We start from the raw sequence: 60,948 nt of genomic DNA on the forward strand, positions 1-60,948 counted from the left end.
AGAGAAGCGCTGAAACAAGCAATCCAGCAATATTGTCTTCAGATTTCAACTAAAATGCTGATCAACACACGTAGGAGTTTTGAAGATTGGCTTACTTACTGTACAGCTGGTGAGAGCAGTCTTTTTGAGCAATTCTTGAAAATAGTGCAATACTTCTCCAGATTCGTACAATATTTCATTACTTCATTCATCAACAATTGTTAAGTTTTGTTATTTGTAGTTATCTAAATGGTTCATTAAAAGGTCCTCTTCAAAAGCGCCAGCTATTTTGATGGTAAATCTTATCATCACACAATAAGAAAAGCGGGCCCTCGCTTTTTCATCTAATCGCAGTAGAACATGGCATTTTAATGAGATTTTAGTAATAAAGACTCGATCAGCACCAGCAACATAACCTAATAAAATATTTTGTGCAGTTTGTGCATTTATTTCGTTTAAATTGACCTACAATAATCGTCATATTGGATAAAATAATTCAATTTGAGTCGTTCAGTGATTACTGAGTGAGGCAGCCCGAGTACATTCCTAGCTTGAGGGCTCCCAGAAAATGTCGCAATGCTGCCGATGGGCTTTGATGGGGTTTTGAGGAAGACCAGCTGCTCGAAGTCTTGAAGTCTTCATCTTGGGCTTTTTGGATACGGTCTGATTGTAGTTCGAGATGGCTCGTTTGACGGGGTCGCGCACTATGACGAATGAATGGATCAATTTGTGCATTTATTCCGTTTAATTTGTCCTACAATAATCATCACACTGGATAAAATAATTCAGTTTGACTTGTTCGTTGATTTCTGATGAGAATAATTTCTAATTTCACTTTGACATTTGAATTTTGCATGGGTAATGAAAATACGCGATCGCCGAACTTCGACAGTACGACGGAACACTTCGCGACAATTCGGATCGGGCGCGAATTTCAAAATACGATTTTTAAAACCTTTTTACAGTGAATGAGCGCGATGCAACGATTTGAAAAAAATACTGGCCGATAGCCCTCTTCGACCTCCACAAAGCCATCACTCAATAATAGCTTTAAAGTGATCTGGGGAGATATTATAAAATAAAAACCAATTCGCATGTTAATTCCCTATATCCAGACTTGGATGCGGCACCCTGTATATATCGAGGATAGCACAAAATATGTAATTCGTTATACTTACGAAAGTGTTTGTAAAAACGGACGTTTCATTTCTATTAATTTTTTGGTGTAGGGTAGAATATTAGCAATTTCTTCATATAAAATTACTCTCAAATTTAAAAAAGACACAGTATATCCGACGACTTTTTCGGCTTCTTTAATTGCGGAACTGAACTCAATCCTTCGCTCCATCGTGTACGTTCTAATTTTTGTGTTTGGATTTAGAGTGGATATACGAAAAGGCTGCTTACTGCACGTTTCCAAAAATTTACAAAAACTCTTCATTTTTATTCTGTTAACACCAAAATTGTATTTAAAGTAACATATTCCCTGTAAACAATGTTTACTATTGCGTCGACTAACGTAGGTAACGTATTTTATAAAATGTAGATAAAGCCGTATAGTTCATATAAGTGTCAAAATTAATAACAGGTCATCAAAATGTTAAGATTAGAGTAGATCACGAAAATTCATCAGTTCTTTTATTCACACTTACACGTCAAAATTAATATTTGTTATCATCACGATTGGAATTTTAGAACAAGACTAACCTGATAGAGTGACCATATGTTAATTTTAACACTGATGCAACCTTGTCTTTCGTCATTGTTTTGCATGCTATAAACGTGGCAATACACACTTGGAACTTATTTCCACAAATACAGGCCTGCATGTAAAATGAATTAAGTACGCTTATCAGCAAAACTTTACCATAATTTTTTACTTTAAAAACCTGAAAATTACAACGTAGCAACGTAAAATCAAAAACCAAGTCAAAAATCAGTTCCTTTGCACCCATGCAATATCGATAAAATATTGTTAACATGGAACACGACCCTACACATACTGACTGCAAGATTACTAACATGAATACTCATACTATTTTAAGGACTTGTTACATATTTGTCATTATATTAGACGTCCAGTCCAAAAATATCACTTGGTTTTAGATACCAGTAGTACGCCCTCTGTACTAGTCTACGCCACTCAGTTTAGAAATTTTGATTTTACCTTCTTCGGATACCACCAGTTTTCTGTTATGCGTCATTAACTTTCAAGAGAAATCCACAACCTGATGTGGGTATAAAGATTTTTACCGTTCGCTTGATTTGACAATTATATCACGACATCCAGTCCTAGATACCACTTGGTTTTAGATACTAATAGTTGTTTAAAGTTAGTAAGGATGTGTGTAATAACAGAAGTCTTGTATTGTAACATGAAACAAGTACTCAAGGCTTATAATGATATGTATCCCGCAAGGATTTGTTATTTTAGTTTAGTTTAGTTTATTGCCAAAAACAGTTTACACCATACAGGCAATCTTAGAAATTTGAAAAACACAACATCTAACAAACGTCCAACTGAAAATAACTATCTACATACATAACGTACAAATATCTAGAAAAAAATATTTAACTAAAAATACACATTCTTATTACTTAACCTACCTATCTTAATACAAAAGCTCCTGTTTAAACCTATTTAATGAAATATTAAAGATGTCGATGGTAGATGGTAAAGAATTTAAAGCCCGTGCCACTCTAGTAAAAGGACTGTGAATTCCGTAGTTAGTTCTGTGTGAGTCGATTTCGAATAGTATAGGATCCCGGATAAGATGATTAGGTACCCTTATTCGAAACGAACTTAATATTTCAGGAGAATGAATTGAATTATTAAATATTTTGTAGCCGAAGACAACGATGGCATTTTTCCGTCGTGACTCCAATGATTTTAGACCCACTAACTCGAGCCGTTCTTCATAGGTGTACAAATTTTTGTTTATGTTGAGTTTAAAAAGTAAAAAATTGACAAACTTCCTTTGCACTCTCTCTAGCCGTATATTTGAACACGAATAATAAGGATCCCACACAAGACTGCAATATTCGAGTGACGATCTCACAAATGCACAGTACAACTTAATTACGACCGGTATATTTTTAAAATCTTTGCATTGACGTTTAACGAATCCACACATTCTCATAGCTTTATTGAGAATTCTTTCTATGTGGTACTCGAACGTATAAGACTTGTCAAACACTACACCAAGATCCTTTACCGTTTCAACTCTCAATATCTCGTTATCACATAAACAGTATCGGGCGCTTATCGGATTCTTGCATTTATGGAACGTAATAATTTTACATTTATCATAATTAATCAGTAAGTTGTTCATATCACACCAATTTGAAAACGAATCTAAGTCAGATTGAATTTTAAGAACATCTAGCTCCGAGCGAACTTCCATGTAGAGTTTCAGATCGTCGGCAAAGAGTAAGAATTGGCAATACTTAAAAATGTGAGTTATGTCATTAACAAAAAGAAGAAAAAGAATAGGGCCCAAGTGGCTACCTTGAGGAACACCGGATGTTGCTTTTATTTCTAGAGAACAGTCCACTGATACGAACGGTCTGCGTTCTGCCATTTAAGTAAGAGGAAAGCCATGAAAGTAAATTACCTACAATACCATAATGCTTAAGTTTGATTAACAAAAGATTTGTATCAACGCGATCGAAGGCCTTACTAAAATCCGTATAAATGGAGTCCACCTGGTAACCTCTTTCTAATGAGTTTGAGATATAATTACTATAAATTGCGAGATTTGTCAGTGTACTGCGCTTAGGCATAAAACCATGTTGTTTAGTAGAAAGGATATTATAATAAGTATCGAGAAGTTTATCAGCTATAATGGATTCAAGAACCTTACATAATGATGAAATAATACAAACTGGACGATAATTCTTAACATCTGTTTTTGATCCTGATTTGTGAATTGGTATGATAAACGATGACTTCCAACGGACTGGGCACAAACCCGACCTTAATGATTGCTTAAAAAGGATTGTTATAGGTAGAGTAAGAGATGGGCTACACATTTTCAAAAAGTAAGCTGGTATTCCATCAGGTCCCGGATTGAAATTATTTTTTAAAGATACAAGTTTTTGGAAAACAGCATCAAAATTTATTTCAAGATTGTTAATGACTTGGAGAATTTCAGAATAATTCGTTGTCGAATTTCGGGTATTGTCACTTGGTGTTTGGAAATGTTGTACATAAACCTCCTCAAAAAAATCGGCAAACAAGTTACAGATTTGCTGGGGATCATTAGAGCTTATATTATTGTAGGTTACAAAATTAGGAACAGAAACTGAGTTATTAACTGATTTAACAAATTTCCAAAAATTATTACTGTTGACGTTAATGTTTTCTTCCGTTGTTGATATTAATGTTGCATAGTCACCTTTAATGTATTTTTTTACAAGAGAACGAAGATGTTTGAACTTAGTAAAGTGTTCTGCGTTATGCGTGTGTCTAAATTTAGCAAACATTTTATTTTTCTTCTTCACGAGCATTTTTGTAGCTTTAGAAAACCAGGTTGGAAAGTTGTTATTTTTTATCATAGATTTACTAATAAAAGTAGAGCAAGCGTTGCTTAACGCATCATAAAAATTATTAAAATTTGTTTCGACATCCGTTGTACTTAGAAGGGCGTTCCAGTCTACGGAACCAAAATAATCATTAATAGAATCGTAAGGTGCATTTTTAAAATTAAATTTATATAATGGCGGAGATTCGATTTCGCAAAGATCTGAAGGGATAATTAATTTTGCATTACAAGGGGTATGATGTCGATCCATGTCAGGAACAATACTATAACTGTCCCTTTGGACACTGAAGTTTACAGAATTTGAGAGAGCTAGATCCAACGTATTGTTATTATGGTTTAGGATGTAATTTACTTGATATAATTCGAGATAATTAAAAGAGTCTACTACAATGTTATACAGTTCAGAATTATTATATATAGGTAGAGAGCGGATTTTATGAAATTTGCATATCCTTTATTTTTTGCATATAAGTCTTGTTATTTAATATGTGAACGAATCATGCTAATTAAAAATGAATACAGCTATAAAAAAATTGCATATTTGCATATATTTGCCTTCTGCTGCATATTTCACATGACGGGTGCATATTTTGCATTTTTATCGATTTTTGTGCTAATTTAAAAAAAAACATTGTCATTCAATTGGCATTTATCTAGAAAGACGAAATTTCATTAATCATATTGAAAATATAGTACTGAGTTTCAAAGAACTAGAAAAGGTCCGGGTTTTATGGTAGTTTGGAGAAACCACTGGGTGTTAAGCCACCCTTCCAGGTAAATTCGGGCCCTAATTACTTTTGGAAATACCGTTCGTTCCCAATATTTTTGTTCGTTAGTGTATTAATGGTATGTTGTATGGTAGTCGAAGGGACGTTATCCTATTATTTTTCATCCTAAGTGTGCATTGAAAGCATTTAAAGCAATACAGGTGTGTCAATGTGTTGAAGATAACTCAAGTTAATTTATGGATTAAACTTTTTCCTGATCTTATTATTCAAGAAGGAACTGTATTTTGTCGCGCCTGATCTAAACCGATAAGTATTTTTACATCTGTGGACGTAGTTTCTCTATTTCCAAATACATACTTTAGAATCACCGGAAAAACTTTTTGTTAGAATATTTCCAAAAATATTTAAAAATAAATTGTTGCCAAAATAGTAATTAAATAGTCGATTACTACTATTTTTTTTACATCTGTGGACGTAGTTTTTCTATTTACAAATACATACTTTAGAATCACCGGAAAAACTTTTTGTTACAATATTTCGAAAAATATTTAAAAATAAATTGTTGCCAAGATAGTAATTAAATAGTCGATTACTACTATTTTTGAATTCGTTCTGTTTACCTATATTTAATATTTAAAAATGTGATATATGTGCCAGTGAGATCTAATTAAACACTTTACAATATGATTTATGTATTTTTTTTAATAAAAGGTAAGCACGAGAAATCTGTTTTTGTAATTTCTAAATAAATTTAGTTCGATTATTACGCTTTTTTTTTAATTTTTGGAGCATATGCAACTGCATATCTCTGCATATATTAAGAAATTTACTGCATATTTGCATAAATTTGATGCATATCATATGATCATATTTCCCAAAATTTTGCTGCATATTTTCCGCTCTCTATATATAGGTCTTAACGCAGGTGAATTATTATTGTCATGAACCCATTCTATATTTGGCATATTATAATCGCCTAGAATACACACAATAGAATTAGGAAATCTATCTCTTACACTATCAAGGGAAGAAATATGGTCAAGATAAACGTTTACATCGGATGCTGGTGGAATGTAAACTCCTCCAAAAATAATTTGATTTTTTCCTACAGACATGGAGATGAATATTTCCTCACATCTTGAATTGTCCATCTTGATGTTGAGTGATGGATATCTTGAATGAACTGCGATGAGTACTCCTCCTCCTCGAACTTTATTACTAGTACGTGAGTCCCTATCATAACGATATACATTATAGTTTGGCCCAAAAATTTCGGAACTTTTAATATCAGCACTAAGACCCGTCTCACTCAACACTATCACATCATAATTAAGGTTAATAGTCTCGTGATAAAAATCAATTACTTTGGTTCTAAGACCCCTTACGTTTTGGTAAAAAATTTGTAGAGTTACTTGTCCTTTCGGATGTTTTTTGATACGTCAACAATTTTCGGTACTTTGTTTATAAACCTAATTGTTTTGCCAGTATCTCCGCTTTCCTGAATTGCACTCAGTTTTTCTCGCAATTTCTTGAGGTAATCCCGCTGCATTGGTGTTGAATCGCTCTGAATGTTGACTCCATCTGTTAACTTTTTTTTATTACGAAGAACCAGCATTACATCTGAATTACACTTTAGTTCAACTTTAATCGGTCTATTTTTAGAATTGGAAAATTTCCCTAATCGTACACATTTCACAGAAGAAGTTTCAATGTCGGTAGATACTTGCGATAAATAATTTTTAACAGTCTCAAAATCGTCCTGAGATTGCTCTTGCGATGTTGTTTTATTAGATTCCTTGATATTGAAAAAAATAACATTATTCTCTCTACGTTGCCTATCCAAAATCTCCGTGACGATCGAATTATAAACGAGACCTTCGTTATTACTATCATTAGTAGAAATTTTTTCCGCCTTATCAGAAATATGCGATTTCAGATTAATAATTTCATCCTCTAAACGTTTAATTGTTGTTTCCATCTCATTAACCTTAGCCAAGCAGGATTTCATATCAGAACAGGTGTCACAGTAAAAATTGATTCTCCGATCTTTGAGTTTAACACATTGTAATTCAGTTGCTGATAATCCACTGCATGTAGAGTGTAAAAAACACTTACACAAATCACACTGCACTTCTTTATCTGATACAAACTTTTTGCACTTTGCACAATTAATAGGCATTGTGATGTTTAGCATAAATATATAAGCGAAACGCTCAACGATGTTACTGCACTCATGAACAGCTCAACAATTATTAGTTATAAACCAGTCTAAAACATTTCTGGCTTAAGGTATTGTACCAGCTATACTATAAGCTTGACGCTTGTATATAATTTTGGTAAGAAACTAATCACTGGCTCGATTTGTGTTTTTTTCACTATCAGAGTTTGTCATAATATATTAGTTTTTTGAGGAAATATAGAGAAGCTCTGATACGTTTAGTGTTTAAGTCGTTATACCCAAATCTGATTAAATGGTGAGATTGGGGTAGACATCTAGGAGGATAAATAGCGTCTATTTTGAATGCCATAAACTTAAGAAACGCCTCCAGTTTTTTTCCATAGACTGAATGCAAAACTGAGCTGAAGGAACGGATACAGAACTGGCGTATTCAAGTTTTGATCTTACGGAAGCACAATATAACGTATTAAAAATAGTGATGTTATTGAAAGAACTGGACGATCTGGTGATAAACCCAAGAGATTTAAACGCTTCAGCAGTTATATTACTAATATGTTGAGAGTAGAATCAAACATTATTCCAAGATCTCTGAAGGAATCCACTCTTGATAAGATATTCAAGTTGATAGTGTAATTGAAACTAAGCTTACAACTATTATTTGTTAGAGAAATAATGTGGCATTTGTCAAAATTTATAGATAACATGTTCGATTTACCCAGTTTTCAAAAGTGTGAATATATTCTTGAAGAATTTGACAGTCTTCAATATTAATAATACGACGAAGGATTTTTAGGTCGTCAGCGTAAATTAAAACCTGAGAACTAATGTTTTTAATATCATTGTTGATATAGATATGAAAAGCAGGGGACCTAAAACAGATCCCTGCGGGACGCCGGACGGGACCAAAATTTTTTTGGATTGATGTTGGAAGTACTTCACGCATTGGTATCTACCAGTTAGGTGAGATTCCATTATAATTTCAGTAAGCAATCGGAAAACCCAAAGTTGCGTAATCTTATCAGTAGAATTCTGTGGTTGACTTTGTCAAACGCCCTGGAAAAATCAGTCTGTATCACGTCTACCTGCTGTTCAGCGTCAAAACTATTGGCTACGAATTAGGTGAAACAACTCAGATTCGTTAGAGTAGAACGACCACTTACAAATGCATGTTGGGTTTTTGTTAACCAATTACGCACATTAAATGAGAGAAATTTATGAAGAGTCATCTCAAAAACTTTCGAAAAATTGCAAATCAATGAGATGGGTCGGTAATTCCCTCTTAAATTTCTCTCCCCTTTCTTAAAAATTAGTGAGATCACAAATACTTTCCAGACGCCTGGAAAAGATGTAGTTTTCAAAATAATATTAAATATAACTGGTAAAAAAATAAGAAAACACGGAGGCACAGTCATGTAGGAATAAAACACCTGGTATATTAACATGGCCACAAGTCAGATTAGGTCTGATAGTGTTCAAGGTTTCAAAGACGTTGGATTCCGTAAAAAAAATAAAATTGATAGAATTATGACTGGATTCATCAATGAACATATAATCCGAATAGCTGGAGCGAAAGTGTTCCATAAAAAGATTTACAATCTCTTTGGGATTACGCAAAATATTATTATTCATATAAATCATTTTAGAAGGAACACCAGAACGCATTTTCACACAACTAATATGAGCCCAAAATTTCCTTGGATCGGTCTCAATAGTTTTAAAATGCTGAAGATTTAGCTGGTTTTTGTGAAATTTATATTTATGCCATAGCCTCCATTTTCGCTTGATTTCTCTAATAATATTACAGGTGAACCATGGTGGATACGAATTATTACAATGATAATGAGGCAGCATGCAGTAATAACATCTTTAACGTTCTCCAAGAAAGACCAGCTTAGCTCATCTAAATGACGATAGGTATAAATTTGGAAAGTCAACTCTACGAAAATTCCACCGTTTCTGTGAAGATTCATAGTTACTTACTTATAACCTTTACTTTTGGTTGATGATATCCCAAAGAAATAAGCAGTTATCTTCAGGTAGTGGATAATCTTCGGCTTTATCGATATATTAAACGGTGTACATTTGATAGTACTCTCAGAAAGAGAGAGAGAAAGAAAAAAAAATAACGAAAATGCATTATAGTAGTGTTTTCAAAATATGTATTCCTAAATGGGAACAGCAGTAATAGAATAGCTGCTGAAAGACGTACTTTGAGAACAATAAATATAATAGGTACTTATATGAATTATTAAGTATTTAATTTTGAGGAATTGCTATTACTTTGCCTCCAACAGCATAATTAGGCACTTGCAAAGTAATATTTTAATTATTCTAATTCATTTTTGCAAACAGATCTCTGAACAGTTCTGGTCGGTTTTATTATTGTGCAGTGAGTGCTGGTGTAGCCAGCTGATGGGTGCTAAGCCGACCGGTCCTTTAAATACAGTGGCCCGTCAAAGACTGAATTTTATTGCCTCCTAAGGAAAAATTTGCTTTAGGTCACCCTTAAGAGCAAAACACAATCGTCTGACACATGAAAATGTAAAACGCGTGATGATTCTGTACAGTTATCTTGGAAGGGAATGGATAAGTATTTGACTTATTTTTATTGAATTTGTAAATTTTTGTCCACATTGAATTGTGGTTAAACCCACGTCTGTGTGTATGTACCTTATAATATACGAATCGCCTAAAAATCTTCACGCAACTCACGTAACTTTGTGGCTAAGTTTTGTCTGTTAGTTAAACATCACCATGAATATTGAGTGTTGCTCAGGAAAAGCCGTTCTTTGTTCTGAGAAGAACTGATTTTTATCAGGCAAACAAAGTAAATATAAACTAACAATAAACCGTGAAAAATTGATACGTAAGTCTAGGAAATGCTGTCGAGTCAAATAAGAATTATTTGTCAACCCGACGTCATTTTAAATAGTAATGATGAAACCATCCATGCTAAAGTACAGGGTTTCTATAAATGATTATAGGGTCGCAGTAGGTCGTAAACGTGCCGCCTATTCGATGTGAACCGCACTAAATACCCAAGGACGCATCTGTATAATTGGTTGGCTAAATATTTCACATCTTTTTAAAAATAAAATGAATTCATTACAATAAAAAAACGGATTTATTGCCGTTAAAATGTTTAAAATGTTAACCATTTTGTTCGAGGCCCATTGTTTAATTTCATGTTGCAACAGAAACTTCTGACTGCACAGGCAATTTTGTCAAAGATGTTTGCGGATTCTGCTTAAGTCGTCTCAAATTATCAACAACTTCCTCAGATACTCAACGTACTCCCCGAGATGTCTCTTTGTTGATACTGCCAGTTCGAACAAATCTGTTGATTACATCTTTAATGTGAGTCTTTAACGATGTTTCTTGAATTAATAAATCACGGTATTTGGCCAGATATTCTTCCTTACAAGCGGTTACAGAATATACCCACTTTTCGTTTACGAAGTCCCATTGTGCTAACAAGACATAACAATGAAAATGTCTTGTTCAACAGAATAAACCATTTTCACGGTGTTCGCTTCCTAGATACAAAACAAAATTTTCGTACGCAACCATCAAGAATTTTGAAAACGACTATTTTGTTGTTTTGAGCTTGGATCAACGAGAATTACTGTAACTCACACTTCAAAAACGTTAAAACAATAAAAACGACGACTTGAAATGACAGGATGACAGGTTACAAATGTCATTCATGAAAAGTGAGAACTGTCATACTGAAGCATCATTTCAGCGAAACGGGATTTTCGAAATCCATGGCCAACTACGCTCTTAGAATCAATTATAAAAGCCCTGCATATGAGGCTGTCTCAGCTTGCGCTCAGGAAGTAAAAATTAATTCTATGGTTCACTAGAGGAAGTTTATTTTCAATTATATAGTCCCTCATGTATCAAATAGCACATGCTCAAAAAAAAATTTGTAGTAATCTATAAAGCAACAGCAAAGGGTTTCTTTTTCGGTTTGACAATTACATTCAAACAACATTCATTCTTTAAAAAATAAATTTCATGGTCTACTATAAAACTTGTGTTTAATCATAAAGTGCTGTTTTTAATTATTAAGTAAACAAATAATTTCATTTTATTGCCATTAGTGATATTTCAGGCCTATTTCCTAGACTTAAATTAGCTTTAAAACAATATAACCCAATAAGAAAAAGTTGTTGGAACTTTGATTATTCTCTACAGACTACTAACAAACTTACTAAATTTTCATGGCCTAATCCTAGTTTGAAAAGATTGCGATTGGATAATACGTACTTAAATAATTTCCCTTTTCTAAATTAAAACGTCGTATCATAAATCACAAAGATTTAATTATATTTATAAGCACTGTTTTAGAACCACTGTCTGAAAAGTTATTTAATACTTTCAAAGCTGCGTTTGAGAAATCTTTCTTCAACTGATCAGGTTTGTGTAAACCTTCCCCACTCATAACAGCCTTTCGTATTAAATTATAATTGGCTTTGTTCTGATAAGATCATCCTTTTTCAATTTCTGTGTACAAACTAGGATCATGTTGTAAATGTAACATTACTGGTGCCGATACTAAGCTAAACCTTTCCTCTTTAATTTGAACTTTTTCTAATGAAGTCTGCCAGGCTAACGCTAAATTTCTACCAAAAATATAGGCCAGTTTAGGTACGAAAAATTCATGATTAGCCAAAATTAAACTACTCTGACAACATTTTGCCAATAAACTGCCACTGCTCAAAATATTTCTCAAAGTCCTTTCTGCTTTCATGTTACCTAAAATACCTTCAAATTTTAGAGGTTCTATTCCAAATTCGTATGGAATTTTAACATCATTTTGTTCAGGAAGTGGTTTATACGGTATCGGATTATTTTGAGGATCTCCTAACCCAAAAAATCCAGATTCAGCCAAATCTCTTATAGCTGAGAAAATTATTTCTTGAACATGGTGGTTTTTTAAACGAGCAATTTCGCTGCTACTGATGGGCAGTAAATAGTCTCCGTACAAAAGGGCTAATTTGTTTACAAAATTTTTCTCGAGTACATTTTTAGTAGAGGAGTCAATGTTTGTGAGACCTGTGTGCATTAAATAACCAATTTTAACCATTTTTGTTATTTCCGCAGTAACTCTTTGACAGTGGAGGACCTCTACAAAGAATGTATTAGCAATTAACCAACGTCAATAATCAAACTAAAATCGACAACTTACCAGTAACACGATCATATTCACTTTCAGGAAGTCCCCACTTACTCCAGCTACTTTTGAAAAAAGGAGAATTATAAATCCCAACGTTTTCTGTTCATTTTGAAAAACGAGCTTTCTATAACAAAAAAATATGTATCGAGGATAGCACCCACAAAACAATTCACTATTCTTACGAAAGTGTTTGTAAAAGTGGATGTTTGGTTTCTATTAATTCTGGTGTACGGTAGAATATTAGCAATTTCGTCATTTAAAATTACTCTCTGATTTAAAAAGACGCAGAATATCCGACGACTTTTCTGCTTCTTTAATTGCGGAACTGAACTCAAGCCTTCGCTCCATCGTGTACGCTCTAATTTTTGTGTTTGGATTTAGAGTGGTTATGCGAAAAGGCTGCTTACCGCATGTCTCAACAAATTTACAAAAACTCTTCATTTTTATTCTGTTAACAACAAAATTGTATTTAAATTAACATATTCCCTGTAAGCAATGTTTACTGTTGCGTCGACTAACGCAGATAACGTATTTTATCAAATGTAGGTAAAGCCGTATGGCCTGCATGCAAAATTAATTAAATACGCTTATCAGCAAAACTTCACCATAATGTTTTATTTTAAAACCTGAAAATTACAACATAATAACTTAAAATCAAAAACCGAGTCAAGAACCATTCCTTTGCACCCATGCAATATCGGTAAAATGTTGTTAACATGGAACATGACCCTACACATACTGACTGCAAGATTACTAACATGAACACTCTACTATTTTAAGGACTATATTTGTCAAAACAAACGAATTTACCTATGGAGTTCGATGCCAACTACAAATAGACGCCCAGTCCAAAAATATCACTTGGTTTAAGATAACAGTAGTACGCCCTCTGTGCTAGTCTACGCCACTCGGTTTAAAAATTTTCATTTTCCCTTCTTCTGATACCACTCTATCAGTTCTCTGTTGCTGCGTCATTAACTTTCCAGAGAAATACACAACCTGACATGGGTATAAAGGTGTTTACCGTTTTGCCATTCAAAGGTTAATACCTTAATAACTTCTAATAAAATTGGCATTTATAATTTCCCTGCCACCCGAGGAAGGGTGACTGCGAGTCTCTGAAGCGCCCATCTACTTTTGTTTATGGTGCTTAACATTATGATGATGATGATTCATAATCTGCATCACATTGTCTTTGGAGGGGCTATATCGAGCATCTAAGCATAAAGAGCGTAGCTCAAACTACTGCCTATTGGCTGGTAGTTCCAGATAACTGTTGTGCTTTGTTAACCCACCTTATTTCATCAACTGTGAGTATTCTCCTCTTTGCGGTATGCCTCATAATCATTTAAAAAAGAATTGGAGAAAAAGGTCAGGATATTCGTCCCGATGAATTAAGTTATTTAAGATACAGATTACTGTTTTACACCACATGAAGATCGTGAGAAGAACAGCCGTCAATTGTAAGTTTGCTTAATAGTTTTAGGCATGGTGCTTTTGGCTCTTTTAACTTGTCTAGAATACCACCAACCAAATTTTGCTAGGCAAGCATATTTATGAGTATATATTGTGCAAGGTAATCGACACGACGCAGACGACGACTTAGTAAAGCGGTCCAAATGTTGATTTTTGAACATTATCCGATGGGAGAAACTTTGTAATTTAGTATAAAGCCCAGGGATTTAAAAACGTGGACGGTTTTTGTCGTTCCATGTAAGTGCGATCGCTAATTCTAAAGTTTGCTCTGGACAGTTATAACTCTAAGGTCTTGTTAAAATATAATTGCAAAAAATTGTTCGATGTTTAGGAACAATCGGTATGAATCGATCGCATCAGCAGAACCCGGGCCGGAGTAAGAGAGGAGGTAAACCGTCAATGCAAAGGTGGACTTGAACCTCCAGTCGGAACCATTAGCTCTCAAGTGACTAACCATAGTAACAAAATATGATACGCTCTTCGTGTACACATAAATAACACAAATATTTCTAATGAATGTTTGTTGCATATAATGTAGGCCTCACATTTCTTCAGCAAATTGAAGTGTGATAAAAGTTATTACAGCAAGTAATTGCAATACGTTAGATAATTTTATTTCTATGAGTTTATAAAAGGAAAAATTATTTAAAAGTTGTATATTGGTAACATTATATAAAACACTAATTTAGTATTTAAAGTAATTTCTACTTAAACTTGATTAGTAGTGGTAAAATAACAATTAAGTCATAATCAAGCTTAGGTAGACTGGAAGTGATGACGACTACTGAGGAATCTGCCAGACAAATAATAAGTACCCCGGCGCAACACCAGGCGATAAATTTGGCTGGACGACTGTGCAGTCTCAACCACGTCACAATCTCAGTGGCGTATGATGCAAATCACGGTTAACTAAACAGAATCATCACGAAAATTGTGATCTTGACTAGTCATTGTTAATTTTTAAAGCATTTTAACATCTAGCAGAACTAGTCTAACTGAGGAGAACCTGGAGTAAATAGTCATTGTCACTACGAATGCTCGAAATTGTAACAGAAAACGTGGCCACGATTGTAATAGCGCTGGCAGTAGGTACTAATGACGCATCACTTCCAGTCTACCGAAGCTTGGTTATAATTATATTTTCATTGTGTCAACGGCAATTTGACTAATCTAAATTTTGTTCTAGAATGGATAATACCCCGCCCCGCAAAATTAACGCAAAATTTTTAAAATTATATGTATTTTTTTTTAGATAATCTTGTTTTTTTTCCACTTTGGTCCCTAATCCGTAATTATTAAATCAAATATAGAAATTCTAGAACAAAAATCGACAAAAACAACAAACTAATAATGATTTGGAACCAAATTGCAAGAAACCCAAAAATAACATCTTATTTGATAATGCTTTAAACGTCGCTCAGTTAGAATTAATAACGTGAACGTGTATCGCCTCCTCGAGCATTGATAACAGCTCGCATTCTTCGTGGCATACTGTTAATCAAATTTCTAACTTCTTCTTGATCAATTTCTTGCCACTCTTGCATCAATCTAAGTGTTAGCCCTGGGAGGGCAGTAGGAGGGTGCTGTAATGCTTTAATTTCTTTTCCCACTATGTCCCATAAATGCTCGATGGGATTGAGGACCGGTCTTCGGGCAGGCCATAAATTTTTGAAACCCCATGTGCAAAATAAAATTTTAAAATTTTGCGTTAATTTTACGGGGCAGTGTATTTATAGAATCTCCCTTTTCTAAATTAAAGTGTCTTATGTTATGCATTTCTATCATCACAAAGCTTTCATTATATTAATAAGCACAGTTTTAGAACCACTATCTGAAAAATTATCTAAAACATTCAAAGCTGCATCTGAGAATTCTCTCTTCAGCTGGTCAGTTTTATCTAACCCTGGCCCACTCATAACAACCTTTCGTATTAAATCATAATTGACTTTTTTCTGATCAGATAATCCTTTTTCAATTTCTATGTACAAACTAGGATCATGTTGTAAATGTAACATTACTGGTGCCGATACTAAGTTAAATGTTTCCTCTTTAATTTGAACTTTTTCTGATGAAGCCTGCCACGCTAAAGCTAAGTTTCTACCAAAAATATAAGCCAGTTTAGGTACAAAAACTTCATGATCAGCCAAAATTAAACTACACTGACAACACTTTGCCAATAAACTTCCACTACCTAAAATATTTCTCAAAGTCCATTCTGCTTTCATGTTACCTAAAACATCTTCAAATTTTAGAGATTCTACTCCAAATTCGTGTGGAATTTTAATATGTTTTTGTTCAGGAAGTGGTTTAGACGGTATCGGATTATTTTGAAGATCTCTTAAACCGAAAAATTCAGATTCAACCAAATCCATGCAAGCTGATGAAATTATTTCTTGAACATGGTGGTTTTTTAAACGGGCAAGTTCGCTGCTACTGATAGCCAGTAAATAGTCACCGTACAAAAGGGCTAATTTGTTTCCAAAATTTATGTCAAGTACATTTTTGGTAGAGGCGTCAATGTTTGACAGACTTGTGTGCATTAAATGACCAGTTTTAATCATCTCTACTACTTCAGCAATAACTCTTTGACTGTGGAGAATATCTACAAAGAATGTATTAACAATTAACCAACAAGTTAAGCTCGACTTTACGTTACCCGTAGCACGATCATATTCACTCTCAGGAAAATTCCCACTTAATCCAGCTACTTTTGACATAAGAAGAACTATAAGTCCAAACGTTTTCTGTTCATTTTGAAAGACGAGATTCCTACAATAAAACATTTATTATATCGAGGATAGCACTCACAAAATATTTCGCTGTACTTACGAAAATGTTTGTACAAGTGGATGTTTCATTTCTATTAATTTTTTGGTGTATGACAGAATGTTAGCAATTTCGTCATTTAAAATTACTCTCATATTTAAAAAAGACACAGGATACCCGACCACTTTTTCTGCTTCGTTAATTACGGAACTAAACTCAAGCCTTCTGTCCATTTTGTGCATTTGAATTTTTGTGTTTGTATATAAAGTAGACATACGGAAAGTCTGTTTACTGCATGCTGCAAAAATTTTACAAAAACTTTCCATTATTAGTTCGCTCACACCAAAACTATATTTAATTTAACCTATTCACTGTAAGCAAAGTTTAAATATTTCGTTGACTAACGTCAGTAACGTGTTTTAACGAATATAGAATGATAAAACCATATCAGTGTCAACAATGTCATCAAAACTACTATCTGTGTATTTTTAAATCAAGACTAACCTCACAGAGTTAACCATATGTTAATGTTACTCCTAATACAGCATTATGTCCTTCGTCATGTATGTTTATACATGTTTATGACATATTACTCGTAGCAGCAAAAATCTTGCTATTTTGAAAATAAATGAAAACATTCATAAATATTCAAAAATATTATTTACTACCTGAGCGTAAGCAAAGGAAGCATTGTAATCAAGTCCATTGGACGAGTGGTTACTTCTATGTTTTCTCGACGTTGCATGACCCCTCGAGAAAATATAGGTTTCCCGTTTCCGTCCGTCTGTCCATCCGTCTATACGTCTGTTTGTCTGTCCGGATTTTTATTACACAGATAATCTCGGAAACTACTGGACCGATTGTTGTCAAACTTTAGGAATATCGTATAGATGGTAAAACGTAACCAAAAATTTTGCTAAAATTTAATCAGTAAATTTTATTTAAATGTTATAAAATAACGTACTCCTGCATAGATGGTTTATGAATCCATGTAGAGTTTTCACCCTAGACATTCAGATTTTTGGGAACTAATTCAAAATTATAGATTTTACAATTTAACTTTGAAATTGCAAAATCGTATGCTCTAAGATCTTGCGAACATTTTTAGGCTCTAGGAATCGATAATCAAAATTTATTCTTTATGGCCTCCCAGAAAATGATGACGTCGTTTTACAATTCTACAGAATATTCTTTAGATTTTATAAAAAACCTGAATATAAAAAAAAAACTTCAAAAATCAGTTTTTTAGTTCCATGTATTACCTACCGTAACACTACTAACATTAGCACTCAAGAGCACATCAAATTGTTCTTGAGTCTCGTGAATAATTTGGTATTTCAGCAGTAGAACAAAACAAGAAAAATTCAGCAAAACACTTTTCTTCATGTAAAGAGTGTGGATTGTAAACATAAATCAGTTTTAATTAACGCAGTGCCAATTAATACATATTTTGCGCATACTTTTAAAAACTAGCTAGACAACTTTTTCAACTTAGCGAAAAGTGTCACATCAGCTGCTCTTACACAAGTTCGGTTCCCACACGTTGAACCACACAGCTGAAACAGCGTCATCACTTTACAGTTTTTCCAAACAATATTTCTTCTAAACACATTAAATTCCGAAACAAGACTTAGGAACAATATAATGATAATTTTAAGCTAAAATACTATGTATTTAAACCCATTACTCACGTACTTCGTCATTTTGTCATTATATTTTTTGTAGAAATATTAAACTAAATCAGTAAGAACGAAACAATAAACACATCAGTGTTTGTGGTACTTAATAAATTCTTATTCTTTTCATGTGGAAAAAATGGAAAACGAACAACTGCCCAAAGCGATTGTGAAATGGATGTCTCCCAGGAGAGAAAGAAGACATCAAAATCGTAAAGGGGGAGAGAATATTAAAAAAGAACATTAAGCGAAATGGAGTAACAGAATTCTTCAAAACAACCATAAATAGTGAGCGGAAAGAGGAAATCTCAGTGCATGCAGGTGAATGAATAGTGAGAAAATTTTCGATGTATCGTAAGTAATTCGGTCAAAATAAAACTTACAGTAGCAATGCTTTCAACAAACAAGAGTTTACACTCTAGAAATATTAATGACAAATAACATACCTGCAAGTTTTTTTGTATACAAAAAATAATAAAATGTTTCCACAGTTGTGTTAATTTAAAAAGTCTTATTTACTCTATTTACATACTGTTACGAAATAAACCGTTACCCCGCCCCGATACGACGCCTATGATCGTCGAGAGCTTTCTGCTCTGTACGCCGATTATGACTCATCGTCAATGACAGCGAGAGAGCGGCGGCGGATCGCCACAGAAAAGTCTGGAAGCGGAAGTCGCGAACGGCAATCCAGAGAGATCCCGATCGCCCCACATCTAAAAGGAAGTAGGGTTTAAATAAAGGCCACCTTCGGAAACGATGATTATTCAGTGAACTATTCGAGTCCAACGAGTGTCGAGAAAACCCAGTGAAGTTGCGCCGGAATTATTTTGTACATAATCGCTCTGTTATACGTCGTATAAATTCGAGTTATTAAGACATAACATTGTAGAGTTTAACCCACATCGATTCTAATACCCGTTCAACGTAACACTGGTGTCGGAAGTGAGATTTGAGATTAATAAATGGTATTGAGCAGATGATGGCTATGCTCGCAGAAATGAAAAAAGGAATCGACGAAAAAATGGACGCAAGTATAAAAAAAATGGATGCAAGTGGCGAACAAATCAACGCAAGAATGGAAAAAATGGACGGAAAGATGGACGCAAAGAACAAAAAAATCGACGAAAAAATGGACGCAAATATGGAAAAAATGGATGCAAATATGGAAAAAATGGATGCAAGAGGCGAACAAATCAACGCGAAAATGGAAAAATTGAACTAGAAAATGAAATCAAAAAACAAAGAAATGGACGAGAAAATGGACGCAAGAATGGAAATAATGGGGGCAACCATGGAAGAAATGAACCAAAAAATGAATGCAACAATAGAAGAGATGGACAAAAAAATGGACGCAAGGATGGAAAAGATGGACGAAAAAATAGATGACATAATCACCAACCTAACTCAAAAGTCCCAAAAAGAAGTAGAAGCAAACAAGAATGAAATAGAAGAAATCAGAGAAGAAATGAAGGACATAAAAACAAATCTGGAAAATATTATTTACATAATCGCTGTACAGTTAGTCGTGTAAATTTGAGTGAATAAGAAATAAATTGTTGAGTTTTACCCACGTCGATTTTTAATCACCGATGATCGTAACAATATTTATGGAAGTTACGATCTTCCGGGTGTTAGAACTATTCCTCCGAAGGCGAACGTGTCCCGCAAGGATTAATTATAAACCAGTGTAAAACATTTTTAGCTTAAGGTATTGTGAACCAGCTATAGGTTTGACGCCGTTTGCAAAATTTGATGTTGGATATAATTTTGCTAAAAACCTAATTACAGGCTCAGTTTGTGTGGTGTAAGCCGGAATACTATTTTCGTGATAATTTCACCAGTAGAGTTTGTAGGCGACAGTGGTGACACTATATTCTCTCAAGGTGCTGAAAGAAATTGTCAGACCTAGAGAAATAGGCGCTGATGGTAAAATCTTCTTTAAACGTAAGCTTTCCAGATAATTTCCCTGCCACCCGAGGAAGGGTGACTGAGAGCAGCTGAAGCGCCCATCTGCTTTTGTTTTGGTGCATAACATGAGGTCAAATATTAGAAACACGTAAAAGCCAATAGGGCTGCAGGAACACACTGGTGACATTTGTGGTTTAATCGAGATGCAAATAAATCTATGGTAATGTTACCGAACCATCGAAGTATTAATAAACTGGGTCATCGAGGCACCATTCTATATCAGTGCCATGATTCACAATCTGCATCACATTGTCTTTGGGGGGGTTATATGCAGTATCTAAGCATAAAGAGTGTAGCTCAAACTACTGCCCATTGCGTGGTAGTTCCAGGTAACTGATGTGCTTTGCCAACTCCCCTTATTCCACTAATTGTCAGCATTCTCCTCTTTGCGGTGTGCCTCTCAATCGTTTAAAGAAGAATAGGTGACAGGAATTAGGTTATTTAGGAATCAGATTGCTGTTTTCCACCACATGAGAGTTCTGTCAGTTGTAGTTTACTTTATAATTTTCGACATGGTGTATTTGCCTCTTTTAAGTTGTCTAGAATACCACCAATCGTCTTTTTCGGGGCCCAGGTATTACAAAACGTGGACGGTTTTTGTCGTTCTGTGTAAACCAGTGTAAACGTAAGTGCGATAGCTAACCCTAAACGTCTTGCTAAAATGAAATCACAAAAAAATGTTCTATGATCAACAGCAATCGGTATGACGCAATCGCATCAGCAGAGCCCAGATCGGAGTAGGTAAGGAGGTTAACCGCCAAAGCCAGCATAAATTTGAACCTCCAGTTGGGGTCATTAGCTTACAAATGGCTAACTCTAGGATATAAAACGCAATACTTTCTTCGTGTACACATGAATAACGCAAATATTTCGAATGAATGTTTGTTGCTTGTAGTGCATACAATGTAAGTAGATTTCATCTTTCTTCAAAAGCTCTAATTGTAGTAAAAGTTATTAAAGCAAATAACTAAATATTATCTTATTACTTCAAAAATGATTTAGTGTCATTTAATTTGTAAAGTATTGTTTTCAAAAGCCCAATAAATCTCTAATTTAAAAAAAATACTTACATTATATAGTTATATTTCTATAAGTTTATAAAAGAAAAGATTATTTAAAAATATATTGGGAGCATTTTAATACTAACAATTTCCACAGCCGACGTTCATATTGGAGCTACAAATCAGTTTTCCGTTAAGCAACTATTGCGACTTTTTTCGATCATATGGTACATTGTTTAATCACGTAAACAAAAAATTTCATGGTGTTTATGTTTGTGACCCATTTTCTGGCCGTATCTTTAAAACAGACCCAACCAGAAAAATTGAGGCAATTTGATTACTCTGTATCTGTATTAGATTTTCATTGCCAAACCTACTATCAAATGGATCGCGAATGGATAATATTTATAAAATCTCCCTTTTCTAAATTAAAACGTCGTAACTTAAGCCTTTTTATTACAAATCACAAAGCTTTAATTATATTGACAAGCACTGTCTTAGATCCACTGTCTGAAAAATTATTTAATACATTCAAAGCTGCGTCTGAGAACTCTTCTTTCAGCTGGTCAGTTTTATCTAACGCTGGCCCACTCATAACAACCTTTCGTATTAAATCATAATTGACTTTTTTCTGATCAGATACCCCTTTTTCAATTTCTGTGTACAAACTAGGATCATGTTGTAAATGTAACATTACTGGTGCCGATACTAAGCTAAACGATTCCTCTTTAATTTGAACTTTTTCTAACGAAGCCTGCCACGCTAACGCTAAATTTCTACCAAAAATATAGGCCAGTTTAGGTACGAAAAATTCATGATTAGCCAAAATTAAACTACCTTGACAACACTTTGCCAATAAACTGCCACTGCTCAAAATATTTCTCAAAGTCCATTCTGCTTTCATGTTGCCTAAAATATCTTCAAATTTTAGAGGTTCTACTCCAAATTCGTCTGGAATTTTAACATCTTTTTGTTCAGGAAGTGGTTTAGACGGTATCGGATTATTTTGAGGATCTCTTAATCCAAAAAATTCGAATTCAGCCAAATCTCTTAAAGCTGATAAAATTATTCCTTGAACTCGCTGGTTTTTTAAACGAGCAAGTTCGCTGTTACTGATGCCCAGTAAATAGTCTCCATAGAAAAGGGCTACTTTGTTTCCAAAATTCATCTCGAGTACATTTTTGGTAGAGGCGTCAATGTTTGAGAGACTTGCGTGCATTAAATGACCAGTTTTAATCATTTCTATTACTTCAGCAATAACTCTTTGACTGTGGAGAATATCTACAAAGAGAATGTATTAACAATTAACCAGCAAGTTAACGTTGACTTAACGTTACCAGTACCACGATCATATTCACTCTCAGGAAAATTCCCACTTAATCCAGCTACTTTTGACATAAGAAGAACTATAAGTCCAAACGTTTTCTGTTCATTTTGAAAAACGAGATTCCTACAATAAAACATTTATTATATCGAGGATAGCACTCACAAAATAATTCGCTGTACTTACGAAAATGTTTGTGCAAGTGGATGTTTCATTTCTATTAATTTTTTGGTGTACGACAGAATGTTAGCAATTTCGTCATTTAAAATTACTCTCATATTTAAAAAAGACACAGGATACCCGACCACTTTTTCTGCTTCGTTAATTACGGAACTAAACTCAAGCCTTCTGTCCAGTTTGTGCATTTGAATTTTTGTGTTTGTATATAAAGTAGACATACGGAAAGTCTGTTTACTGCATGTTGCAAAAAATTTACAAAAACTTTCCATTTTTAGTTTGTTCACACCAAAACTATATTTAATTTAACCTATTCACTGTAAGCAATGTTTAAATATTTCGTTGACTAACGTCAGCAACGTGTTTTAACGAATATAGAATGATAAAACCATATCAGTGTCAACAATGTCATCAAAACTACTATCTGTGTATTTTTAATCAAGACTAACCTCACAGAGTTAACCATATGTTAATGTTACTCCTAATACAGCATTATGTCCTTCGTCATGTATGTTTATACGTGTTTATGCATAATTGAGTTATTACTCGTAGCAGCAAAAATCTTGCTATTTTGAAAATAAATGAAAACATTCATAAATATTCAAAAATATTATTTACTACCTGAGCGTAAGCAAAGGAAGCATTGTAATCAAGTCCATTGGACGAGTGGTTACTTCTATGTTTTCTCGACGTTGCATGACCCCTCGAGAAAATATAGGTTTCCCGTTTCCGTCCGTCTGTCCATCCGTCTATACGTCTGTTTGTCTGTCCGGATTTTTATTACACAGATAATCTCGGAAACTACTGGACCGATTGTTGTCAAACTTTAGGAATATCGTATAGATGGTAAAACGTAACCAAAAATTTTGCTAAAATTTAATCAGTAAATTTTATTTAAATGTTATAAAATAACGTACTCCTGCATAGATGGTTTATGAATCCATGTTGAGTTTTCACCCTAGACATTCAGATTTTTGGAAACTAATTCAAAATTATAGATTTTACAATTTAACTTTGAAATTGCAAAATCGTATGCTCTAAGATCTTGCGAACATTTTTAGGCTCTAGGAATCGATAATCAAAATTTATTCTTTATGGCCTCCCAGAAAATGATGACGTCGTTTTACAATTCTACAGAATATGCTTTAGATTTTATAAAAAACCTGAATATAACAAAAAACCTTCAAAAATCAGCTTTTAGTTCCATGTAATACCTACCGTAGCACTACTAACATTAGCACTCAAGAGCACATCAAATTCATACTTTTTAATACATATTTTGCGCATACTTTTAAAAACTAGCTAGACAACTTTTTCAACTTAGCCAAAAGTATCACATCTGCTCGTACACAAGTTCGGTTCCGACACGTTGAACCACACAGCTGAAACAGCGTCATCACTTTACAATTTTTCCTAACAATTTTTCTTCTAAACACATTAAATTTCGGAACAAGACTTAGGAACAATATAATGATAATTTTAAGCTAAAATACTATGTATTTAAACCCATTACTCACGTACTTCGTCGTTTTGTCCTTATATTTTTTGTAGAAATATTAAACTAAATCAGTAAGAACGAAACAATAAACAAATCAGTGTTTGTGGTACTTAATAAATTCTTATTCTTTTCATGTGGAAAAAATGGAAAACGAACAACTGCCCAAAGCGATTGTGGAATGGATGTCAGACATCAAAATCGTAAAGGGCGGGAAAATATTAAAAAAGAACATTAAGCGAAACTGAGTAACAGAATTCTTCAAAACATCCATAAATAGTGAGCGGAAAGCGGAAGTCTCAGTGCATGCAAGTGAATGAATAGTGAGAAAATTTTCGATGTATCGTAAGTAATTCGGTCAAAATAAAACTTACAGTAGCAATGCTTTCAACAAACAAGAGTTTACACTCTAGAAATATTAATGACAAATAATATACGTGCAAGCTTTTTTTGTATACAAAAAAATAATAAAATGTTTCCACAGTTGTGTTAATCTAAAAAGTCTTGTCTACTCTATTTACATACTGTTACGAAATAAACCCATACCCCGCCCCGGTACGACGCCTATGGCCGTCGAGAGCTTTCTGGTCTGTACGCCGATTATGACTCATCGTCAATGACAGCGACAGAGCGGCAGCGGATCGTCACAGAAAAGTCTGGAAGCGGAAGTCGCCAACGGCAATCCAGAAAGATCCCGATCGCCACACATCTAGAAGGAAGTAAGGTTTAAATAGAGGCCACCTTCGCGAACGATGATTATTCACTGAACAAATGGAGTCCAATGAGTGTCGAAAAAACCCAGTGAAGTTGCGCCAGAATTATTTTGTACATAATCGCTCTGTTATACCTCGTATAAATTCGAGTTATTAAGAAATAAAATTGCAGAGTTTAACCCACGCCGATTCTAATACCCGGTTAACGTAACACTGGTGTCGGATGTGAGATTTGAGATTAATAAGTGGTATTGAGCAGATGATGGCTATGCTCGCAAAAATGAAAAAAGGAATCGACGAAAAAATGGACGCAAGTATAAAAAAAAATGGATGCAAGAGGCGAACAAATCAACGCAAGAATGGAAAAAATGGACGGAAAGATGGACGCAAAGAACAAAAAAATCGACGAAAAAATGGACGCAAATATGGAAAAAATGGATGCAAATATAGAAAAAATGGATGCAAGAGGCGAACAAATCAACGCAAAAATGGAAAAAATGGACTAGAAAATGAAAGCAAAAAACAAAGAAATGGACGAGAAAATGGACGCAAGAATGGAAAGAATGGGCGCAACCATGGAAGAAATGAACCAAAAAATGAATGCAACAATAGAAGAGATGGACAAAAAAATGGACGCAAGAATGGAAAAGATGGACGAAAAAATAGATGACATAATCACCAACCTAACTCAAAAGTCCCAAAAAGAAGTAGAAGCAAACAAGAATTAAATAGAAGAAATCAGAGAAGAAATGAAGGACATAAAAACAAATCTGGAAAATATGGAAAATATTGTCGGACGAAATATGATGGCAATGAAAAACAACGTGGAAAATCAAATGAAAACTATAGAAGATCGAATGAAGACATTTGAAAAGATAATAAAAAATGGAGCAACCACTAGTTCATGCTATGTGTTGTCGGCCCCTCGAACGATTCAACCACCCGACGGCAAATGTTTGGAAAAAAGAACATAAAGCTACAGCCTTGGTAATAACACTGCGAGGAACAGCGCTAGAGATACTTCAAACTCTGTCCAAGGAAAATAGGAACACATACAGCACCCTAACTACTGACCTAGAATTTCGATTTGGAGATGAACATCTGAAAAATGTTTTTGCCGCCCAAGCCAAAACAAGAATACAGAAAGCGGGGGAATCTTTACAAGAACTTGAAGCAGATGTCAAGAGATTGGTACGTCTTGCATACTCAGACACACGACCATCCTGCTCGATCACCAGCTCCAAGGAAAACCACACAACAGAGATCTCCTCAACGAAATACACAGGAAAACTAAAAACAGCCAGTACTTTGGGGGATGTGCTGGCTGGTAAGACTAAAGACCCCAGGGAAGTGAAAATAGGCAGTTTCACCAAAGGCAGTAGTCCAACTGTACCGGGGAAGATTAATGGGACCTGCGTGCAATCACGATCGATACTGGCGCTGAAGTCTCAATCCTGCGTAGAGGACTCTTGATAGCTAAAGATCTAAAAACTATACCCAAAACAATCAGATTGAAGACCGTGACTGGAGAGTCGAAGCCAATCATGGGTGAAGCAGAGGTAGAGATCTGCATTTGTCAGCTGAAGATAAAACATCGGACTGTCCTGGCTAACATTGAAGACGACTTTATTTTGGTAATGGATTTGATTAGTTGCCATGGATTGACGATCGATCCAGCGGAAAAAGTCCTAGGTCTTGGCAATGAAGAGTTTATCCTGAATCAGCACTGTATTGAATCCAACCCTGCAAGACTGATCGCGTGCCAGAATGTGAAAGTTAGAGGGAATGCAGAAACAATTGTTCCAGTTAGTGCAGAAGTCAAACCCAGGTTTTCCCTAAGCATTACTCAACCACCGCACACCCCCAAGAAGAATCTCATGATTGCGAGTGCTTTACTTAATACCGATTGTGACATACATGTACGCGTCGCAAATGTTTTCTTGCCGTCTGTGAACTAACCACGAAAATATTTCATCACAACGAAGATTTTTCTAATAATAAAATAAAAAGTGACTTAGAAATTCCTACTCTAGAGCTGAAAAGTCGCAAGAGAGTTCCTACAGAAACACAATAGAATGTTTGCATCTGGAGAGTTCTCTGGGCGCACAAACATAGTGTGGCATCGGATAAACACTGGAGATGCGCAACCGATCCGTCAAGCTCCGCGATTTCAGTCACCATCGTTACCAAGAAACCAGAAAGCCGGAGGTAACTATTAACGCATTAGGTGTGTGCTGTGTTGCCAATTTTACTTTTATATAATTACGTTTTTTTCTTAATCTACATCATACAGAATTTTTACTTCCCGAGCGTAAGCAAAGGAAGTATTGTAATCGAGTCCGTCGGCCGACTCTCTACTTTTACGTTTTCTCGATCTTTCATGACCCCTAGAAGACGAAGAAATAGGTCTCCCATTTCCGTCTGTCTGTCCGTCCGTCTGTCCGTCCGTCTGTCCGTCTGTCCGTCTGTTGTCCCGGATTTTATTAGACAGATAATCTCCGAAAGTACTCGACCGATTGTTGTGAAATTTTGTACTTATATTAAGAATATCATGTAGATGGTAAAACGCTAGCCAAAATTTGTCTAATCATCCCCACCACTAATGCGATGACGTCGCTTCAAAATTGTACATAGTAAATGGGTTTTCAATTGTATAAAATAACATAGTCCTACACATGTAGTTTACAACTCTGAATCGACTTTTCACCCGAAACGTCCAGATTTTTGGAAAAAAAATCAAAATTATAAAACAACATTTTGAAATTTAATTTTTAATCTGCTAACCAGAATGCTTTGAAATGTTGCAGATGTTTTAAGGCTATAAAGAGCATCATAAATCTTTAGTCAAAGAATATTTGCTTATCCCCTCCAAAAACTTGATGACGTCAGCTCAAAAGTTTGTGGAATAAATCATATCTAAAATGTACAAAATATGATGAGTCTGTACTTGTGATCTATCACTCCATTCATATTTTTTGGATTTGCATATACAGGGTGACTCAAAAAAATTAATGAATGCGTAAATATATTTTATTGATTTAATCAGGGACTACAAAACCGAATGCTCTGAAATCTTGCAGATGTTTTAAGGTCATAAAGAGCATAATAAATGTTTAGTCAAAATATATTTGCTTATCCCCTCCAAAAACTTGATGACGTCAGCTCAAAAGTTTGTGGAATAAATCATATCTAAAATGTACAAAATATGATGAGCCTGTACTTGTGATCTATCACTCCATTCATATTTTTTGGACTTGCATATACAGGGTGACTCAAAAAAATTAATGAATGCGTAAATATATTTTATTGATTTAATCAGGAACTACAAAACCGAATGCTCTGAAATCTTGCAGATGTTTTAAGGTCATAAAGAGCATAATAAATGTTTAGTCAAAATATATTTGCTTATCCCCTCCAAAAACTTGATGACGTCAGCTCGAAAGTTTGCCGAATAAATCATATCTAAAATGTACAAAATATGATGAGCCTGTACTTGTCATTTATCACTCCATTCATATTTTTTGGATTTGCATATACAGAGTGACTCAAAAAAATTAATGAATGCGTAAATATATTTTATTGATTTAATCAGGAACTACAAAACGGAATGCTCTGACATCTTGCAGATGTTTTAAGGTTATAAAGAGCATAATAAATGTTTAGTCAAAATATATTTGCTTATCCCCTCCAAAAACTTGATGACATCAGCTCGAAAATTTGCCGAATAAATCATATCTAAAATGTACAAAATATGATCAGTCTGTACTTGTGATCTATCACTCGATTCATATTTTTTGGATTTGCATATACAGGGTGATTCAAGAAAATAAATGAAAGCGTAAATTTATTTTACTGATTTACTCAGGAACTACAAAACCGAATGCTTCGAAATCTTGAAGATATTTTAAAATTATCATAAGCATGGTACATTTTTGATCAAAACGTATTTGGTCGTCCCCCCTAAAAAATTTATGATGTCACCACAAAATTTTGCTGAAAAAATCCTATCTAAAATGTACAAAATATGGTGAGTCTCTTCTTGTGATTTATCATTCCATTCAAATTTTTTCGATATGCATATACAGGGTGACTCAAAAAAATTAATGAATGCGTAAACTTATTTTATTGATTTAATCAGGAACTACAAAACCGAATGCTTTGAAATCTTGCAGATGTTTTAAGGTTATAAAGAGCATAATAAATTTTTAGTCAAAATATATTTGGTTATCTTCTACAAAAAACTGATGACGTCAGCTCAAAAGTTTGCCGAATAAATCGTATCTAAAATGTACAAAATATGATGAGTCTGTACTTGTGATTTATCATTCCATTCATATTTTTGGTTTTGCATATGCAGGGTGACTCAAAAAAATTAATGAAGGCGTGAATTTATTTTATCGATTTAATCAGGAATTACAAAACCGAATGCTTTGAAATCTTGGGAATATTTTAAAGTTATTATAAGCATGGTAAACTTTTGTTCAAAATGTATTTGTTCATCCCTCCTAAAAAAATTGATGACGTCACCCTTAAATTTTGCTGAATAAATCCTATCTAAAATGCTAAAAATATGATGAGTTTGTACTTGTGATTTATCATTCCATTCATATTTTTTAGATTTTCTTAAGAGGTGGTTCAAAAAAATTAATGAAGTCAATTTATTTTATTGATTAAATTAAAGGCAACACTTATTATTAGTATTACACCCCAACCAACCCAATTTGGTAGACACAAAATTTGTTAAAGGAAAAACTCGGTTGAAACATAAGGGTAGCACGCTTATTTACATCGACTTTAACATTACAGACCTGCATTTGTTCACTTGGTTCCGCGAATGTGAAATAGACATGTTTATAATCAACCAATTCTGAATTTCACCATCAAGAATTAAAATAAAACCCAATGTTTTATATAATAAGCGGAAGTCGAAGCAATAAAACCGATGGTCGTTTTGTTTACAGTTTCTTTGTTTGACTCTCACGTATGCTGTTACGCTTGTCATCTTAAATTAAGCATGTTTATACATAAACGATTTTCAGTTGCCGTATACGTGAGTAAATTGTTTCGTTATTTTATTGATTATAAAAAATCAATATTCAAAACGACCCAATTCATTTTCCCGAAAATTTGGGAATACAATAATTTTATTCTTAGTATTACACTACATCTATCCCAACTGATATACGTGTCCTTGCAAAAATGTTGATGACGTCATCGCAATTTTAAATTCCCACTACAAAAATGTAATGAGAAAAAAACACAATAGCCATGCAGTCGTCAAGTTTCCGACAGCGAGGGAAGTACTGTCTAAACTCTTTAGACCAATTTTTTTATTAATTTTTTGGAACTACCCAAACTCCCGTATATAACGTACTGAAGAGTTAATCCGCCATTTTCCAGACACGCGGTATATATAGACACAAAAACAAAAATTTCTTTTTTTACTACTGCAGTTCAAATTACATTGCAGATTTAGAAGATGAGACGATTAAGAGACTTTAAATAACAAAATCGTTCACTGCCTAAATAAGTACGTGTTCTTCAGGATTTTTCTCATGTCTACTAACAATTCCCACAGCCAATGTTCACATTGGAGCTACACATCAGTTTTCCGTTAAGCAATAAGCAACCATGGCGAATTTTTTCGATCATATGGTACATTGTTTAATCACGTAAACAAAAAATCTCATGATCCATTTTCTGGCCGTATCTTTAAAACAGACCCCACCAGAAAAATTGAGACAATTTGATTACCCTATTTCTGTATAAGATTTTCATAGCCAAACCTACTGTCGAAAAGATCGAGAATGGATAATATTTATATAATCTCCCTTTTCTAATTTAAAACGTCGTAAGTTATGCCTTTTTATTACAAATCACAAAGCTTTAATTATATTGACAACCACTGTCTTAGATCCACTATTTGAAAAATTATCTAAAACATTCAAAGCTACGTCTGCGAATTCTTTCTTCAACTGGTCAGTTTTATCTAAACCTGGCCCACTCATAACAACCTTTCGTATTAAATCATAATTGACTTTTTTCTGATCAGATAATCCTTTTTCAATTTCTGTGTACAAACTAGGATCATGTTGTAAATGTAACATTACTGGTGCCGATACTAAGCTAAACGATTCCTCTTTAATTTGAACTTTTTCTAACGAAGCCTGCCACGCTAACGCTAAATTTCTACCAAAAATATAGCCCAGTTTAGGTACGAAAAATTCATGATTAGCCAAAATTAAACTACCTTGACAACACTTTGGCAATAAACTGCCACTGCTCAAAATATTTCTCAAAGTGCATTCTGCTTTCATGTTGCCTAAAATATCTTCAAATTTTAGAGGTTCTACTCCAAATTCGTCTGGAATTTTAACATCTTTTTGTTCAGGAAGTGGTTTAAACGGTATCGGATTATTTTGAGGATCTCTTAATCCAAAAAATTCGAATTCAGCCAAATCTCTTAAAGCTGATAAAATTATTCCTTGAACTTGGTGGTTTTTTAAACGAGCAAGTTCGCTGTTACTGATGGCCAGTAAATAGTCTCCATACAAAAGGGCTACTTTGTTTCCAAAATTCATCTCGAGTACATTTTTGGTAGAGGCGTCAATCTTTGAGAGACTTGTGTGCATTAAATGACCAGTTTTAATCATTTCTATTACTTCAGCAATAACTCTTTGACTGTGGAGAATATCTACAAAGAGAATGTATTAACAATTAACCAGCAAGTTAACGTCGACTTAACGTTACCCGCAGCACGATCATAATCACTCTCAAGAAAATTCCCACTTGATCCAGCTACTTTTGACATAAGAAGAACTATAAGTCCAAACGTTTTCTGTTCATTTTGAAAAACGAGATTTCTATAATAAAAACAAATATATATCGAGGATAGCACAAAATATGTTATTCGTTATACTTACGAAACTGTTTGCAAAAGCGGATGTTTCATTGCTATTAATTTTTTGGTGTACAGTAAAATATTAGCAATTTCGTCATTTAAAATTACTCTCAAATTTAAAAAAGACACAGGATACCCGACCACTCTTTCTGCTTCTTTAATTGCGGAACTGAACGCAAGCCTACGCTCCATCGTGTACGTTCTAATTTTTGTGTTTGAATTCAGAGTGGATATACGAAAAGGCTGCTTACTGCACGCTTCAAAAAATTTACAAAAACTCTTCATTTTTTTTAATCTATTAACACCAAAATTGTATTTAAATTGACATATTCCCTGTAAGCAATGTTTACTGTTGCGTCGACTAACGTAGGTAACGTATTTTATAAAATGTAGATAAAGACGTATAATTAATAACGGGTGATCAAAAAGTTTTCAGATTAGAGTAGATTACAGTAATATTATAAATTCTTTGATTCAAACTTACGCGTCAAAATTAATACCTCTTATCATCACAACTGGAATTTTCGAACAAAACTGACCTGATAGGATAACCATATGTTAATGTTAATGCTAATGCAACCTTGTCTTTCATCATTATTTTGTGTGCTACATATTGCGTAGATACATACACGCAATTTATTTCTACACATATAGGCCCTTATGTAAAATTATGTAATGAGGTACGCTTATCGGCAAAACTTTACCATAATTTTCTACATTGAAAACTTGAAAATTACAACAAGAATAACGTAAAATCAAAACCCGAGTCAAAAATCAGTTCCTTCACATCCATGCAATACTGATAAAATGTATGTTGTTAACATGGAACCCAAGTCCTGCACATATTAACTGCAAGATTACCAACATGAACAGTCATACTAGTTTATGGACACATGAAATTGTTCTTAAATCTCATGAACAGTTTGGTGTTTCAGAAGTAGAACAAAACAACAATAATAATTCAACAAGCCTTTATTTTTGATATAAATACGTAGTACGAACGATTGTCGATTTTCAAGTCAGACAGGCAAAAGTTTGCTGATCTACAACAAACATGTCAGTTTGGTAAGATTCTGTTAACTTGAAGTTGCACCTTTCACTTTTAAGTTCGCTATTACATTTGACGGTTACTAGGTAGTGACAGTAGAATAAGATAAGTGCTCGTATTCTTTGGGCTGGTGATGGCTACCCAATAATATTTAAAATGATGATGATAATGACAGTAATAATAAAACTAATTAAGTTATTTGTTACAGTTATTTTTTGTTTCCTTATCCACAACCCAGTTTTGCCGTGAATCCACTGCTGCTCACTTGTTATATATTTGTCAAATCAAACGAATTTACGTATGGAGTTCGATACCAATGTACGATATATTAGACGTCCAGTCCAAAGATATCACTTGGTTTTAGATACCAGTAGTACGCCATTTGTGCTAGTCAATACCACTCAGTTTAAATATTTTGATTTCCTTTTCTTCGGATACCACTCTACCAGTTCTCTGTTGCTCCGTCATTGACTTTCAAGAGAAATCCACAAGCTGAGGTGGGTATAAAGGTTTTTACCGCTCTACCGTTCAAAGGTTAGGTAGATCTTCAGACTAGACCTCTAATATAATTGACATCGAATTTCACAGTTAAGTTCTCTTGTTTTGACAATTATATCACCACATCCAGTCGTAGATATCACTTGGTTTTACATCCTAATAGCTGTTTAAAGTTAGTACAGATGTGCATAATAATAGGAGTGAAGTATTGTAACATGCAAGAAGTAATCAAGGCTTATAATGATTGATATATCAAACTCTATAATATCTATGAAAGTGACGACCTTCCGGGTGTTAGTACTGTTCGTCCCAAGATGAACGTGTTTCCCAAGGATTGATTATAAAACAGTGTAAAGCATTTTTGGCTTAAGGTATTGTGGACGAGCTATAAGCTTGACGTCGTTTGCATAATTTGATGTTGTATAATTTTCTAAAAACTGGCTCGGTTTCTGTGGTGTAAGCCGGAATTCTATTTTCGTAATAATTTTACCACCGGAGTTTGTAGGTGACACTATATTCTCTCAAGATGCTGAAAGTAATTGTCAGACCTAGGAAGATAGCCGCTGATGGTGGAACCTTCTTTAAACGTAAGCTTTCCCAATAATTTCCCTGCTACCCGAGGAAGAGTGACTGCGAGAGGCTGAAGCGCCCATCTACTTTTGTTTATGGTGTGTAACTGGAGGCCAAATGTTAGGAAAGCGTAAAAGTCAATAGGTTTGTGGTTCAGTCGAGATGTAAGTAAATCTATGGTAATGTTACCGAACCGTCGAAGAATTAATAAACTGGGTCCTTGAGCCACCATTCTGTCTCAGTGCCATGATTCATAATCTGCATCACATTGTCTTTGAAGGGGCTATATGGAGCATCTAAGCATAAAGAGCGTAGCTCAAACCAGTGCCCATTGGCTGGTAGTTCCAGGTAACTGATGTGTTTTGTTAACTCACCTTATTCCACCAACTGTGAGTATTCTCTTATTTGCGATGTGCCTCACAATCATTTAAAGTATAATCGGCGAAAGGAATCAGGATATTCATCCCGTTGAATTAAGTTATTTAAGATTCAGACTGCTGTTTTCCACCACATGAAGATCGTGAAAAAACAGCCGTCAGTTGTAGGTCTGCTTAATAGTTTTAGGCATGGTGTATTTGGCTCTTTTAACTTGTCTAGAATACCACCGACCAAATTTTGCTAGGCAAGCAAATATGAGTACATATTGTGGAAGGTAAACCATACGACGCAGACGACGGATTACTGAAGCGGTCCAAATGTTGATTTTTGGACATTCTCCGATGGGAGAAACTTTGTAATTTAGTATAAAGCCCAGGGATTTAAAAACGTGGACGGTTTTTGTCGTTCCATATAAGTGCGATCGGTAATCCTAATGGTTGCTCTGGACAGTTATGTAGGGTCTTGTTAAAATGTAATTGCAAAAAATTGTTCGATGATTAGGAGCAATCGGTATGAAGCGATCGCATCAGCAGAGCCCGGAGTGGAGTAAGGGAGGTGGTAAACCGTCAAAGCAAGGGTGCGTCTGAACCTCCTGTCGGAACCATTAGCTTTCAAGTGACTAACCATACTAACAAAATATGATACGCTCTTGGTGTACACATAAACAACACAAATATTTCTAATGAATGTTTGTTGCATACAATGTAGGCTTCACATTTCTGCAGCTGATTAAAGTGTGGTAAAAGTTATTTCAGCAAGTAATTACGATCTTATTACTTCAGATAGGGCTCAATAAAGGATTTACTCCTTTAATTTGTATAGTATTCTTTTTAAAAGCCCAATAAATCTACATTTAAAAAAAATACGTTGGATACATTTATTTCTGAGTTTATAAAAGGAAAAATTATTTAAAAATTGTGTATTGGTAACATTTTATAAAACACTATTTTAGTATTATAAGTCATATTTTAAGTCACTTCTACTTAAACTTGATTAGTAGTGACAAAATAACAAGTAAGTAATAATTATAGTCATTTTGACACTATGGTGTCAACAGAAATTTGATTAAGTAATCTAAATTTTATTCTAGAATGAATACTACACTGCCCAACAAAATTAACGCAAAATTTTAAAATTGCAAACCAAAAAATAACATCTTATTTGGTAATGCTTTAAACGTCGCTCAGTTAGAATTAATAACGTGTATTGGCTTCTCGAACTAACTTCTTCTTGATCAGTTTCTTGCCACTTTTGCGTCAATCTAAGTGTTAGCTCTGGGAGGGTAGTAGGAGGGTACTGTAATGCTTTAATTAATTTTCCCACTATGTCCCATAAATGTTCGATGGGATTGAGGTCCGCACTTCATGCAGGCCAGTTCATAAATTTTTGAAAGGCCATGTGCAAAATAAAATTTTAAATTTTTTTGTTAATTTTACAGGGCAGTGTATTTATAGAATCTCCCTTTTCTAAATTAAAACGTCTCAAGTTATGTATTTCTACCATCACAAAGCTTTAATTATATTTATAAGCACTGTTTTAGAACCACTATCTGAAAAATTATTTAAAACATTCAAAGCTGTATCTGAGAATTCTTTCTTCAGCTGGTCAGTTTTATCTAACCCTGGCCCACTCATAACAACCTTTCGTATTAAATCATAATTGACTTTTTTCTGATCAGATAATCCTTTTTCAATTTCTGTGTACAAACTAGGATCATGTTGTAAATGTAACATTACTGGCGCCGATACTAAGCTAAATGTTTCCTCTTTAATTTGAACTTTTTCTAACGAAGCCTGCCACGCTAACGCTAAATTTCTACCAAAAATATAGGCTAGTTTAGGTACGAAAAATTCATGATCTGCCAAAATTAAACTACCCTGACAACACTTTGCCAATAAACTGCCACTACACAAAATATTTCTCAAAGTCCATTCTGCTTTCATATTACCTAAAACATCTTCAAATTTTAGGGGTTCTACTCCAAATTCGTTTGGAATTTTAACATCTTTTTGTTCAGGAAGTGGTTTAGACGGTATCGGATTATTTTGAGGATCTCTTAATCCAAAAAATTGAGATTCAGCCAAATCTCTTAAAGCTGATGAAATTATTTGTTGAACTTGATGGTTTTTTAAACGAGCAAGTTCGCTGCTACTGATGGCCAGTAAATAGTCTCCATACAAAAGGGCTAATTTGTTTCCAAAATTTATGTCGAGTACATTTTTGGTAGAGGCGTCAATGTTTGAGAGACTTGTGTGCATTAAATGACCAGTTTTAATCATTTCTATTACTTCAGCAATAACTCTTTGACTGTGGAGAATGTCTACAAAGAATGTATTAGCAATTAACCAACAAGATAAGGTCCGCATAACGTTACCAGTACCACGATCATATTCACTCTCACGAAAATTCCCACTTAATCCAGCTACTTTTGACATAAGGAGAACTATAAGTCCAAACGTTTTCTGTTCATTTTGAAAAACGAGATTTCTATAATAAAATATTTATTATATCCAGGATAGCACTCACAAAATAAATCGCTATACTTACGAAAGTGTTTGTACAAGTGGATGTTTCATTTCTATTAATTTTTTGGTATACGATAGTATATTAGCAATTTCGTCATTTAAAATTACTCTCAGATTTAAAAAAGACACAGGATACCCGACCACTTTTTCTGCTTCTTTAATTACGGAACTGAACTCAAGCCTTCTGTCCATTTTGTACATTCGAATTTTGGTGTTTGTATATAAAGTGGACGTACGGAAAGTCTGTTTACTGCATGCTGCAAAAAGTTTACATAAACTTTTCATTATTATTTCGTTCACGCCAAAACTATATCTAATTTAACCTATTCACTGGAAGGAGTGTTTATATATTTTGTTGACTAACATGAATAACGTGTTTTATCGAACATAGATAAACCATATCAGTGTCAACAATGATATCATCAAAACTGGTATTCGTCTATTTTTAAAAACAAAACTAACCTCACAGAGTTAACCATATGTTAATGTTAACGCTAATGCAGGATTATGTCCTTCGTCATGTATATGTATATGTATATTTATGCATAATTGACTTATTATATTATTATCAGGAAAAATCTTGCTATTTAGAAAATAAATGAAAATATTCAAAAATCATATTTACTTCCTGAACGTAAGGGTCCCCTCGAGAAAATATAGGTCTCCCGTTTCCGTCCGTCTAAAATTTACATTAGTAAATATTATTTAAATTTTATAAAATAACATACTCCTGCGTAGATGGTTTATGAATCCATACTGAGTTTTTATCCTAGACATTCAGATTTTTGGGAAATAATTAAAAATTATATTTTACAATTTAACTTTGAAATTGCAAAATCAAATGCTCTGAGATCTTGCGAACGTTTTAAGGCTATAGGAAGCATGATAAATCGACAATCAAAATGTATTCTTTATAGCCTGCCCAAAAAATAATGACGTCATTTTACAATTCTGCAGAATAAATATTCTTTAAATTTTATAAAAAACCTAAAAATAAATCAAATTGTTCTTGAGTCTCGTGAATAATTTGGTATTTCATCAGTAGAACAAAACAAGAAAAATTCAGCAAAACATTTTTCTTCATGTGAACAGTATGGATTATAAACATAAATCTGTGTTAATTAACGCAGTACCAGTACTACTTTTTAGTACAATTTTGTACATACTTTTAAAAATGATGAAAACTAGCTAGACAACTTTTTCAACTTAGCGAAAAGTATCATCTTCTCTTACACAAGTTCGGTTACACGTTGAACCAAACAGCTGAAACGGCGTCATAACTTCACAATTTTTCGTAACAATATTTCTTTTTAACACATTAAATTCCGAAACAAGACTAAGGAACAATGTAACGATAATTTAAAGGTAAAATAGTAGTAGTTTTGTCGTTTTGTCATTACATTTTTTATAGAAAGATGAAACTAAATCAGTAAGAAACAATAAACAAATCAGCATTTGTGGCACTTAATAAATTCTTATTCTTTTCATGTGAAAAGAATGGAAAGCGAACAACTGCCCAAAGCGATTGTGGAATGGATGTCTCCCAGGAGAGAAAAAAGACATCAAAATCATAAAGGGCGGGAGAATATTAAAAAAGAACATTAAGCGAAATGGAGTAACAGAATTCTTCAAAACAGCCATAAATAGTGAGCGGAAAGAGGAAATCTCAGTGTATGCAGGTGAGTGAATAGAGAGAAAATTTTCGGTCAAACGAAAACGTACAGTAGCAATGTTTTCAACAAATAAGAGTTCACACTCTAGAAATATTAATGACAAATATTATATCTACAAGTTTTTTTGTATTCAAAAAATGATAAAAATGTTTACACTATTGCGTCAATCTAGTCTTGTCTAATCAATTTGCATACGAATACGTAATTAATAAATCGTCACACATTATAGGCATCTCTTTTATCCGTTTCAATCCAAAAATAGAACATAATCTTGCGTCAAGCTATCTGAAGAAAACTTAATAATACTCTTCAGGCATTTAAAAAATCATCGAATGAGTTTAAATAAATTCAGCAGGCAGTTTAATATTTCAGAATCAACACAAGAGACATTTAGCTGGTCCAGACAAGTATGTCAAAAATACCACCAAATTCAAACGTAGAATACCATATGCTTGATGTGTCAATTTCGTGTATAAAAATTAAGCTTACCAGATGGCTAAAAAAGATTAAACTGTAGTTTCTATACTAACAATAACTGTTAGGAAAAATAATATTACAAATTTATGAAGCCCCAATCAGATTTATTTATATTATATATTTTTTATGATATTGGGAATAGATAGATAAACGATTAGATCATATAATAATTATTATATGATCTAAGCATGGGCGCCGACAGGATTATTTGCAGGGGGGTGCACCCATACATTATAGGATATAGTATATATATATTTGCTCCATTTTCGAATTGAATCTGGGGATGAAATTTAAAAAAAATCATTTAGAATCAGGAGAAAGAAACTCTTTGTATATATCGCATCAAATTCAAAATGAATTGATTGAAACTTGTACTGATGTTGTGAAGAGCAAAATAATTGAGGATGTGAATCAGGCATCCGTTTTTTAGGTGTTGGCTGATGAGACTGTTAATACCTATTAGTGACACAGAACAATTATCGACTGGAGTTCGGTATTTGCGTTGTGATCAAGATAATAAAAATTCAATAATTTGCGAAGAATTTTTAGGATATGTGTTGCAAGAACTGAATGCGAAACCATTTCAAAAACTATTATCCACTTCCTAGAAGATTGCAATTTGGATTTAAATTAAAGTGTGTATTTTATACTAAGCCAGGGGGGTGCAAGTGCACCCCCTTGCACCCCGCTGCCGGCGCCCATGGATCTAAGGATAAACGCTGACGAAAATTTGGCTAGTCCACCAACAATTTGATGAGAACATCTCAAAATGTACATAGTAAACGGGTTTTCTATAGCATAAAATAACTGAACATGTAGTTTATTAATCCGTATTGAGTTTCTACCAGAGACGCCCAAATTTTTGGAAAATAAATCAAAATTGTATATTTTGCAATTTAATTTTGCATCTGCAATGAAATTTTGCAGACACTTTGAAGTTATCGTAAGCATAGTTAGTTTTTGATCAAAATACAAATTTTGCCGAATAAATTTTATCTAAAATAGCGCTATTTATCGTTGCAGTCATACTATTTAGCATTGCTTAGACAGTTAGTTGACTCAAAACAATTTATGAATGAGACAATTTATTTTATTGATTAAATCAGTAACTACAAAACTTGCTTTGAAATCTTGTAAACGTTTTAAAGTTATCGTAAGCATGGTAAATTTTTAATCAAAATATATCTGTTTAGACATATATGGTTTAGACCCTCCAAAAAATTGACGTCGTCTGAGAATTTTGCCCAATAAATTCTATTGAAAATTTGCAAAAATATGATGAGTATATACTTGTGATTTATCACTACATTAATAATTTTTAGAATTGCTTATACAGGACGACTCAAAAAAATAATGAATTAGTCAGTTTATTTCCCAAAAATTTGGGAATACAATACTGTTATTATTAACCTTACTCCGCAAATATCCAAGTAGATATAGGTGTTCCTACGAAAATGTTGGTGACGTCGTCACAAAATTTTCTAAAGGAAAAACTCATTTGAAAATCCTTCTAGGTCGCTTCTTTACGATTACTTTAACATTACATACATATTTTTTTAACTTATAAGGGTTGTCATAAAAAATAAAATTCACAAATCAATTCTTATAATTTTTCGAAAATTCTGTCGAAATAACCTTCAACCAATTTTTTTCATAGTGTATTTATGCTGAAAATTAACTACCACAATTTTTAAGTGTCATCCAATTAGACGATAATTTATCTTAATTTGATACATTTTAATAAATAAATTTCACAATAACTTCTCGGTTTGCAGTTTATTGGTAACTAAACAACAAAACTCGAGTTTGATTTTGACCGACAATTTAAAAATAGATAAAGAACTCATCAAATTGGTTTTGGAAAATCTGTCACTGCATTTGCAATCAGAATTTTCCGTTTCCATGAGATAAGAAACAAGTTTTATCATTCGAACTGAATTATTGGTTGCCTATTTATCAAGCAGCAAACCACCTTCATGAGCAAATCAACAAAATTTAAGAAAAATAAGGCCTTAATAATATATTTGTAATAAGAAACGAGTGATCATCAATCACAACGATGCAGCAAAATTCACAATTTTTCATAATCAACGTATACAGTAGTCCCAGAGTACCTTCGTTTTTAGGATTGCATCCGTTTGCAGAGGAGTTAAAGTCGATTTATAAACTTGCCGCTAACGTTGCTGCTCGACGTTGACGTTGCCGATGATAAATACGCAGCAAAGGTATGCGTCGTTTATACCATCTGTTGACGTTGCCGTTGAAAGTTGACACGTCGTTAGGATGACGTTCGAGATGACCAACTTTTAACTTGCGCCGTTACGATATTAAAACTACAAGGGCTTACATTTTGCTCTTTTTTCTTAATATGTATAGTCTTCTTTTCACAACAAGAAAGGTAAAACAAGTTTAAAATGGTAAATTTTTGTAGAAAAGTATCGATTTTGCAATTAAGCTCCGCCCCTCGGTCTGACAACGAATACAAAATTCATCACAATTGAGCTTGGGATGGATATAGGTGGGGCTTAATTTTTGACTTGTTTTTTTCTTAATATACATAGTATTCTTCGAACAACACGATACTCAAAAACATGTTTTTTATTTCTTGTAAAGAAATAATGATTTTGCAGTTAAGCTCCGCCCCCTTGGATCACGACGAATAAAAAAATCATCACAATTGAGATAGGGCGGATGGGTGAGGCTTACATTTTACCTTTTTTTCTTAATACGTGGAGTCATCTTTTCACAACAAGAAACTTAAAACATGTTTAAGATCGTAAATTTATATAGGGAAATATCAATTTTGCAATAATTACGCTTCGCCCCTCGGTCTGACAACGAATGAAAAATTCATTATGATTGAGATCGAGACGGATGGGTGGGGCTTCTCTTTTGGTTTTCTTTTTTAATTAACACATTCAATTTTCTTTATATAACACGAGTTCACATGGTAATGTCTCGTAAAAAAATAATGATTTTACTATTAAGCTCCGCTCCTTGGCTTACAACGAATAAAAAAAAATATTAATTGAGATAGGCCGGGTGGGCAGAGCTTATATTTTGCCTTTTTTTCTTAATATAATATAGCCATCTTTTTACAACAAGAAACATAAAACATGGTTAAAATGGTACATTTTTGGAAGGAAATATAGATTTTGCAATTATGTGTTAAAGCCTAATTGCAAAACCGATATTTCCTTATACCAATTTTCCATTTTAAACATGTTTTAAGTTTCATGTTGTGAAAAGATGTCTAAACATATTAAAACAAAAACCCAGATGTAAGCCCGCCCACCCGCCCTGTCTCAATTGTGATGATTTTTTTTATTCTCCCGTAGCCCAGAGGGCGAAGCTTAACTGCATAATACTTATTCCTTTACAAGAATTTAAAAACATGTTTTTGAGTATCGTATTGTTAAAAAAATACGACGTATATTAAGAAAAAAAGGCAAAATATAAACCCCGTTCACCCATCCCATCTCAATTGTGATGATTTTTTTATACTTAGAAACTTAAAACGCGTTTAAAAAGGTAAATTTTTATAAGGAAATGGATTTTGCAATTAGGCTCCGCCCCTATAACTGACAACGAATGAAAACTTAATTATTATTTAGATCAGGGCAGGTATGGGTGGGGCTTAATCGTTGAGGTTAATTTTTTACCTAGTATTCTTTGAACAACACGATACTCACACAAATGTTTTTAATTTCTCGTAGAAAAATAAGGATTTTGTTTAACTCCGCCCCTTTGGCTCACGACGAATAAAAACAATATCAAAATTGAAATAAGGCGGGTGGGCAGGGCCATGGTAGAAGGAGACATGGTATAGGCATACGCATCGGGTGTGACGTCAAGTGGGGTGAAATTAGCGCGAAATTTAAAATACATTCTTTAAATTGAAGTTTTATATTTTTTTATCCTGTCACGTTGCAAATTCCCCCGTATCAATCCTAAATCTAGACAATTAAGTAAAAGAGATAAATTTCTAAAATTGCAAAACAAAAGTTATTGTTATATCAATATATTAAACAAAATATAGTTTCGTCAAAAATGAGATACGCAAAATAAATAAAAAAAGGATTAATACATTAATAAAAGTAGTTAGAGCCGCTGCCAGGGTAAAAAAATACTTGTCGAGATTCATCAAAGGACTTGTTCCATAGACGATTTAGCTGTATCTTTGTCTATGGTCCACTCCACCCCTACATTAAATAGTAAGTACGCCCTGGATTTACTTGCAGTTTACGTTAGCGCGTAACCCAGTGTAACCAAAATTTTATCTTTTTCTTTTAAAAATGACTTACTGTGCTGTTTTGGGTTGTGGGAATAGCAAAAAAAAGCAACCAGATCTTACTTTTTACAGATTTCCCAAAGAACCTATAATTTTAGAGGCTTGGGTGGAATTCTGTGGTCGAAGCCCAATAAATGTTAAGAATGGTAAGAATAAAAACAAATAAATAATTAATAAACATTGTTTTTCATTTTATTACTTTTTCACTAGCTCGAATGTGTTCAATACATTTTACAAAGAAATGTGAAACGAAACTAGGACTACAAAGAGTATTAAACTATAGCCCAAAAAACAGAAGAAAAATATTAAATACAGCAATACCTACATTACTGGGTCCTTTGGCTCCACATAAAACGGGACACTCGCCATTGGCTTTTACAAATGTATTGAGCCATAACAGTTTAAGTAAAAAAACTCCAGATAAAAGTGGTTCAAGTAACAATGGTAAATGTGTAATGACTTCAGTTCCATTGCCTCTGTTGCTTCCTGTAAAACATTGCAAAAAGAATTTGTTTAACGTTTCATTAAGTGCCTCAAGAAATATAAATGACAGTGATATTCAATCTTTAAAATATGATGCATCGACAAATAATGACAATAGTGGCAGTAAAATAGACTCCTCAAACGACCTTAAAGCTTGTCGTAAGTGTCAGTGCGTAAGATATAAAAGTCAAAAGCAAATCTGGGAAAAGAAATTCCTAACACTGTCAAGGAAATATGAAAAATTAAGTAACCAACTAAAACTTATAAAAGATGAAAACCTAGCACTCCAAGGTGCACTGAAGGCAAGAAATGAGGATCAAAAAATTGTAGAGACGTTAAAAACAATTTTTACCCCTGGTCAAATAAAAAAATTAGTGACACAAACAAAACGTATCCAGTGGTCAGCCGAAGACATTGCATCGGCAATTTCTTTAAGGAGCATTAGCCCGAAAGCTTATAAATACTTACGAGAGAAGTGTCAATATCCACTTCCTGATTTGAGCACTTTAAGAAGGTGGGCAAGTACGTTTAGTGTCGATCCTGGAGTTTTGAAAGACGTCTCATTATTAATGAAAAAGAAAGCCAAAATTTTGAATGAAACTTCAAGATTGACGGTACTTTCATTTGATGAGATGTACATAGACAAACAATATTGTTTTCATAAAGAAAAAGAGCAAGTTTTTGGACCCCACCGAGCAGTACAAGTAGTGATGGCACGCGGTTTATGTTCCCCCTGGAAGCAACCCATATATTATAATTTTGATACCCCTATGACAAGAACGCTGTTATTGCATATCATCAAAACTTTGTATGAGTGTGATTATACAGTTGTTGCAATTGTATGTGATATGGGGTCACAGAATTTAGGCTTGTGGAGGGAACTAAACATAAATATATCAAAATCATTTTTTCAACACCCAAATGATGAGAGCAAATTAGTATTTGCATTTGCCGACGTTCCCCACTTACTGAAACTGCTTCGAAACCACTTTATTGACAGCGGCTTCTGCTTAAATAACAAAAATTATGGCAAAAAATACATTGAAGATGCTATTGAACTCGGAACAAACAACAACTTGCGAATTGGCCATAAAGTTACCCAGGACTTGTTGGATGTTAAAAGGTCACAACGTCAAAAAGTTAAAAGTGCTGCTAAATTATTTTCATATACGACAGCCAAACTACTTGACTACTGTGGTGAAAACAAATTAATCCAGTGCAGCAATTTTAAAACACTTTCTGATTTTATTGAGTTGGTGAACAATTGGTTTGACTTGCTGAATACATCTTCAAAATATTCAGCAAAAGGAGTAAGTGCCTTTGGAGTTAACTTGAATGATCAGATGAAGATAATCCAGAAAATGACTGAAGTAATGACAGCAATGAGAGTAGTAAGACACCGTGCTCTATTACCATTCCAAAAAGGAATCATCATTACCAATAAATCATTGGAAGGTCTATATCACTACCTTGTAACTACTTATAACCTGGAATATATCATGACTAGGCGTTTGAACCAAGATGTTTTAGAAAATTTTTTTCTAATATGCGAAGTATGGGTGCTGTAAATACCAACCCTGATGCCATTAGCTTTATGTATCGTTTGAGGTGGTATATTTTAGGAAAAAATTCTTCAGGCGCTCTCACTCAATCTAAAAACTGTGAGGAAGATGAAGATGATAAATTAACCAACCCCTTACAAGACCATGAAGAACAACAGGAAGTTTGTCTTACTGCTCCATTGTTTGCTTCAATTGTAGATACATCTTCAAGTTTTGATATTGATACAGAGCTCAATTGTGAGTGGATTGAAATTCATTTTGTTGATGATCCATCCCTGTGTGAAGGTGGTGATTCCAGCATAATTACACCAGAAATAATCATCAATCATGAAGGACTACGGTATTTAACTGGATATGTAGCACATCGGTTCAGGACGAAATATCCACATCTCGGTAATTCTAGCCCAGACAATGACGCTCCTTCCACCTCAACTTCTAACCTAGATTGGATTAACTTTATTTCAAAAGGAAATTTGCTTCATCCTACCAAAGAATTTCTGCAAGTTGCGGAAGTGATGGAAGCAACTTTTGTAAATTTCCACGGGGCAGACATTCAAAAAGTGCCTAAAATCATAACAACCGTCGTAAACGAAGTAAAAAATAATATTAACACTAGCAAGTTTCCAGATGAAGTGATTCGCTGTTTGGTGAGAACGCGAACGTATATCCGCATTAGGGAATTGAACAAATCAATAATCGCGGACAAATCAGAGGTTAAGTGTACAAAAAAAATAAAACAAATTGTGGGAAAACATTAGAACTGGATACTTTGATTTCTAAATTTTAATGTAGTTCTTCTTGTATAACTTCATTAAAGACTAAAGTGCGTGAGTGGGTAAAAACTTACCTTACTGTTGACTAATTTGTATTCCCCGTAAATAACAGCGAATCGCAAAAATTAAGCAGTTACCGCAGGGTGTGTTCCACATTTTTGGACCGTTCAACTTTCAATAATTACATTTTTATCACTATTAATTTCATTATCTTTCGTAAGCCGGCACACTTGGCCGGCAGCTAATTGACGTATTTGACAGAGCTATGACAGCTCAAGCTAAAAGTCCCTAGCCTTCCCCATGATACAAGAAAACATGGTATGCTACGGAGATAGCGAGTTTAAGCACCATTCGCGCAGATTCCAACTAACGTCACACTGTGTTTACGTTTTTGACATTTTTTGAGCAAGCACCAGACATAACCATAAATTTAGGTTAGAAAACAGAGGTTATGTCAATTGTTAAAGTTATTAATATTGAAATTACAAATTGTAATTTAACATAAGCGGGAAGAATATTATTGCATTGTAAAGGAAGCTTTAATTTGTATTATGAAACTGGCCTAAAGATCGGTGTATGCAGCTTCATTTAATAAATCAACCATAACACGACATAAGTAATGCCGCTGTAAAAGGTAAGCAAATGGATATATTATATTATAATCATGTAATTTACTGAATAAATTTCTTTATTTTCCTTTTAGTGTTTTTCTGATTTGAAGTTTTCTTGTTTAATTCTTTGATTCTAATAAAAGTTCTAGTTCGAACCAGGCAGTGTAATACCTCCTTTGGTAATGTTACCGTTGGAGATAATTTAGTTTGAAGTTGATGTGTTAACTTCTTAAAAATGTTTGGCGCTTTGTTGATACCATCTCCGTTATAAAGTAGAAACAACGTCTCTAAAATTTTTGCTGCATGTATTAAATCAGCACAAGGCTGCAGCAAGTTGCCTTGCGAAAGAAAGTGGATCCAATTGGAACTGCTTGGTCCAGGTATATTTTCCGCAGGAGTTCCAAGATGTGGATATTTTAACCGGAAACGGTGAGCAACATATCCAGCAACGTATTGAAGTCCTTCCTGGCTGACTTGAGTATTGGGAAGATTTATTTCAATTTCAGCGAACTCGTCAGCAAAGTGGAGAGTTGCCACATCGCTTTCCTTACTTAACATTTCATCTTCAATACCAGTGTCCAAAATATTTGAAAATAATGAATGAGTCAAACAAATATCACTGTTACCAGACTCATCGGAGAAAGAAAAGAGTAAGGCCTCATCCTCATCTTTTTCGCAATTTTTATTGGCTGATATTGCAGCTGCAGAGTGTTTGCCCAAAATGTACCACCTCAACCTGTATTTAAAGTCAACAGGATTAGGATGGTCATTGCTACCACCCATGGCACGAATGAAAGAAAAAAAATTCTCCAATACGTCTTGGTTTAGGCGACGTGTTAAAATGTAGTCCACTTTAAAGATGTGGGTAATATATTGGTACAAACCTTGCAGGGACTTGTTACTTATGATAATTCCTTTTTGGAATGGTAACAGTGTTTTTTTCCCAATTCCTCGAACATGTGACATTGTTTCAGTCATTGTATTTATAATGAGGTCCTGATGGTCCAAATTTATGCCATATGCATTACTTCCAGAAGGACAGAATTTCAAATTCGTATTAAAAATATCGAACCAGTCATTGGCTAATTTTATAAAGTTCGATGTTTCTGCATAATTTGTATCCTTTATTAAGTTGTTGTCCCCACACCATTGTATGGCTTTGGACACTGTGTTAGAAAGTAATTGTGCAGCAGGTCTGACTTTTTGTCTTTGGCTCCCTTTGACATCTAAATGATAACGACTAATCTTATGAGCGATTTTCAAGTCACTGCCAGAAGAAATCGATAATAATGATTCTATACAGTTTTTTGTGATCATTTGTCCGTCAAACACAAAACCATGGTCCAGAAAATGATTTCTCAATAATTTCAGAAGATGCGGCACGTCGGCAAACACAAAAATTTGTTTGCTTTCATCAGATGGATGATTAAAACAGGTATTTTGCATGTTAATTCCTAAGTCATTCCAAAGTGCCATATTCCCTGGTCCCATGTCATTTACAATTGCAATTACTGTATACTGACAAGCATGTAGTTCATTGATAACATTAAATAATATGTCTTTGGTTATAGCGGTGTCGAAATCAAAATAAATGGGCTGTTTCCATTGGGCAAATAGACCACGACACATTATTACTTGCACAGCACGATTTGGACCAAACACTTGTTCAAGTGATTTATCAAAACAGACTTGATGATTTATATACATTTCATCAAAAGACAAAACCGTGATGCGTTCAAGGTCTGTTAAAATGCGAGCTTTATCTTTTATCAAGACTGCCACAGATTTTAAAAAACCCTGCCTAATGTCAAATGAGAGGGCCCATTTGCGAAGTGTACTCAGAGCTGGTAGTGGAAATTTGCACTGTTGTCGTAAGTATCTATAAGCTTTAGGGCTGACACTACGAAGCGAGATGGCAGAGGAAATATCCTGGGCGCTCCATTTAACGTTTCGTTTTGTTTTTAATCGCGTTATTTGCCCTTTCGTAAAAATGGTTGACAAATTTTGTTGTAGCAGTTCAGTTTCAAGTTGCAGTGCCTTGTTTTTTTCTGTTAATTTTTTCATTTGTTCTTGCAAGTCGTTATATTTGCTTTGCCAGTTGCATTCCAAAGAAGCATCGGTAACAGGAAATAGTTCTTTTCTGCAAGTCTCACTGAGGGTTTTTGTTGTAGTTTCTGCGTCTGAACAATGAAGACCAGAAATGGGTGAAACTGTGGGCTGTACGACTTGGGTTGAACCTTTATTGCTAGGAGACATCGGGGTGTGTTGCACAGGTTTGTTCTCCGTTGGTATAGCGTTAGGCATTAATCTTCTTCTACTTTTAGGGCTATATTGTAACAACTGCTGTTGAAGTGATTTGTATGAAGCTTCTGAAGAAAAGTGTTCTGAGCATATTCGAGCTGAAATAAAAAATTCTAAACATTTTGTTCTGGTTAATATGCCTTTATTTATTCGCGAAGTGAGAAAAAAAGACAATTCTATTTTGCTTACAGTTAGATAAACTATTTATTTTGTACAAAAATGTTACCTTGTTGCGAAAAAACAAATCTTTTATTGTCAAGCGGGTACATTTATTCAGAATTTTGATAAACTGGCGCTCTATTTTCATCGAATTTTCAAATGGTCGGGGACAGTGATACATAATTACTTACCATTTTTAACATTAATATTTCCTCTCAGGCAAAACTTTACCCATTCGTCACAAATGTCTTTATTTTTTGGAAAACGATAAAACTTAATATCTTTACACTTATAACGGCTATTGGAGCACCCAAACACTGCACAAGAAGTCATTTTCGTAAAAAGAGAATCTTAGCCTGTAGGTACGGCAGTAGATTACAACTGCTAATGAATGGAGAATACGGAATATAATGAAGATGTGGGTGAAGTGGATCGCAAGTAAGCGTCAAGGGTTTGGTATTATTATTATTATTATTAATATCTTTCTCAACAGAAAAAAAACAATTTACAGGGAAAGATAGTTAAATCAGATATAAAGATAATATATTGAATAACAATTTTCACCAATATTCAAATATCACATCAGCAGATATTATGCAATCAACAATGTTTGAAAATTTATCTATCACATCACAGCTCATCGATATATTATTGAAGAAACGACACAGAGTTTGTATATTTAATGGCGGGTAAAATTTTCACTACATTTCAATTATCTCGTTACAATGCAAAAAATATCCGTAATTTGCCTGATCCAATATGATTTGAACTTTCGCGCGTTAGCTTAATTCCAGTTGACGTCAGACAAATTGCGCGATAGCATACCATGTTTTCTTGTATCATGGCCTTCCCTAGCGAAGCTCACAAGGTCGTTGATGCCAACCCACGTCACAAATAGATGCGCAGACGATTTCTAAATTGGTACACCGGATGCCTATACCATGTCTTCTTGTACCATGGGCAGGGCTACATTTTGCCTTTTGTTCTTAATATGTGTAGACTTATTTCGACAACAAGAAACTTAAAATATGTCTAAAATTGTAAATTTTTGTAATAATTAACTTAAATACACTACTTTTCTTCTACAACCCCTTTAAATACGGCAAAAGTTGAACATCTAAGTTACTATCAACGGGAACTTGGCAACGGAGTTTATAAATGACAATTTTCAGCACAGAACACCTATTTTCAGCTCTAAAAGCAACGTCAGCGGGAACAGCAACTGCAACGGGAACTTCAAAACTGATCGAGTTTTGTGTACACTCATAGACCTATAAACAATGCCTATACTTTCGCCCATGTATTTCAAGCTTTTGAAAACCTTAAGATGATTTATGGTACGGTTATTTACACTTTAACAGAGCTCCTAATGCTTGCAGTAATTCAGTTTGCTGGCCATAAAAAGGAACTAGTATGTGGAAAACTATATATGTATATACCTGCATAATATATACCCAATGATCGAAATAAATGTCATCTAAAGTCGCGATCTTTTCTATAGAACCACTCCCTAGTGTAAATTTTCAAAATTTGTTTGGTGTAAGTGACCCTGACGGGTTTCTGGGGGAAAATATATGTGTCAAAAATTTGACAGGTTAGATGGTCCCATTGTCAATGTAAATATTTTATTTTAATAAATAGATGAACAGAACATACAGTCTGCACGGGATACAGTGCGGCATAGCTGAGGGCAACCGAAACATTCGTGTTGTGCTAGTTTCGATTGCCATGTCAACTACCGCTACCAACCGCGTTCGGCGTAAAGTACTAGGTGACAGGGCTACCAACTTGACTTTTTATTGAGTGGTTCCGTAGAAATGACCGCTACTGTAGTTAGCCACTAATCTAATTTAATAAAAAAAAATTGTTGGCAAAATTTGCACTATCACATCACAGTTGTTCGTTTTTCAGGTAATGGGAAATTGTCGCGCAATTCTTTTACGCATCGCATTAAAGAATAAGACCATTTCATTTTCTCATTTGATTCCACTTCGGTATAATAACTTTGGAGAATAAAAATTGTATGTTCTTATCTTCAGTTTCAAACATTTTTTTTTTTATTTCACTAACAATACAAGTGTCAAACTGCCATGTACATAACTTCAATGGAAAACACCAGTGCTGCCACCAGTTAAAAAAAAGTCAAGTCCATGGCTGACTAGATCATGTTTTTTTTATCATACGAGACAGTGACATACTGATAACATGTATAAAAATTATGGGTATAGCTAAATTTAAGAATTTTATGGCAACATCTACAGAAAATACACCAGTACGCCACACCTGTTAATATATTTGCATGTTTATCGCATAAAATAGATGGCGACACCTCCTAAAGTCCTGAGAAAGCAGGTCCAATCTGTCATCTGTCATCCCCACCTCCCCTTCTTTTTATACAAAAATGATATCTAACAGCACGTGTTGACAAGAAAATTATTAAAACAGAACATAATAAACAAAAACCCGCACAATGCGTATTGAAACGTGCTACTTTTGTTCTTCAAGAATATTCCCAGGTCACGGTATCCAATTTGTACGGAACGATTGCAAGGTATGGCGAAATACGTGAAATAATTTTGTTTTTGAGGTTATGTTCTTGTCAGATTTTCAAATTTTGTCGCTCAAAATGCCACGCAGCCTTCAAAAAGAAGAAGAATCCACGCAAAGTGAAATGGACTAAAGCATACAGAAAGACCGTTGGCAAAGAATTAGCCATTGATCCGTCATTTGAATTCGAAAAGAGGAGACATCTCCCGATCAAATACAGCAGAGAGACGTGGAATAAGGCCGTTGAAGCCATGAAGAAAGTCGAAACTATTAAACAGAAGAGGCAGGCGAATTATATCATGCAAAGGTTACGAAAAGGGAGAGAACTTGAAGAACAAAGAGATGTTAAAGAAGTGCAAAGAGACTTATCGCTCATCAAATCACCAGCTGCTGGACTTAAAGACAGGAAAGAGAAGGAAAAAGAAACTGTTGATGAACAAATGTCAGAGAGCGGAGAAGAAATGGAAGGTGTGGTTGAAGATGGGGGTGAAGTTACTTTGTAGACATGTAATAAATTTGTTTTATAAAGTGAAAAATGTGTAGTCATTTCATGCGTTTATTTTTTAAATATATCTTAGTCTAAATCACAGTGACTTGATTATGTTTGTAAGAGCTACTTTAGATTCACTATCTGCAAACTTGTCTAACACATCTAAAGCAATTGCTGAGAATTCATCCTGCAATTCAAGAGTTTTATCTAAACCAGGACCACCAGACACAACTTTCCGTATTAAATCATAATCAATGCTAGCATAATCATATACCCCTTTTTCAATTTCAGTATAAAATGATGGTTCATACTCCAAATGAAACATTACTGGTGCTGAAACTAGACTGAATGTTTCTTCTTTAATTAAGTCTCTCTCTAAAGAAGCTTGCCATGCTAGAGCTAAACTTCTCCCTAAAGTATACCCCAATTCTTGTACATGAGATTCATGATTGGCTAAAATTAAACTACTCTGACATCCTTTTCCTAATAAACTCCCTCCTCCTAAAACATTTCTTAAAATCCACTCAGCTTTCATATTTCCCAAAACATTTTCTAACTCAAAGGGTTCCACTCCAAATTTTAGTGGTATATCAACTTGTTTTTGAATGGCAAGGGGTTTTGAAGGCAATGGTTGATTCTGGTTACCTCTCAGACCAATAAATTCAGATTCTGATAAATCTCTCAATGTCGATGACATAGTTTCTTGCACGTAAAAATTTTTTAAACGAGCTATTTCTATAAAACTTGTACTAAGTAGGTAATCACCACACAATAAAGCTAATGTGTTGCCAAAGTTCATGTCAGATGGGTTTTCAGTGGACGCGGTAATATTTACAAGACCTTTATGTATTAAATGACTAGTCTTAATCATTTCTGTCACTTCAGCCAAAATCCTTTGACTATGAAGTATATCTAAAATTATTAAATCATTACAAGAAGGATAAAAAAAAACAACAAAAAATTACCAGCAGTCCTGTCACATTCTAGCTCTGAAAAACTTGAATTTAATCCAGCTACTTTTGATACCAGAAGAACAATCAGTCCCCATGTGGCCTGTTCATTTCGCAGCAGCAAACTCCTACAAAAATATGTTAGTTACCTCTGCATTGTAATAAATTGTAACAATTCATCACTTGGCTGTTTTTAATAAAGGATGGTTGGTTCCTAACAACTTTCGTATATGAGAAGCTATATTTGCTATTTCGTCATTCAAAATCCAACGAAGACTTAAAAAAGATGTTGGATACCCAACAGCTCTTTCTGCTTCTTTAACGACAGCGTTGCTTCTAGCCTTTTCTTCTGTTTTTGAAAAGTATATATTTAAACCACTTGTAGTTGAAATTGTTCTTCCACAGGGCCGCACAAGGCATGTCTTCATAAATTTGTTGATACAATTCATTTCGATAGAAGTCAAAACTAAGTTAACTCTTTAGCTGCCGCCTAAAATTACCTTCAATTTTAAAAGTTTTCATCATTACACAGAGTAGATTTATGAACGAAGAGGAAGGTGATTAGTGATTAGGTTATGTTTGGGTTTTATGACTTATGATGTAATTACGCACAATTACCGCGTAAATATTTTGATTCAGAGTTACCTGTAACTGATGATCTACAGTTGGTCAAATCTTCTCAGAAATGTGTCAGATCTCACCATATGAAACCTAAACAAGGTAAAAAAATTATAATAATATAAAAGGTTATTTTAATAACCTTGTGCATAACTTTGGACTTATAAATATGTTTTAATTTACATGCAAGGTTACCTATCTTAAAAAAGTAAAAATAAATCTTACGAAAATAAACCAGATAAATGCAACGGACTTTGGTTTACAACAATAAAGATGTAATAATATGTGGCATGTTTCACTTAAAAATTTGTTTTGTTTTTTTTTTTGTTTTATTTTAAATAACCCGTTTACCGTCTATATTTATGAGTAAATATATTGAAGGTAACGATAAACTTTACATTTTTGCGACTTAATTGCATCAATTTGAAAAAGATTTAAATAACTATAATAATGCTATAATGTAGTTGCTTTGGAGTACGTCTTTGTATGTCGAGTGTTAAACGAATAGAACAAATTATTCTTTAATTGAAAAAGGAAGTTAAATTCTGATGCTGTTCAAAACATAACACAATATCTTCATTAAGAATGAACAACCAGACCAACTACTCTGAAATGTGTTGTTGTATAAAATCAAGTATGTAGTACTTATGTCACATTGGTTGCGTACTTCCAATGCAATGATCTGTGTTTTCTTAAACTGGACATAGGGACTAAAATATATAAGGGATAAGGGAAATTTTCAGACTTAAAAAGATGTCCCAGTATGCACAAAACGCCAATTAAAGGATGTTCCTGTGGTCCCGAAATAGATAATAGATAAATCTCCATACAAACGTGATGAGAAGAAAACTCGGTGCGCCAAATAAAATTTTAAATATGTTGCCAACCTGATCAACAAATCAAAATCATTAATAATCACCCGGTATTTAAAAAAAACAGTTTTTTCAAAATCTTAAAAAACAAATTTTACCTTTTTTTTCGAATCCCAAAACACACCAAAATTGGTTCAGTAGTTTTGTAAGATGTTCTACAAACAATGAGACACAAAACACTTCAAAATTATTATATTATTATTATTATTATAACTTCTCAAAAAATAAATTAGGTGACTATAAAACTATTGGCAAGAATGTGTACACATAACATATAAAATTAACAATACCGAGTGACTATTAATGTTTGTGATTTTTTTCGTCATGTTGGCAACAGATTTAAAATTTTTGTGATGACATACCTGTGTAAACTTGAAATTTTGGGCACCAATTCGGTAGCTGCTTTTCTCATTTGTTTTTAGACACACTCATGTCAAAAATGACAACTGAACTGACACTCTAATATTGTTGCCAATAAATCAAAATTGACGATCCAAAAATTTGCTTCAACAATCAAATTAGAAACCAGAATGTAAAAAATGTACATTTAAAGATTGATACACATATACTAATCAGAGTATTTTTATTATATACCATTTCAAATCTGAATAAAATCTTATACCTAACGTACCTTACAGTTGGTATCACAGACTGATTATTATTGAAGTTAAAATTACAAGAAGGTTTTAAAGCAAAATCTACTTGTTCAAATGCAAGAAATGTTGCCCTAAATTATTTACTTTTTACAAACATAGGTATTACAAGTTTACAACTACTCCACTATTAACTTTAACAACAAATTAATGCTTAACCTACTAATATAAAAAAAAAAATTCTGTAAAATTTAATAAAAACTTTGAGTTCTACAAATCTTGCATAGCAGCAATAATATTAGCTAACGCTGTACGAGCATCTGAAGCAGGCAACTGATTCAGAACCTCCAGAGCAGCAGTAGAGTGCTCCTTTTGCAATTTTTTAGTAAATTCTAACCCAGGTCCAGTTAAAACTGCTTTTCTAACAACTTCATAATCCACATCATCTACACTTTCTTGACCCTTTTCAATTTCTTCATATAACGTAGGATCATGCTGTAAGGTAAACATTACAGGAGCACTTACTAAACTAAATGATCCCGAGACATTGGGAAGAAATGGTTCACGATCTAAGCAGGCTTGCCACGCAAGGGCTAAATGCTTTCCAAATAAGTAGCCCTGTTCTTGTAACTCCAGTGGATGTCCGGCTAGTTTTAAAGTGCCTTGGCAGGATTTACCAAGTAAACTCCCTAGATAATTAAAAATACAATCAAGTTATGAATGATACTCACACTATTGACCATACCTGCATTCAAAACATGTCTCAAAGTCCACTCCGCCCTCGCATTCCCTAAAGCTTCACTAACGACCAAAGGCTCGAGAGTTTTATCAGTAAACTGCTTATACTCAACTATATCAGATCGTGGTCTTGCTGGAAGTGGATTATTTTGTTTGTCTCTAGGACCAACAAACTCCGCTTCTGCTAAATCTCGTACAGCCGAACTCATCAATTCTACCAGTTCTTGATTTCTTAAGTTAGCCAGTTCCGCGCAACTGTTGCTTAGTAAGTAGTCGCCACTTAGTAAAGCTATTTTGTTTCCGAACATCATATCTCCAGAGGCATCTGCTAGGGGGGCTTGGAGATTAACAAGACCTTTATGGACCAAATGACTAGTTCGAATCATTTCCGTTACTTCAGCTAAGGCTCTTTGGCTGTGTAAAACTCCTGCAGCTTTGTCCTGCTCAAGCTCAGGTATGTCCGCAGAATGTCCTGCCGCTTTTGAAATAAGTAACACAATGAGGCCCCAAGCTTGCATGTTGTTTTTTCCATTGTACAACAAACTCCTGCAAAAAGGAGTAATCAAGTTTATTTAACTTTTGGACAAATCAAAAATGTTTTAATACAAAAAGATGAGTTTGGTTGTTTAAGAAACAATACTAAGGGCAATAATATTAATAACAAATAATGTTATAGTATATAGTACTTTACTGCAGCACAGCTTTAGACAAAGCATGTGTGGGAATATCAGATCATACATTAAGCTAGTTTTCCAAAATCTGTCACTTCATTTTTAAGAGAATATGCCGTTTGGCCGTTTCATTGAGATCGGTAGCAATACTTGATATAATTCAATCTGAATTATTGGTTGCCTGACATGCAGCAGAACATTGAAAAGTTTTTTTAATTAAATAGGAGTAATTGTTATTTGTGACAGGTGACGAATAGTCAGTCACCCATCAAGGTTAATTTATAGGGAACATCATCTTCAATCATCACAACGAAGCAGCAAAATTCACGAAATTTCAGAGCAAACTTGTACAAGAGAATTTGAAACAAACAAAAGCCCCAAATTCCTAAAAAAAGTGCTTTTAGCAACTGTGATCATTTTAAAATATGTAATATTATTTGTTATTACTAGAGCTGTGCGGTTGAAATTTATTTACCCCCACTATCGGCCCACAGTGCCGATCGCTACACAGCCTTGCCTTGCTCGCTTCTCGCTTTTCAGTTGTGGATTATTTTTGATAATATGATAATTCACACAAATAGTTTTATTGTCAGCGAGACGGACACCTGAACATTATTAAAATTATGATTATTCTTATTTCGTGAATATGGATTTTAAAATCATCAACTGACATGCCGTTAACATTATTTTTCGCGTAATTTCCTTCGCGATACATAACGTCGCTTGCAAGCCTCTGGCCTGCCGGAGTGGGGGTTAATTCGCAGCGTTTAAATTTCAACCGCACAGCTCTAGTTATTACATTTGTGTTGCCACAAAGTACATGTTCAAAAACCATTTTTACTAAGTAATTTTGCAACTGACAATGAAACTTTAATTAATACAATAGTTAATTTTCACATCATTTTATGAAAATAAACTGCGACAATGACGCAAATATTCTTTGTTACATGATTTATGTTTGGTGAAGCAACTTTATAAAATAAATCCACCTTTTTTAGCCAATGGATATAATAACATTTTTTCAAAAACTACAAGCAGTACAAGCGTATAAAATACATTATTTATTTATATTGCATTGTTCGTTACTTAACTTAATTTTATCACCTCATCCGTAGCACAAAACGATTTATATACAACATTTTATATGACAAAAAAAAAACATAAAAATATTATTATATCTAGGACAAGAAATTGTCTTGTATTTGCTTGGAGATTTAAATTAATTAAGATGATGAAATCTGTTTCTGATCTATATCCATTAATTAAATATTAAACAAAAAATAATTCAAACAAAAGTACTTACTTTGCCGTTTTAAGCAGAGGATGATTCGATCCCACTAATTTTCTCAAATGTAGTGCCACATTTGCAATTTCATCACTCAACAACCACCTCAAACTCAAAAATGAAGTTGGATATCCAACAATTTTTTCTGCTTCACTGACAGCTCTATTCCAGTCTGGTTTTTTCTCTTGGGCCAATTTTGTACATAGTGTATTACTTGTTCCAAATGTTTTTCTGTTTCCAAAATTCACCCCTGCAACTGTAATGGCAGGAAGACACTTTCGCCGCACTATAACTGAACTCAATTTTGAAAAAGACATTTTTTTTGTTTTTTAAAGAATTCAGCTTGTGCTGGAATAAAGTACCTAACTATCACAAAGCTGCACTCAACTACCACTTTCTTATGAATTCTTCTTCAAGTGTGTCCAGTGAAAGTTGACCCTAATTTGGACTGACCTCCTTCTTCAGCGTAAGTTGAATGAAACTCCAAGTACAATATAAGTAATACATATAGATAGGTTTTTTTTTACTTTTTCGTTTAAAAGACCCCTACATGAAAACATCAGCGCATATGCTAATAGCTAATACTATAATTATTATATCTATCAAAACAGGTGACTAAGCAAAAAACCTTTGAACACCAAACAAAATATTTCCAACGAAACATACAAAGAATGTTAAATAATCTAGATGCTGTTTATGTATAATATGTACTTTTGTAGCATATTAACGATGTATGAATCAGTCAGTATTTGCAATGTACTGTTCATTATTTGAAAAACGGGTTCTGATACGTGAGAAATGCGGTGAACCTTCTTTGCATTAATTTACGAACTGAGTTTTTCAAGATATTAAATAGGAATTTCAAATTTTTTGCAATTTTTCAAATTGCACATAATATATTGTTAAACAGATACGTTTAGATTTTTTACGATTTTGTAGATAGCACCGCATAGTAACGAATGAATATATTAAAGGTAAGGTTGGTTGCATATGTATTTCATCTGTTTTGAATGCTGTGGTTGGAAGTATGTATATAATTTAATTACAAGTATAATTCATTACTGTAAATACTGTAATTAAATTCCTTTTCAAGTAATGAGTAATTATGATGCATTACTTTTAAAAAAATGTAACGAGTAATTGTACCGAATTACTTTTTTGAGTAATTCAGTCACTTATACAATTACTTTTTGGAATTACTTTTAACCCAAATACTCAAAAATATTGTTTTGTATTGTTGTTTTTTGGTTTGGGAGTTAAAATCTAAAACGAGTTTAGCACAGAATTTATTAAGAAACCAGCTAACCATAATATACATAAGCTCTTCATCATTTTAAGGGTGAGCTAAAGCATATTCCAGCACAGGAAAATACATATAAACTTATGCCAAATTTTTTGCCAAAAGTAAGTATACGTCCGATTGTAATGAAATGCACACCGTTGAAATGAGCGTAAAAAACCCTACCCAGACTGTTTTCCGTTTCTTAAATTTTGTTGTCAAAAAAACTACAACGCGTTAAAATTGTGATGAGTATGAAATTATCTGGTGTACGCTATTTATGGATCAGTTTTAAATTTTCAATAAGATACATTAGTAGAAATTGTATTAAACAATAATCCATTGCGCTTTACAGAAATAAAACATCTTAATAAATAATTGAGTAAAGGGGGAGAGAATATTTAAAATTTGTGGTCAAACAAACTTTTGCCATTTTTTTGGTTCACTCCTATCTATAACAGGTAACTCATAGAGCCCGTCCTTTTAAACCCCTCATAATCTGACAATAAAATTTTATGAGAGTGTCCACCCTTTGAGGTTTTCTAAATTTAATCTGTAAATCACAACACCAAGTAAGAGGCAATTAAAGACAGGCTTCTAAGTTTACATTATTTTGTAGCCCCTTTCTAAGTATTTAGGAACATTCTTTTTGATTAAAGATTAAAAGATTTGCGTTCCTAGCAAGTGCTTTATCTGAACAATCTTATATCTGTTAAATTGTGTTAGCACCAGTTAACGATTAAAATCCTAACATGAACTGTGAATTTACAAACAATGAATCAAATTTACACGTGTTAGCGTAGTTTCCGATTAGAACGCCGCAAAAATTAACTATTCTGGAAAGGGAAGAACTACTGAATTAAGCTAGACGGAACATAATTCCCAGCTGCAAAACCTCTCTACCTTTCAAAAATGAAATCAAATAAGTATTACAGATCGATACAAATATTTGAAAATTACAAATTGAAACGCACAACGATAACAGAAAAATCGTCATTAAGCGCGACTGGATGGTAACAGGCCCTCAAATTATTACGACGATGCGGTAAGTTCAAATATGAACACTTGAGAGCGTTGAGAAACCAACAAATGTGCAACAGAGGCTGTCGTAGCATATCATCCAAAGACTTGCCGCATACTATACACTCTGCCCTGTCTTGGTAAAACCGCCAGCTACTACCAAACTGCGCGTTTCACATGGACGCAGATGCGGATCTACCCATGAATAGCTAACAACTTAACATCTATTTGGCCAAATGACATGCCATGTTCCGCTCTTCCGCAATGCAGTCCTGTACTTTGATTTCAGTAAAAATGGAAATTTCTACGCTACCAATCATTTTAAACAATATGATGACTTAAGTAAAAACACCCTGAAGATTAGACACATTGTTACCAAAATAAGTTGAGCCTGAATAACCGAATTTCCTGGCACGTGTTTTAC

At 33.9% G+C, this 60,948-nt stretch overlaps 8 protein-coding genes and 3 long non-coding RNA genes across 21 annotated transcripts in view; 3 read left to right on the forward strand and 8 right to left on the reverse strand.

Moving 5' to 3' along the window:
* The window catches only part of LOC135122737 (uncharacterized), a 4,874-nt gene extending 4,749 nt beyond the window's left edge, over positions 1–125 (forward strand). For all 3 annotated transcript variants that reach the window (XR_010279445.1, XR_010279446.1, XR_010279444.1), the window contains exon 3: positions 1–125. This exon is cut by the window's left edge. This is a non-coding gene — a long non-coding RNA (uncharacterized LOC135122737).
* Positions 126–11,922: 11,797 nt separating this feature from the next.
* On the reverse strand, positions 11,923–12,960 carry LOC135145506 (all trans-polyprenyl-diphosphate synthase PDSS2-like). The gene is made up of 2 exons (XM_064077632.1): positions 12,879–12,960; positions 11,923–12,563 (listed from the first exon to the last, which is right to left on the reverse strand). The coding sequence occupies exons 1-2, from the start codon at positions 12,958–12,960 to the stop codon at positions 11,923–11,925; spliced, it is 723 nt and encodes a 240-aa protein (XP_063933702.1).
* Positions 12,961–14,756: 1,796 nt separating this feature from the next.
* On the reverse strand, positions 14,757–17,813 carry LOC135122738 (all trans-polyprenyl-diphosphate synthase PDSS2-like). 3 transcript variants are annotated; one of them, XM_064047133.1, is made up of 3 exons: positions 17,523–17,813; positions 16,918–17,152; positions 14,757–16,857 (listed from the first exon to the last, which is right to left on the reverse strand). In XM_064047133.1, exons 2-3 carry the CDS (start codon positions 17,127–17,129, stop codon positions 15,873–15,875), a joined length of 1,197 nt encoding a protein of 398 aa, XP_063903203.1. In that variant the 5' UTR covers positions 17,130–17,152; positions 17,523–17,813; the 3' UTR covers positions 14,757–15,872. The 3 variants fall into 3 exon arrangements, with proteins under 3 accessions (XP_063903203.1, XP_063903204.1, XP_063903202.1); XM_064047134.1 differs by lacking the exon at positions 17,523–17,813 and having other exon boundaries at positions 14,757–16,690; positions 16,745–16,857; positions 16,918–17,197; XM_064047132.1 differs by lacking the exon at positions 17,523–17,813 and having other exon boundaries at positions 16,918–17,197.
* A 3,823-nt stretch (positions 17,814–21,636) lies between these two features.
* On the reverse strand, positions 21,637–23,313 carry LOC135119524 (all trans-polyprenyl-diphosphate synthase PDSS2-like). Its single transcript, XM_064043939.1, has 3 exons — positions 23,013–23,313; positions 22,840–22,952; positions 21,637–22,783 (listed from the first exon to the last, which is right to left on the reverse strand). Exons 1-3 carry the CDS (start codon positions 23,273–23,275, stop codon positions 21,966–21,968), a joined length of 1,194 nt encoding a protein of 397 aa, XP_063900009.1. The 5' UTR covers positions 23,276–23,313; the 3' UTR covers positions 21,637–21,965.
* A 7,774-nt stretch (positions 23,314–31,087) lies between these two features.
* On the reverse strand, positions 31,088–32,304 carry LOC135145517 (all trans-polyprenyl-diphosphate synthase PDSS2-like). Its single transcript, XM_064077642.1, has 3 exons — positions 32,135–32,304; positions 31,962–32,074; positions 31,088–31,905 (listed from the first exon to the last, which is right to left on the reverse strand). The coding sequence occupies exons 1-3, from the start codon at positions 32,302–32,304 to the stop codon at positions 31,088–31,090; spliced, it is 1,101 nt and encodes a 366-aa protein (XP_063933712.1).
* A 3,206-nt stretch (positions 32,305–35,510) lies between these two features.
* On the reverse strand, positions 35,511–37,484 carry LOC135119530 (all trans-polyprenyl-diphosphate synthase PDSS2-like). The gene is made up of 3 exons (XM_064043950.1): positions 37,154–37,484; positions 36,981–37,093; positions 35,511–36,926 (listed from the first exon to the last, which is right to left on the reverse strand). The coding sequence occupies exons 1-3, from the start codon at positions 37,414–37,416 to the stop codon at positions 36,109–36,111; spliced, it is 1,194 nt and encodes a 397-aa protein (XP_063900020.1). The 5' UTR covers positions 37,417–37,484; the 3' UTR covers positions 35,511–36,108.
* Positions 37,485–43,739: 6,255 nt separating this feature from the next.
* On the reverse strand, positions 43,740–46,672 carry LOC135122739 (uncharacterized). Of its 2 annotated transcripts, XR_010279449.1 has the most exons (3): positions 46,465–46,672; positions 45,790–46,181; positions 43,740–44,058 (listed from the first exon to the last, which is right to left on the reverse strand). It is a non-coding gene; the product is annotated as an uncharacterized LOC135122739 (long non-coding RNA). The 2 variants fall into 2 exon arrangements; XR_010279448.1 differs by having other exon boundaries at positions 43,740–46,181.
* Positions 46,673–46,684: 12 nt separating this feature from the next.
* LOC135122740 (uncharacterized) lies at positions 46,685–50,003 on the forward strand. Of its 4 annotated transcripts, none has more exons than XR_010279451.1 (7): positions 46,685–47,024; positions 47,094–47,651; positions 47,703–48,436; positions 48,573–48,872; positions 49,173–49,274; positions 49,326–49,899; positions 49,955–50,003. It is a non-coding gene; the product is annotated as an uncharacterized LOC135122740 (long non-coding RNA). The 4 variants fall into 4 exon arrangements; XR_010279453.1 differs by having other exon boundaries at positions 46,685–47,430; positions 47,508–47,651; positions 49,955–50,001; XR_010279452.1 differs by having other exon boundaries at positions 46,686–47,430; positions 47,491–47,651; positions 49,955–50,001.
* Positions 50,004–51,840: 1,837 nt separating this feature from the next.
* Positions 51,841–52,544, forward strand: LOC135122743 (probable ribosome biogenesis protein RLP24). Its single transcript, XM_064047140.1, has 2 exons — positions 51,841–52,012; positions 52,065–52,544. Exons 1-2 carry the CDS (start codon positions 51,932–51,934, stop codon positions 52,509–52,511), a joined length of 528 nt encoding a protein of 175 aa, XP_063903210.1. The 5' UTR covers positions 51,841–51,931; the 3' UTR covers positions 52,512–52,544.
* A 6-nt stretch (positions 52,545–52,550) lies between these two features.
* On the reverse strand, positions 52,551–54,341 carry LOC135122742 (all trans-polyprenyl-diphosphate synthase PDSS2-like). Of its 3 annotated transcripts, none has more exons than XM_064047137.1 (5): positions 54,292–54,341; positions 54,094–54,159; positions 53,632–53,938; positions 53,464–53,576; positions 52,551–53,410 (listed from the first exon to the last, which is right to left on the reverse strand). In XM_064047137.1, exons 3-5 carry the CDS (start codon positions 53,895–53,897, stop codon positions 52,593–52,595), a joined length of 1,197 nt encoding a protein of 398 aa, XP_063903207.1. In that variant the 5' UTR covers positions 53,898–53,938; positions 54,094–54,159; positions 54,292–54,341; the 3' UTR covers positions 52,551–52,592. The 3 variants fall into 3 exon arrangements, with proteins under 3 accessions (XP_063903207.1, XP_063903208.1, XP_063903206.1); XM_064047138.1 differs by lacking the exon at positions 54,292–54,341 and adding an exon at positions 54,209–54,227; XM_064047136.1 differs by lacking the exon at positions 54,292–54,341 and having other exon boundaries at positions 54,094–54,226.
* Positions 54,342–55,535: 1,194 nt separating this feature from the next.
* Positions 55,536–58,793, reverse strand: LOC135119542 (all trans-polyprenyl-diphosphate synthase PDSS2-like). The gene is made up of 3 exons (XM_064043958.1): positions 58,244–58,793; positions 56,277–56,815; positions 55,536–56,220 (listed from the first exon to the last, which is right to left on the reverse strand). The coding sequence occupies exons 1-3, from the start codon at positions 58,540–58,542 to the stop codon at positions 55,802–55,804; spliced, it is 1,257 nt and encodes a 418-aa protein (XP_063900028.1). The 5' UTR covers positions 58,543–58,793; the 3' UTR covers positions 55,536–55,801.
* Positions 58,794–60,948: the final 2,155 nt, after the last annotated feature.

The sequence above is a fragment of the Zophobas morio genome, unplaced genomic scaffold (genome assembly GCF_036711695.1).
Source record: "Zophobas morio isolate AGI-343-1 ecotype UQ-CSIRO unplaced genomic scaffold, CSIRO_AGI_Zmor_V1 ptg000005l, whole genome shotgun sequence".
In the NCBI taxonomy this organism is placed as follows: Eukaryota; Metazoa; Arthropoda; class Insecta; order Coleoptera; family Tenebrionidae; genus Zophobas; species Zophobas morio.

Bases quoted from the DNA above. Each gene is read 5' to 3' on its own strand.
- LOC135145506 (XM_064077632.1), bottom strand. From the start codon at position 12,960: ATGGAGCGAAGGCTTGAGTTCAGTTCCGCAATTAAAGAAGCAGAAAAG. The intron at 12,564-12,878 runs GTAATTTTAAAT...CATTCTTTGTAG, and splicing joins GCGTCTTTTTAAATCAGAGA to AGGTCCTCCACTGTCAAAGA.
- LOC135122738 (XM_064047132.1), bottom strand. From the start codon at position 17,180: ATGGAAAGTTTTTGTAAAATTTTTGCAGCATGCAGTAAACAGACTTTC. The intron at 16,858-16,917 runs GTAAGTACAGCG...GTTTTATTGTAG, and splicing joins CCACTTGTACAAACATTTTC to GAATCTCGTCTTTCAAAATG.
- LOC135119524 (XM_064043939.1), bottom strand. From the start codon at position 23,275: ATGGAAAGTTTTTGTAAATTTTTTGCAACATGCAGTAAACAGACTTTC. The intron at 22,953-23,012 runs GTAAGTACAGCG...GTTTTATTGTAG, and splicing joins CCACTTGCACAAACATTTTC to GAATCTCGTTTTTCAAAATG. The intron at 22,784-22,839 runs GTAACGTTAAGT...TTCTCTTTGTAG, and splicing joins TGAATATGATCGTGGTACTG to ATATTCTCCACAGTCAAAGA.
- LOC135145517 (XM_064077642.1), bottom strand. From the start codon at position 32,304: ATGGAGCGTAGGCTTGCGTTCAGTTCCGCAATTAAAGAAGCAGAAAGA. The intron at 32,075-32,134 runs GTAAGTATAACG...TTTTTATTATAG, and splicing joins CCGCTTTTGCAAACAGTTTC to AAATCTCGTTTTTCAAAATG. The intron at 31,906-31,961 runs GTAACGTTAAGT...TTCTCTTTGTAG, and splicing joins TGATTATGATCGTGCTGCGG to ATATTCTCCACAGTCAAAGA.
- LOC135119530 (XM_064043950.1), bottom strand. From the start codon at position 37,416: ATGAAAAGTTTATGTAAACTTTTTGCAGCATGCAGTAAACAGACTTTC. The intron at 37,094-37,153 runs GTAAGTATAGCG...ATTTTATTATAG, and splicing joins CCACTTGTACAAACACTTTC to AAATCTCGTTTTTCAAAATG. The intron at 36,927-36,980 runs GTAACGTTATGC...CATTCTTTGTAG, and splicing joins TGAATATGATCGTGGTACTG to ACATTCTCCACAGTCAAAGA.
- LOC135122743 (XM_064047140.1), top strand. From the start codon at position 51,932: ATGCGTATTGAAACGTGCTACTTTTGTTCTTCAAGAATATTCCCAGGT. The intron at 52,013-52,064 runs GTATGGCGAAAT...TGTTCTTGTCAG, and splicing joins TTGTACGGAACGATTGCAAG to ATTTTCAAATTTTGTCGCTC.
- LOC135122742 (XM_064047137.1), bottom strand. From the start codon at position 53,897: ATGAATTGTATCAACAAATTTATGAAGACATGCCTTGTGCGGCCCTGT. The intron at 53,577-53,631 runs GTGATGAATTGT...ATATTTTTGTAG, and splicing joins CCTTTATTAAAAACAGCCAA to GAGTTTGCTGCTGCGAAATG. The intron at 53,411-53,463 runs GTAATTTTTTGT...TAATAATTTTAG, and splicing joins AGAATGTGACAGGACTGCTG to ATATACTTCATAGTCAAAGG.
- LOC135119542 (XM_064043958.1), bottom strand. From the start codon at position 58,542: ATGTCTTTTTCAAAATTGAGTTCAGTTATAGTGCGGCGAAAGTGTCTT. The intron at 56,816-58,243 runs GTAAGTACTTTT...TCCTTTTTGCAG, and splicing joins CCTCTGCTTAAAACGGCAAA to GAGTTTGTTGTACAATGGAA. The intron at 56,221-56,276 runs GTATGGTCAATA...TTAATTATCTAG, and splicing joins GAGACATGTTTTGAATGCAG to GGAGTTTACTTGGTAAATCC.